The 70,679-nt window shown below is 47.4% G+C and overlaps 2 protein-coding genes across 4 annotated transcripts; both read right to left on the reverse strand.

The window, feature by feature from the left end:
• Window positions 1-1,058: 1,058 nt before the first annotated feature.
• LOC115499268 (F-box/WD repeat-containing protein 12-like) lies at window positions 1,059-49,234 on the reverse strand. 3 transcript variants are annotated; one of them, XR_004344332.1, is made up of 11 exons: window positions 48,973-49,234; window positions 46,271-46,308; window positions 38,355-38,518; window positions 37,801-37,919; window positions 33,885-34,094; window positions 9,976-10,134; window positions 9,309-9,519; window positions 7,810-7,988; window positions 7,605-7,732; window positions 3,057-3,337; window positions 1,059-1,894 (listed from the first exon to the last, which is right to left on the reverse strand). XR_004344332.1 is itself a non-coding variant. In XM_032595504.1 (11 exons), the coding sequence occupies exons 4-11, from the start codon at window positions 38,473-38,475 to the stop codon at window positions 3,211-3,213; spliced, it is 1,254 nt and encodes a 417-aa protein (XP_032451395.1). In that variant the 5' UTR covers window positions 38,476-38,518; window positions 42,856-42,996; window positions 46,271-46,308; window positions 48,973-48,988; the 3' UTR covers window positions 2,720-3,210. The 3 variants fall into 3 exon arrangements, 2 of the variants coding, with proteins under 2 accessions (XP_032451395.1, XP_032451394.1); XM_032595504.1 differs by lacking the exon at window positions 1,059-1,894 and adding an exon at window positions 42,856-42,996 and having other exon boundaries at window positions 2,720-3,337; window positions 48,973-48,988; XM_032595503.1 differs by lacking the exon at window positions 1,059-1,894 and having other exon boundaries at window positions 2,720-3,337.
• A 1,353-nt stretch (window positions 49,235-50,587) lies between these two features.
• On the reverse strand, window positions 50,588-57,670 carry CDK20 (cyclin dependent kinase 20). Its single transcript, XM_030293053.1, has 8 exons — window positions 57,354-57,670; window positions 56,812-56,925; window positions 54,500-54,688; window positions 54,167-54,288; window positions 53,920-53,982; window positions 53,130-53,253; window positions 52,651-52,806; window positions 50,588-51,590 (listed from the first exon to the last, which is right to left on the reverse strand). Exons 1-8 carry the CDS (start codon window positions 57,426-57,428, stop codon window positions 51,393-51,395), a joined length of 1,041 nt encoding a protein of 346 aa, XP_030148913.1. The 5' UTR covers window positions 57,429-57,670; the 3' UTR covers window positions 50,588-51,392.
• Window positions 57,671-70,679: the final 13,009 nt, after the last annotated feature.

The following is a 70,679-nucleotide window of genomic DNA, read 5'->3' on the forward strand; positions in this document are numbered from 1 at the left end:
ACACCTCCCAGGCACTCGGCTGGGATTCAAACCCTGATGTCTTAAGGGATCCCACTCCACAAGCCCCGGTTCTGGGGTCGTGCCACTCCACCCAGCCAGATGACAAAGGGCTTCTGGCTGGTGGGCACCTGCAGGGTCTTTTGTCCTTGGAGGCTATATACCTTCTTCCCACAGCACTCAAGGGACAGGACTCCTCTCTCTGACTGCACCTCTGAGCTGGCTACTGAGCCCAGGGCTGGGCTCTGCCTCCCCCTTCCCCCAGGGCACATGTGTAGGGCAGCAGACCCCAGTCCAGAGAAAGCCCTGCAACCCTGGATTGTGTTAGGAATTTGTTCCTTCTCTGTTTTTTTCTGTTCCCTAGTCTATGGTCTGGACGTTTTTCTTTTGTCCAAATACAATCCTACACAGTCTCTTCCTTTTGTCTCTCCACCGAAGGGGATTCCTCCCCTCCATGCCTACACTGTCCATTTTCTCTCTCCCAATTCACAGTCATGCACCTATGGCCTGCCAAGCTATCCTCATGGGCCCCTGGAGATGTTTTTGTCACTCTGTAGCCTGGAATTCCAAGTCTTCTGGCCTCAATACTGCTATGTTTGAGGGACAAGGGAACTTTGGGTCCCCCTACTTCTCCACCATGTTGACTCCTCCCCCTGTAGGGCAATACTTAATTATGGTGGTGACCAATGTCACGCTTACCTTGTTTCTAGCATCAGTGGAAACATTTCTGACTACTCATCATTAAGCATATTTGCTCTTTTGTATCCCCTTTATCCAGTTAAGAAAATTATCTTCCATTCTTATTTTGTTATTTTGTACTTTCTACTTAACCCATCAATTACTTAAAAGTGAATTTTAGGGGCGCCTGGGTGGCTCAATCAGTTAAGCACCTGACTCTTGGTTTCAGCTCAGGTCATGATCTCACGGTTTGTGTGTCCAAGCCTTGTGTCAGACTCTGCACTGACAGCATGGAGCCGGCTTGCGATTCTCTCTCTCTTCCTCTCTCAAAATAAATAAAAATAAACTTTAAAAAATAAAAGTGAATTTTAAGAGTGATTGTGTTTGTGGTAACTGTCTTTTTAAAAAGGCATTATTATAGTTAGTAATTAATATTTTAGAAATTGTTAAGACGTCACCTGTGGCCAAAAACTAGGGAAATTTTTTCAGTATTTTCTGTACTTATACAGAATATCTTGGGCGTTGCACCTGCAGTAACAGAGGCTCTGAGGAAGGCTGAGATTTACCTGCTGGCAGGAATCAGAGGTGCTGCTAAGGCCCTCATGCTCCCCAGCAGCATCAGCCCTCAAAGGGAAAGAAGCCTCAGAACTTGGATTTAGAGTACCTGGGAGCAGGAGACACTTCCTGTGTTTCCCCCAGGCTGTGGCATCACACCTCATAGATGTTGCTTTTCCCTGAGGAGCCCATCTGCCAGACTCAACACATGGTTTCTCCAAGAGCCTCCTGTGCTCAAGTTAGGGCAACTCTCTCCCTAAGCCTCCCGCACCACAGAGCTGTCCTTGGGCAGGGCCACCACACCCAGATGTGACACCATTTAATGCTGCTGCCAGCACACATGAGGCCCTGGTGGGCTGCCTTCCCTAAGAACTGACCACACTGCTTCCCCAGCTATCATATGTCCACGCCTCTCGGGTGGCTTGTACCCTCACCAGTCCCTTATCGGACCTCCCCTCTTTTGCCAACATTCCAACCCCTTTCCCGTGTCTTCAGCAAAAACTCCTCTATCTCAACTTACCTGAATCTTCCCTTTATCTTCTGAACAGCTATTTCCTTTCTTGCTGTGTCATGTGTGTGTGTTTTTCAGCGAATTTTTTGCCTCCTCTCCCTTCCCCCATGGCTGTAAGCAGGATGCACTAGGACCGCTGAACACCCGGTAGGACTGTGATGGGACAAACAGAGACTTCTGACTTCAAGCTGACAAAGACTTTGGGTTTCCAAATGCCCACCTTATGTAAGGTATTCACACGAGGGGAGGCTGAGCAAAAGATATATGGGGATCCACTGCCCTGTTTTTGCAACTTTTCTGTAAATGTAGAATTATCCCCCAAAAAACCTTAGATTTTAAAAGGGGGAGGACACAGATCTTCTCCTCTTGGGTAAATAACTGCATCTGGGCTTATATGGGACACAGGTGCTATGTTGGGTATAAAGTGCAAGTACTGGGCAAGGGGGTATCGGTACTGGACAGCTGAAGTGGCACGCTGCGGTAGCGAGCTCTTCATCCTCATTGTCTGTTTCTCAGGAACTTTTCCTAGTTTTGAAGAATTTCTCACAGTGTGAGTCTGGACTGGGAGCTGCTCTATTGAAGCTTAAAGGGTCAGACTCTCCCATCCTGGCCTGGATGGTGGGGGCTTGCGGCAAAGTCAGAAAATCACACTCACATCCTGGTGTTCCTAGCCTTGAAGTCACCCTTCCCCAGAAGCAGCTGGTAAGTTTTCAGATGGTGTCAGTGCCACAGATGCAGTGGCAGCAGCGTGCAAGTGTTGGGGAAAACAGGGACGGTAGGCCAGACACTGCTGGAACAGGCCCTGCTTCCTATGGTTCCAGATCTGTTTCTCCAGCCCCCCCCCCACTGACCCGGCACACTTCTCTATCTCCTTCCAGTAAATTGCTTTCTTGGTGTTAGTTAGCTAGCTTTCTGTCCCTGCTGCCTGTAGCTGAGAACCCCAGTGACCCACCCACCAAAGCAGCCAGGGCCTCCCTGTGGACCAACTCCAGGGATGCCATCTGTACAAGACACAGAATGGCATCCCTAGAGCTGGGCAGCGTGGTGCCACACAACCATTTATTAACGTGTGCCTGAAGCACGTAACAGGATGGGGGGGAAAACCATTTCCTTACTTCGTTACATATCTAACAACAAAATAATCATGGTACAAGCCCAGCCCCTTGTACTTGGGCCTTCTGGCATCCGCTCCTCTCTACCCCTTACTATCTGAACAAGCTTAGGCAGGTGGCGTGGCAGCTGGACAACAGGCCAATAATGGGTTACTCTCCCATTACTGGTCCTGTTCCTCATGTGAAAAACAGAGACATCATACCTCTTTAACTGGTTTGTGAGGATTAAAAAAAAGTCACATAGCACAGTGCCTGGTCCATAACAGGTATCTGAGAATTGCTCATTTCTGTCTCAATGGTGATAAGTCATCATTTAGTCTGTATGTAGACAAGCTCTTCACCAAAGTGAGATTATCTTCAATTGATGCAGTCATCTGAGCCACGCTGCACTTTGAAGCAATAGGACCTCAGAATACTCGTCCCAATGTTTCTGGCTTCCACACCTACAATGCTCATACTGTCGCCTTCCACATGGGTGAATCCACTGCGAAAGGAAGGGACAGGTTGCACGTTAACTTGAGGAAGAGACATGTGGTTAAGTAGCTAAGCCTTTACACAGAGAATGGAGTGCAACGTCCTGACCGTCTCCAGCCAGCGCACCCCATCTGTGTTGAGACCTGTGTTCACTCTAACAGATAGCAAGATGATCACATTCCGGAGTGGGGATAACAGCTTGGGGCCCTCCTGACAGTAGCTGCCTGAATCACAACGATTCCAGCTGGTCTAGAAACATCTCCTGATAGAGAAGAACTGGTATCTAATCCAATCTTGGCGGGGTAGAGTCATTTCCCTGGAAGTGAGAATCAGCCCATCAATTCCTGACCAGTCTCAGTGAAAGATAAATGCAGGAGCTAATGGGCCATCATTTTCTATAGTGTTCTCTTCACCTAGAAAGACCAGACAGTGCTGCTCTGAGCATGACAGAGAATGAGCCGGCGAGAGAACCAAACGAACCGAACCACAGAAGGGATTGGAGTTTCCTGCAGAAGCTGTTTCTGGCTATAGATTGCTTCTAAAAACACTGCCACTCTGACTTTTATGAAATGCCTTTTAGCTTGGAGTAAATTCCACACTCACTTACTGAGTTTAAGTAGCAACTGAAGTTCTACTTAACTTAGAAATTAGTATCAAGAATGCAAGGTGGCATCTCCAGGCTCAGAAAACTGCAGCATTGGACAGTCTACACTGGGGCTGGGCAGGAAGCAGGCAGCATAGTCAGTCAGCCAGTGGTCCTCACGGTTTGTTGGCAAGAAAAGTCGAACCAGCATCTGCTTCCTTTCTTATTCTCTTTAGAGAATTCCTTAGTCTTTTTTCGTCCATTGATTTTTAGTAAGTGTGCAGAGTTGTGCAACCATCACCACTATCCAGTTTGGATTTCCATCACTCCAGAGGATCCGTGGGGCGCGTTGGCAGTGAATCCCCTCCCACGCCCAGCCCCAGGCAGCCTTGTTTCTACAGACTCGTCTTTTCTAGAAGGGTCATGTAAATGGAATCACACAACGTGGTCTCACACATCTGGCTTCTTTCATGTAGCATGTTTTTGTGGTTCACCCACAGTGTCCGTGTCAAAAAGCTGTTCCCTGTCACTGTAGAGTCAGATTCCCGACTGAATCTATCCATCTACCAGCAGGTGGGCACTCACAGTATTTGCACTTTGGGGGTATGTTGAATAAAGCTAAGAACATTCATGTACAAATCTCTGTGTAGACATAAGTTTTATTTCTCTTGGGTAGATTCCTGGGAGTATGCAACTAGGTTGCTGGTAAATTTATATTTAACATACTTGTCTTCCCTGTTTTCTGTAGAGAATCAGTAGGTATTCACAGATGATAACATTTTGGGAAACTGAAAAGCTCTCAGGAAGTACTGGTTATGTCTTGCAGCATTCAAAAGATGCTGGAAAAAATTTATGGGGAACAGCATGAAACAAGATGGCAGGATTCTTGTTGTCAAATGAAGCTCCCCAAGAGAAATTACCAGTCGACTAAGGATTTCCTGAGGAATCTGTTTTCAATTAGGAATGGGGCATAATTCATTATCATGATTCATTCCAGGGTCCTGATTAAAGCACATTTTTTATTTTTATTTTTTAATTTATATTTATTTTCTAATTTGTTAAAGATTTACTTATTTTTAAATTTTTTTTTAATGTTTATTTGTTTTGAAGGGGAGAGAGGGAGATGGAGCATGAGTGGGGGAGGGGCAGAGAGAGAGGGAGATACAGAATCCAAAGCAGGCTCCAGGATCCGAGCCGTCAGCACAGAGCCCAACATGGGGCTCGAACCCACAAGCCGTGAGATCATGACCTGAGCCGAAATTGGACACTTACCACTAAGCCACCCAGGTGCCCCAACATTTATTTATTTTTGAGAGAGAGAGACAGAGCACAAGTGGGGAAGGGGCAGAGAGAGAGAGGGAGACACGGAATCTGAAGCAGCCTCGAGGCTCTGGGCTGTCAGCTGGTGCAGGGCTCAAACCCACCAACTGCGAGATCATGGCCTGAGCCAAAGTCGGATGCTCAACCAACTGAGCCACCCAGGTACCCCAAAGCACATTTTTAAAAAGATATTTCTTAGTGTCCTACTTATTTGTCACATTGAGAATGGTGTCATTTCAGTGAAGGATGTATTCACCATTCTACATCCATGTAATTCAGTGTGTAAAAACACATATGAAAAAGAAGATTCTTTTTTTTTTTTTTAAATTTTTTTTTTCGACGTTTTTATTTATTTTTGGAACAGAGAGAGACAGAGCATGAACGGGGGAGGGGCAGAGAGAGAGGGAGACACAGGATCGGAAACAGGATCCAGGCTCCGAGCCATCAGCCCAGAGCCTGACGCGGGGCTCGAACTCACGGACCGTGAGATCGTGACCTGGCTGAAGTCGGACGCTTAACCGACTGCGCCACCCAGGCGCCCCGAAAAAGAAGATTCTAAGAGTGCTACGTGCTCAGCTTGAAGGAACAGGGTCATGTCAGTGAATGGATGTGTTGTGTAATGCATGGGTATGTGTTTTAAAAGACGTGCAAAAAAGAAATTTCTAAAAGTGCCACTTGCCTGCTAAGTTGAGAACAGTGTTATTTCAGTGAGAGGCTGTTCTAACCACTCAGTAATGATGTAGAGAATTCTTTAAAGACGCGTACAGAAAAGAGAGGACAAAAAGTGTATTTTGCGGCTGACATGGGAGCACAATGCCTGGCAGGCAGCCTCCCCACCCAGCCTCTTTTCAGCGACCATGAGGACAAGTGCGTGTGCTGTGTGTCCCTCAGAAGACAGAGGCTTTCCTGCCGCTGCAGAAGGAAGCCATCACCGACAGTCCGAGTGTTTGCGGCCTATAAATCGGGACCTCCCCCACCTGAGAGGCTTGTCGCAAAGGCCTCTGGTCACTCGCAGACTCAGCACCACAAGGCCGCAAGACCCCCACGCTGAGGGCAGGGGCCTGAAGGGGTAACAGCACTGGGGCATTAACTAGCAAAAATACAGCACCTGCAGATGTGAACGTGGCCTCGAACTTCAAAGGAATTTGAGGAGGAATCCTGAGTGAAGAAGCAACTGTGAAGATGCCAAGTCCTTCTCAGAATGAGAGCGTCTGGTGGAGGGGGGGCGGGGGGCGCAGTGGGCCTGGGTGGCTCAGTCGGTTGAGTGTCCAACTCTTGCTTTCACCTCAGGCCATGATCTCACGATTTCATGGGATGGAGTCCTGCATCAGGCTCTGTGCTGACAGCACGGAGCCTGCTTGGGATTCTCTCTCTCTCTCACTGCCCCTCCTCCACTCATTCATACTCTCTTTCTCAAAATAGATAAATCAACTTTAAAAAACAATAAGAAAGAGAGCATCAGGCTGTCCAGTACAGTTTGTTTAGAAATTTAAGAGAGAGGGTTAAAACCGACTTACAGGCCAGCTGTCGTTAAGATTTAAGTTGACTCTCTAGTTAATTCTTTATCGTATCAGAAAGTTGAGTTGTTTACTAAAAATGAAGATTCTTCTGTGTTAATTAGGAGTTTGCTTTAATAATTATCTTCGAATGACAACTAACTGAAAACTCAGAAACAAAGTAGGTTATAGAAATCTAGTTTTTAAAATATTTGGTTTTGGGCTTAGTGTTTTTTCATTTACGAAGGTAAGATGTTTGCCCCAGGAGGTCGCATTTACCCCAGACCTCATACCAAGTAACTGATGGCTGTCTGCGCTCTTGTCATGAGCAGGCCGGGGGAGTAAGATCCACGGCCTGTCTACTTTGTAGAACTCACTGTGGCAAGAAGAAACATAGGTGATTCCAAACACTACTTTTAGAACCCAAAGCAAAACTGCCTTCTTCGGGACTTTCACCATCTCACCCCCACTGACTCCACCACCACCCGTACGTGGTATATGGTTTCAGAATCACGTGAGAGCTGGACTGCAGGGCGGTGCTGGGCCCCCCTGGGCCTCACTACGCGTCCCTGGGGGACTGTGAGCAAAGTATCCACATCCCAGAGCCTCTGTTTCATCTGGAAAAGTGGGTAACACCAACTTCAGGTGGTGGCTTTGTACATTAGAGGAGATAATGTACGTGATGCTTAGCATCTTTTTTTTTTTTTTAAGCAGAGTAGGAAACAGCATCTGAGCAGTGACTTGCCTCGGGTGCCCAGACAGTGAGGGAATGGCGGAGCTAAGACCCAAGCCGCAGTCTCACCCTTTCCAAGGGCCATCTTACAGATGCCGCTGGCAGGCTGGGTGAGGCCACTGTGAAGGAAAGTGGAAGCAGTTACCTGGCCCATCTGTGGGAGCCCCCAAGCAGGTGATAGCAGCTCTTGAGGACGGGAGGCTTCGTTTCTTTATTCCACACATAGACTCGCAGGGATAGGTCAAAGGAAGCGGTGATGACTCGGCTCTGGTCCTTGAAATGAAAAGCCAGGTGAGGTGGGGCCACGGGCTCTTCAGGTGGGGGTGCAACACAGGCAAGCCCACACTCACCACCCACATGGACGTGATGGGCCTCTGGTGGTCCTGGAAGGCTGCCAGCTGCACCCCGTGGATGGTGAAGAGCGCCAGCTCCGACCCGGACACCAGCAGGATCACCTGAGAGCCGTGGCCCTTCATGAGGTGAGGAGGTGTCATGGAGTTGGGCAGGAGGAAACTTGCCATCTGTTGTACTTTGTGAAAGAAAAACACACAGACTGTCATCTTGTGATAGCAGCTGGGGGTCCGGAGCACACGGGCCTCACCGAATGTGCCGTGCATGGCACTGAGAAGAGCAGCACTTTTGTGGTCACGCCCACGTTCAATCCCAACCCAAGCGTTCACCCCCTGGAGCCTCCCGTTCACCAGCTCTCCAACACCGATGCCAACACCCTAGTTACGGGCGCTACAAAGATTTGAGGCAATATGCATGTGGAAGTGACAATATCTGCACACATACCCTCCAGGGAATGGGGCCCCCCGCGCTTCCCCATCTACGGCAGGGTGAGGTAAGAAGTGGCTACATGAGAACTATGACATTCACAACATCTGCGAAAAACTGCTGTTGACAATACTATCTTTTATACTGGGTGGCATTCCTCATTTAAAAACAATTAATTGGATCATTTCCTTATGGTGTTTAGCACCAGGAAAAAAAATTACCTCTTTTTTTTTTTTTAACGTTTATGTATTTTTTGACAGAGAGAGAGAGAGAGAGAGAGAGAGAGAGAGAGCGCGCGCGCGCGCGCACAAGCATGAGCAGGGGAGGAGCAGAGAGAGAGGGAGACACAGAATCTGAAACAGGCTCCAGGCTCTGAGCTGTCAGCACAGAGCCCGATGCGGGGCTCAAACCCATGAACTGTGAGATCACGACCTGAGCCAAAGCTGGACGCTCAACCAACTGAGCCACCCAGGCACCCCAAAAATTACCTTTCTTGAAGAATTCATGCTTGTATCAGACAAGGGATTATATTACACATCCCATTTCCCTTTTTTCCTCGGGTGCTAGGAAGCTCAGAGTAAAGTTTATTGTCAAATGATGATATGAAAACAAATGAACATAATATAAAAGAAAAAATGCTAAGGGCCACAGGGCTGGCCAGGCACAGCGACGCGTGGTTTGGGAGACAGAGAAGGCAGAAAAGGAGATGACTGTGGGTCTTATTTGCCTGCTGGCCTAGGAGCTCCTTGGGGAAGAAATGGTTGTGGCTTTTAGTCACCTCTGTGCACACTGAGGACTGAGAAGAGTGCATTTGTCAGAGTTGTGACAAGACAGCGAGGAGGCGAGACTACGTGGCCAGCGGTTACTGTCTGGCTGCCAGGGCCACAGAGAGGGCCCTGCCCACAGCAAGTGCTCAGCCACTCGGCCAGTACATACGATCACAAACAACAAAACAATTGTTGGGCCACTGTATTCACTGAGAGGGAAGAAAAGTGGCCCGAAGGAAACCTGAGCAATCTGTGCTTGAAGCACCACAGCACAACGGTGACAGTCCTGGTACGGGGATCCTTACCCACGACGTCTACTCCTTCCCGTGACTGCTTGGTCCTGAGCTCGTAGGTGGTGATGACCAGCTGCGTGCCGTTGTCATTTCTGTGCGTCACCATCAGCCTGGCTGTCTCGTCAGGGGCCCAGCAGGCTCTGGAGGTCAGCCAGATGGGTAGAGTGGTGGAGACGGGAGGCTCATCCTCCACCAGACACAGCAGGGAGCGAGTGTGGAACACCTGGGGAAACACCATCACGTGGCCCATGCTGCTGACAACCACCCAGGAGCGCCGCAGACCCACACCCAGTGACCTCACTCTGTCTCACGGGGTTGCCGGAACCACCTGTGCACCCCCAGACTGCTGGGACCAGCCCGTCTGGTCTGGCGGGAAACGCCTTGCCCACCAGTCCCACGTTGGTCAGTGTACCAGGACAACCGAATGAACGACTCTGGTGGTTTGGGGCAGCGCCTGTCCCTGTCTTGCCTCTGCTTTCCTGTCCTATCTGCTTGCAGTCTGCTTCAGATGTCTCCTCTGTCCCTGGACCATCCCGTCAAGGTGCCGGTGCTGTTGGCGGGCTTGGTCCTGCACCGGAAGCCACCCTCCTAGACGCATCCACAAGCCTGGGCACAGGCCCCACCACCTCACGTGCACAAAGCCAGGCCCCCCGAGCAAGGGACACAGCCCACCACTGACCTTCGGGCCCAGGTCTGAGTTCTGGGTTGAAGCAAACACCCACTGGCAGTCAGGAGAGCAGAGGAGACTGGTGGGGCTGCTCGGGAACACGCGAGTCCTGGACCGCAGCTGCAGCTGGGGCACCGTGAGCGCATACAGGAAGCCCTCGGCACAGGCCACCTGCAAGGCAAGGGCCACGGTCGGCACGTGGCCTCACCCCAGGGCAGAGGTCAGCTGCCTGCCCGCCTCCCTGCTGAGGCAATGCCACCTCCTCGCACCAGAAACAGGAACGTCCGAACAGGAGGTAAGCCTCCAGAGGGAACCCTCCGCCCGCTCTTTGCAGCCTCCGGGCAGGACCTCCAGTGATTCTTCTCTGTGTGAGACTCAGGCGCTGTCTGCAGACGGCCTTTCTGCCTGTAATACTCCCCGGAACTATTTCTTGTCAGAGGAGACTTCCCACGACCTTCCACTTTCCCTCACTGCGGTGGAAATGTGAGCTGTTCACAATTCTGGCCACTGCAGCACCGAGCACTCCTGTACATAAGCTTTGTGCACCGACACGAGGATTTCCTCCTGCGAGATCCCGAGAGCGGCTTTATTAGGTCAAAGAGCATCAGACTGAAAGAAAACCAACAAGCTTTTCGAAAAAGATCAACCTGGGGTGCCTGGACGGTTCAGTCGGTTGAGCACGTGACTCTTGATTTCAGTTCAGGTCATGATGCCGGGGTGGTGGGATTGAGCCACACTCAGTGTGGAGCCTGATTAGGCTCTTTCTCTCTCTCCCTCTGCCCCTTCCCCACTCATGCTTTCTCTCTCTTTCAAAGTAAATAAACATTTGTTTTTTAAAGCTCAGTCTGGGGCACCTGGGTGGCTCAGGTGGTTAAACATCCGACTCTTGATTTCAGCTCAGGTCATGATCTCACGGTTTGTGGGTTCAAGCCCACATTGGGCCGACAGTGCACAAAGCCTGCTTGGAATTCTCTCTCTCCTCTCTCTCTGCCCCTCACCCTGCTCACATGTGTGCTCTCGCTCTCTCTCTCTTCACAAGATAAACTTAAAAATTTTTTTGAAAAGAGCTCAATCTATGTTCTTATGCATGTACAAAAAAATACCTTTTTCTCATCCAACTTATTACAATGCTAATCTTTGAAAATGTTTGCTCACCTAATAAGTGAAAATAAAAGCCTCAACCTTTTTTTTTCCATTTTTAACTTTTTTTCCTCAAATTTTTGAAAAGCCTCATCCTAATGTCACTTTCTTACCAGTTAGCAATTACATATTATTGACCATTTGTGCTGTTTTTTTCACCTACACTCTATGCTTCATATCATCTGCTATCGGTGCTTTGTTAAAGAAGATACAGTGTTTACTCACAACTTTTCATGGATCTTAATGTTATTCTCTGGTTCAGATGTTTTGGTAATCTGAACAGAATTTTAGGTAAATCAAACCTATGTAATTTTTCTTGACTCAAAACCATTTATGTATTTCCAGATACCTTTATACTCTTGCCTTCTATATTAGTTTTTAATTATCTTAAATATATTTCTACTGAACGGCATGGGAATAACTTGTTTTCTCTTCCTGACCAAGTCTTCAGTTTCTCAAATAGCTTCTCCTTCACCTATGGTTTATTTTTTTTAATTTATTTTTTTTAAATTAGCATCAGGTGCAACAATGGTTTCAGGAGTAGAATCCAGTGCTCATCCCTGCAAGTGTCCTCCTTATTGCCCCTTGCCCATTTAGCCCATCCTCCCACCCACAAACCCTCCAGCAGCCCTGTTTGTTCTCTGTATTTAAGAGTCTCTTATGGATTTCCCCCTCTGTTTTTATATTATTTTTGCTTCCCTTCCCTTATGTTCATTTGTGTTGTATCTTAAATTCTACATGAGTGAAGGCATATCTGTCTTTAATTGTGCTTAGCATAATACACTCTAGTCCCATTCACATTGTTGCAAATGGCAAGATCTCATTCTTTTTGATTGCCGAGTAATCCTCCATTGTCATACATATACCACATCTTTATCCATTCATCTGTCAATGGGCATTTGGGCTTTTTCCATACTTTGTTATTGTTGATAGCACTGCTATAAACTTTGGGGTGCATGTGCCCCTTCAAAACAGCACTCCTGTATCCTCTGGATAAATACCTAGCAGTGCAAATGCTGGGTCGTAGGGTAGTTCTATTTTTCATTTTTTGAGGAACCTCCATACTGTTTTCCAGAGTGGCTGTACCAGTTTGCAATCCCACCAGCAGTGCAAAAGGGTTTCTCTTTCTCCACATCCTTACCAACATCTGTTGTTGCCTGAGTTGTTAATTTTAACCATTCTGACAGGTGTGAGCTGGTATCTCATTGTGGTTTTGATTTGTATTTCCCTGATGATGAGTGATGTTGAGCATTTTGTCAGCTGGCCATCTGTATGTCTTCTCTGGAGAAGTGTCTATTCATGTCTTTTGCCCATTTCTTCACTGGAGTATTTGTTTTTTGGGTGTTGAGTTTGGTAAATTCTTTATAGATTTTGGATACTAACCCTTAATCTGATATGTCATTTGCAAATATCTTCTCGGTTTTTGCAAACCATTCCATTGGTTGCCTCTTAGTTTTGCTGACTGTTTCCTTTGCCGTACAGAAGCTTTTTATCTTGATGAGGTCCAAATAGTTCATTTTTGCTTTTGTTTCCCTTGCCTCCAAAGACATGTCAGGTAAGAAGCTGCTGCAGCCGAGGTCAAAGAGGTTGTTGCCTGCTTTCTCCTCGAGGATTTTGATGGCTTCCGGTCTTACATTGAGGTCTTTCATCCATTTTGAATTTATTTTCTGTATGGTGTAAAAAAGTGGTCCAGGTTCATTCTTCTGCATGTGGCTGTCGAGTTTTCCCAGCACCACTTGCTGAGGAGACTGTCTTTATTCCACTGGATATTCTTTCCTGCTTTGTCAAAGATTAGTTGGTCATATGTTTGTGGATCCAATTCTGGGTTCTCTATTCTGTTCCTTAGATCTATGTGTCTGTTTTTGTGCCAGTACCATATTGTCTTGATGACTACAGCTTTGTTAATACAGCTTCAAATCTGGAATTATGATGCCTCCAGCTTTGGTTTTCTTTTTCAGGATTGCTTTGGCTTATTCGGAGCCTTTTCTGGTTCCATACAAATTTTAGGATTGTTTGTTCTAGCTCTGTGATGAATGCTGGTGTTATTTTGGTAGGGATTGCATTGAATATGTAGATTGCTTTGGGTAGTTTTGACATTTTAACAATATTTGTTCTTCCAATCCATGAACATGGAATGTATTCCTTTTTTTTTTTTTTTTTTTTTTTTTGGTGCCTTCTTCAATATATTTCAGAAGCTTTCTATAGTTTTAAGTGTACAGATTTTTCACCTCTTTGGTTAGGTTCATTCCTAGGTATTTTATAGTTTTGGTGCAATTGCAAATGGAATCAGTTCCTTGATATCTCTTTCTGTTGCTTCATTATTGGTGTATAGAAATGCAACCAATTTCTGTACATTGATTTTATATCCTGCGACTTTGCTGAATTCATGGATCACTTCTAGCAGTTTTTTTGGTGGAATATTTTGGGTTTTCCACATACAGTATCATGTCTTCTGCAAAGAGTGTTAAGTTTTGACTCCCTCCTTGCCGATTTGCATGTCTTTTATTTTTTGTTGTTGTTGTCGTCTGATTGCTGAGGCTAGGATTTCCAACACTATGTTGAATAAGAATGGCGAGAGTGGACAGTGTTGTGACTTTATGCGGAAGCTCTCAGTTTCTCCCCATTGAGGATGACATTAGCGGCGAACCTTTCACATATGGCTTTTATAATCTTGAGGTATGATCCTTCTATCCCTACTGCCTTAAAGGTTTTAATCAAGAAAGGATGGGGTATTTTGTCAAATGCTTTCTCTTCATCTATTTAGAGGATCATGTGGTTCTTATTCTTTCCTTAATTAATGTGATGTATTTCATGGATTGATTTGCAGATATTGCCTTGCATCCCAGGAATAAATTCCACTTGATCATGGTGAATAACCCTTTAAATGTACTGATGGATCCAACTGGCTAGTATCTTGTTGAGATTTTTTGCATCCATGTTCATGAGGGAATTGGTCTGTAGTTCTCCTTTTTTTTTTTTTTCAAAAATTTTTTTTAACATTTATTTATTTTTGGGACAGAGAGAGGCAGAGCATGAACGGGGGAGGGGCAGAGAGAGAGGGAGACACAGAATCGGAAGCAAGCTCCAGGCTCTGAGCCATCAGCCCAGAGCCTGACACGGGGCTCGAACTCACGGACCGTGAGATCGTGACCTGAGCTGAAGTCGGACGCTTAACCGACTGAGCCACCCCGGCGCCCCTGTAGTTCTCCTTTTTAGTGGGGTCTTTGTCTGGTTTTGGAAATAAGGTAATGCTGGCCTTGTAGAATGAGTTTGGAAGTTTTCCTTCCATTACTGTTTTTTGGAACAGCTTCAAAAGAGTAGGTGTTAACTCTTCTTTAAGTGTTTGGGGGCACCTGGGTGGCTCAGTTGGTTAAGCATCCAACTCTTGATTTTGGCTCAGGTCATGATCTCAAGGTTTGTGAGTTCAAGCCCCACATCAGTGCAGAGCCTGTTTGGGATTCTTTCTCTCCTTCTCTCTGCCCCTACCTCACTCTTTCTCTCTCAACATAAATAAAATAAAACTTAAAAAAAAAAATAAATAAACGTTTGGTAGAATTCCCCTGGAAAGCCATGTGGCCCTGGACTCATTTTTTTGGGAGATTTTTGATTACTAATTTGATTTCTTACATTTTTTTTTAATGTTTATTTATTTTTGAGACAGAGACAGAGCATGAACAGGGGAGGGGCAGAGAGAGAGGGAGACACAGCACCCAAAACAGGCTCCAGGCTCTGAGCTGTCAGCACAGAGCCTGACATGGGGCTCGAACCCATGAACTGTGAGATCGTGACCTGAGCCGAAGTCGGACGCTTAACCAACTGAGCCACCCAGGCGCCCCACTAATTCAATTTCTTTGCTGGTTATGGGTCTGTTCAAATTTTCTATTCCTTCCTGTTTCAGTTTTGATAGTTTATATGTTTCTAGGAATTTTCCCATTTCTTCCAGATTGCCCATTTTATTGGCATATAACTGCTCATAATATTCTCTTATTACTGTTTGTATTTCTGCTGTGTTGGTTGTGATCTCTCCTCTTTCATTCTTGATTTTATTTATTTGGGTCTTTTCCTTTTTCTTTGTGATCAAACTGGATAGGGGTTTATCAATTTTGTTAATTCTTTCGAAGAACCAAAGAACCAGCTCCTGGTTTCATTCATCTGTTCTGTGTTTTTTTTTTTTTTTTTTCTGGTTTCAATACCATTGATTTCTACTCTAATCTTTATTATTTCCTGACTTCTGCTGCCTTTGGGCTTTATTTGCTATTCTTTTTCCAGTCCTTTAAGGTGTAAGGTTAGGCTGTGTGTCTGAGACCTTTCTTCCTTCTTTAGGAAGGCCTAGATTGCTCTATACTTCCCTCTTATGACTGCCTTTGCTACATCCCAGAGGTTTTTGATTTCCTCTTTAATTTCATGGTTAACTCATTCATTCTTTAGTAGGATGTTCTTGAATCTCCAGGTATTCGTGGTTTTCCAAACTTTTTCTTGTGGTTTATTTCGAGTTTCATAATATTGTGGTCTGAAAATATGGATGGTATGATCTCGATCTTTCTGTACTTGTTGAGGGCTGATTTGTGTCCCAGTATGTGATCTACTGTGAAGAATGTTCCATGTGTACTTGAGAAGAATGTGCTTTTAGGATGAAATGTTCTATTATCTATTAAGTACATCCGGTCCAGTGTGCCACTCAAAGCCATTGTTTCCTTATTGATTTTCTGCTTACATGATCTGTCCTTTGCTGTAAGTGGGGTGTTGAAGTCCCCTATTATTATGGTATTACTATCAATGAGTTTCTTTATGTTTGTGATTAATGGATTTATATATTTGGGTGCTTCCACTTGGGGGCATAAATGTTTACAATTATTAGATCTTCGTGGATAGACCCCTTAATTATGATATAATGCCCTTCTTCATCTCTTGTGACAGTCTTTATTTTAAAATCTAAATTGTCTGATAGAAGCATGGCTACTCCAGCTTTCTTTTGTCGACCATTAGAATGATAGATGCTTCTCCACCCCCCTACTTTCAACCTGAAGGTTATCTTCAGGTCTAAAATGGGTCTCTTGGAAACAGCATATAGATGGATCTTGTTTTGTTACCCATTCTGTTACCCTGTGTCTTTTGATTGGAGCGTTTAGTCCACTGACATTTAGAGTGAGAACTGAAAGATATGAATTTAATGCCATTATGTTGCCTGTAGAGTTAGAGTTTCTGGTGATGTTCTCTGGTCCTTTCTAGTCTTTGTTGCTTTTGGTCTTTTTAGTTTTGTTTCATCTTTCTCCACTCAGAGAGTCCCTTTTAAAATTTCTTGCAGGGCTGGTTTAGTGGTCATAAACTCCTTTAGTTTTTGTCTGGGAAACTCTTTATTTCTCCGTCTATTTTGAATGATTCCAGCCTTGCTGGATAAAGAATTCTTGACTGCATATTTCTCCGATTAAGCACACTGAATATATCCTGCCACTCCTTTTTGGCCTTCTAAGTTTCTGTGTGTAGGTCTGCTGTGAACCTGATCTGTCTTCCCTTATAGGTTAAGGATTTTTTCCCCTTGCTGCTTTCATAATTCTTTCCTTGTCTGTGTTTTTTGTGAATTTGACTATGATATGCCTTGTTGATGGTCAGTGTTTGCTGAATCTAGTGGAAGTTCTCTGTGCTTCTTGGATTTTGATGTCTGTGTCTTTCACCAGATTAGGAAAGTTTTCTGCTATAATTCTAACATAAACCTTCTATCCTTTTTCTCTCTCCATCTTCTGGGACTCCTATGATTCAGATGTTACTCCTTTTTAATGAGTCACTGAGTTCTCTAATTCTTATATTGTGCTCTTTTGCCTTAGTTTCCCTTTTTTTCTGCTTCATTATTCTCCAGAATTTTGTCTTCTATATTGCTGATTCTCTGCCCTGATTTGTCCATCCTTGCCACCATGGCATCTATTTGAGATTGTATCTCAGTTACAGCATTTTAAATTTTGTCCTGACTAGATTTTACTTCTTTTATCTCTGCAGTAAGGGATTCTATGCTTTTTTCAACCCCACCTAGTATTCTTTTATCGTGATTCTAAATTCTAGTTCAGACATCTTATATTTGTGTTGACTGTCATATCTTCCTGTTCTTTCTTTTTGGGTGAATTCCTTCATTTTGTCATTTTGGAGGAAGAAAAAAAGTTAATAAAATAAATAAAAATTAAAAACTAAAAATTAAAAACAACACAAAAAATCAAATAATGGAAACTAGATCCTAGGTGTGTTTTAGTCTGGTTGTTGAAAGAAGCTTGATGTAATAGAGAAAAAAAGGGAAAGAAAAAAAAGAAAATTAAAAGAAAGGTAAGAAAAAGTTTAAAAATTAAAAATATATATAATAAAATAGAATAAAATGAAGAAAGTGAAATAGAATTTTAAAATTTAGAAAAAATAAAAAACACAGTAAAAAGAACTTTAAAAGAGAAAAAAAGAAAAGAAAAATAGAATTTTCTCTTTCTGTATCCAAGAAAAAGGAGAAAAAAAATTTAAACAAAGGACAGGGGCAAAAAGAAACAAAGAAACAAAGATGAACCAGCAAACAGATTGAAACCCAAATGAAGTCCCATCCAGTTTCCCTAGAAATAAAACGATGACGCACTCTACAGTCTGTACACTAAGCAGGCAGAGTGACTTGTGCTGGTCTTCTAGGGGGATGTGCCTGGAGGGTACGGTTGGGCGGGGTTTGGTGTAATGGCTCCATTCTCCATTAGATGTCACTGCTTAGCTTACTGAGGTGGATCAGCGTGGTGTACATGTGTATGTGTGTGTGCGCGCGCGCGTGAGTGGGGTGGGGTGGAAATGGCTTCACCTAGCTTCCTAGCCTCTGGCACAAGAACTTTGTGCTCTCACCGACTGGTAATCAAGCCCCCTGCTTTGTCTCAGGCTTCTGTCCACTCCCCACTTCTATCCTGTCCGTGTTCAAGCTGTCAGCCTGCCGGGTGCCCCTCCCTTCCAAGTTTTAGCTCAGATGGGGCTGTATCTCCAAACCCCTCACTTCAGAGAACCCTAAGGCTTGGATGCCCCCTGCACTCTGGGGGAGGGTCTCGCTGAGCAATGGCCGGGTGCCAGCTTGCCCCAGAAAATGTTCAGCAATCACACTGCAGCAAGAGGTTGAGAGATTGTGACAGATCACGACACACAGCCAGCATCAGGTTTCACCACACTGTGGCACCTCTGTCCCAATACCAGCAAACATGGCTGCTCTCCAGGGTCGGCTGGGACTTTTGCCCGTGGGGAGGCTGTCTGGCCTCTACCAAATGCACGCCAAGCAGGGGAACCGCTTCTCATGTGGCCCACAGACCGCCTGGACCACACTGCCTGCTCCTGGAGATTCATTCCTCACCAGAGCACTGCCAGATATTGAGCCCCAGAATTTCCAACTCTATGCTCCACCGTTTATAGAATCCTAATGGTAGTGAAACCCTCTCCTTTCTTCAGCCATGAATGTCTCTGGGGAACAGATTTATTGTTCAATCCTTTGTAAGAGTTTCCACTCTTTCTCCTTCTCGCCAGCTGCTTTCAGGGAAGTGCTTTTCCTGCACGATCCTGGTGTGCCGCACTCTCCCCCTTCCCTTTCTCTGCCCTCTCTGCAAAAACAGCTCCTTACCCTCCACGGATTTTTCTCTCCCAGTTCACCTCTCCACCTCACATACCTGCCAAGTTCTGTGGCTCAAGTTATGCAGATGGTTGTGTTAATCCTCAGATAAAATTTCCTAGGTGTGCAAAATGGTTTGGTGTTGATCTGGCTGCATTTCAGGGATGAGACAAGCTGAGAACGTCTATGCTGCTCCGCCATCTTGGAAAAAAGCCTTCACCTACTGTTTTAAAAGGACATCTTTCCACAGGCATTTACACATGGAACCCTCTCAGGACTTTGTATTCTGTTCAACTTACTTAAAGATACCTATTCCTACTGGCCAAGAAAACACAAAAACTTCACAATGTGCAGAAAATGGCAGGCAACATTCAAAGTCATTAGAAGGAAGAGAAAGTAAGTGAGAAGCAAAACTTTTTAGCTGATTCCCCAAAGAACAACTAGGAACCAAGATACCGGTAGCCACACCCCAACATGAATCAAATTATCATAAAATAAGCATGTACAGACATGAAAGAACACCCTGAATCAGACATTTTACACTCAGACCGAAATGGACAAAAAGCCAAGATGTGAAATAAGAGTTAAATTAATTCAGGAAAGATTATGAAGAAAAAACTGTCTTAAGAACAGCGATATGCCTAAGGGAGAATACATTCTACTGGACCCATAAGGACACTAAAGGGAAGAAGGAAAATGGGCAAGAGAACAAAGACGGAATAAAGAGTTAAGATGCATCCAAGAGCAGGTGTCCAAGAAGACAGGCAAAGACGACCAAGTAAAAAGACAAGTGAAGCTCCTGCAGGAAAAGCAAACAATTAACAGACGAATACTTAAAACTCATGTACAATGAAATTTTCTGCAAATAAAACCTGAATCCATATACTGAAAGAGTACATATGTTCCTGGAAAATTCAACTCCAGACAGTCACCATAGACATCTCACAACAAAACTACTACCCTTTAAATATTTCAAAAATCATATGGGTCTTTGATTTAAAAGTCCCAAGTGTCTAACAAGGAAAAGTCAAGGTCGGAGTAGACTTTTCAACAGACACATACACAGTGAAATAATATTTTTACAAAATTCAAGACAAGTATGAGCCAGGGATTTAAGGCCCATCCAGGCCATCCTTCAAGCCTCCAGGCTACAGAAAAGCAGTGTCAGGCCCACTGGGATCTGCACAAGGATGCATCCACGAGACTTCCTTGGGGATCTACTAGAGAATGGGTCCCACCAGATCACAAGATACAGGGAAAATGTCACCAGAACTGGTGTGGCTACTACATACAGTACACTATGGGTCAAAGAATTAAAAAAAGGAAAAAAAAAAAAAAAAAAGGAGACAAGGAAAAGGTGTGTAAATGTTGCATGTTCTCAAAAAGGTGGGAATAATGGATCTTCAAAAGTGGGAAGACAAAGGCGAAGTATCAAAGTAGAATAAGTTCACCGATTGCCATGGGAGGTAAGTGGTATCATTTAAAGCCAACAAAATAGTACATAGGCTTGAATAGAGAAAATGGAGACAGAAAGTATTAAGACAAAGGTAACCACCCCCACAAAAATACAAACCTTTCTAAATAACATAAGATATCACCACTACCCAAAAACATGTAAAAATGGGAAAACATATTCAGAGAAAGGAGCTCAGTGATGGTCCACATCACACCCTAAATGTGACATAAAACAGAAGTTGAGATCAGGCACATAAGTTACACTGTTCAATATAAATGGCTTAACTCACTTTGTTAGAATAAAAAGATGATCAGATTGATGAACAAAAGAAAACATGGCTGAATATTCAAGAGGCTCAATCAAAACAGAAAGTTTAACCATGATGGAAGGGTAATGGTGTGCCAGAGGCACACACAAATCCTTGGAAAGCAGGTGAAGTGGTCCTGATACCAGAAAAGGAAGGACTCAGGCCCAAAGTAGGAAATGCAACAATAGACACTTCCCCACACTGTGAAAATAAACAAAAGGAAACCTCATTTAGAATGGAGTCCAGGGCACCTGGGTAGCTCAGTTGGTTGAGCGTCAACTCTTGGTTTCAGTTCGGGTCGTGATCTTACAGTTTGTGAGTTCGAGCCCTGCACTGGGCTCTGTGCTGACAACATGGGAGCCTGCTTGGGGTTCTCTCCCCTCCCTCTAGCTCTCTGCCCCTCCCCCACTCGTGCTCCCTCTCTCTCAAAAAAAAAAACTTAAAAAAAATAATAATAAAATAAGATGGGAGTCAGGAGGTGGGCACTGGGAGTGCCCATGCCAAACACTGGTTGTTACTTGTAGACCCAACAAGAAGAGAAGGAGCTCACAGGTGGATGCTACTGTACTACCCCAGCAGGAGGGAGGAAGGTTCCTTCCTCACCAGTACAGCCTAGCCAATGAGAGGCAGTCACAGCTCAGCCAATGAGAAGCCACTCAACTTCCGGCTCCCAGTTTACTCCAACAGACTTTTAGTTTACAACAGCTCCTCCCTATTCCCCCTTTCCTCTATAAAAGAGCCTCTCTCTCCTTTATTTTCTGGACTCAGCTATAGTTTTGCCATGACCACCTTGTCTTAAATTGCAATTCCCTGCTATTCCCAAATAAACCCATTTTTGCTAATAAAATAACTGGAACTTTTATTTTCAAAGTTAACAATATTAAAGGCTGTAATTCACAACAAAGAAATAAAACCTATTACACCTATTTAAGAAACACCCCCAATAACCTTTATGAAGCAGATACAAGGAGAAACAGAGTGAAACACAAGAATACTTAAATATTTATGGGGCGCCTGGGTGGCTCAGTCAGTTAAGCATCCGACTTCGGCTCAGGTCATGATCTCACGGTTCGTGAGTTCGAGCCCCGCATCGGGCTCTGTGCTTGACAGCTCGGAGCCTGGAGCCTGCTTCAGATTCTGTGTCTCCCTCTCTCTCTGGCCCTTCCCCTCTCAAGTTCTGTCTCTGTCTCTCTCTCTCTCAAAAATAAATAAACATTAAAAAATAATAAATATTTATGCATATATTGTGACTTTTTGAGAGGGGGGGAAGAAAAGAGAGAGAGAGAGAGAGAGAGGAAGGGACAGAGAAAGAAAACCCCAAGCAGGCTCCATGCCCAGCACAAAGCCCCACATGGGGCTTGATCCCACAACTGTGAGATAATGACCTGAACTGAAATCAAGAGTCAGTTGTTTAACTGACTGAGCCACCCAGGTACCCCAGAATTAAATATATTATTATATAAAAATAAATAGTAACAATGCTCGCAGTCTAAGGCAGGCCAAGTAGACAAGCAGTAAATAAATATAAGACCTAACAATATAATTAATGACAGAATTTGGATCTTTGCGTCATAATAATGGAGACTACCCCTTCCCTGCAAGCACACACAAACTTTCACAAAACTTGAATATATCGTCACAAAGAAATCTCAGTAAATTCTATATGGTAAAGTAATACAACAGTCCCTGATCACAATGAAATGAAATGAAACTAGAAATTAATGGAAATATTAAATAAAATAGACAAGGTGCCAGCTAAAATAAGCACAAAAAAATGAGAAAAATCACATACATACAGAAAGAAATGACAAGGGGAAACAAATGTTCAAACAGAGGAAATTTAAGGGAAGAATCTCTAAAGAGCATTCTAGACAACTGTATGCATAAAAAAGTTGAAAGCCTAGATACAGTGGGTAGTTTAATACAATATATTAAAATTTGATCTTACCAGAGAAAGAAAAGCTTGAACAGACCAATTTCCATAGAAGACACTGAGAAAACTGTTTTAAAACTTCCCCACAAAAAAAAGCACCCAGCACCAAATAATGTCAAAAATAAATTCTACCAAACTGAAAAACCATATAATCCCAATGTAACTTAAATTGTTCCAGGGCATTAAAAAAGAATAAAAACGTGCAGATTCCTCAAATGAAGTATAGCATTTATATGTAAACCTGATAAAGGAAGCTACAAAAAACTAAAGACCTACTTCACATAGATCCAAAATCCAACTAAAATACTAGCATTTAAAAAGCACTTTAAAAAGAAATATATGGGGTGCGTGGCTGGCTCAATCGGTTAAGTCTCCAACTTTGGTTTGGGTCATGATCTCGCAGTTAGTGAGCTTGAGCCCAGTGATGGGCTCTGTGCTGGCAGCTCAGAGCCTGGAGCCTGCTTTAGATTCTGTGTCTCCCTCTCTCTTTGTCCCTCTCCCACTCGTGCTCTCTCTCTCAAAAAAAAAAAAAAAAAAAAAAATATATATATATATATATATATATATATATATATATATATTAAAAAAAGGAAATATGTGATTTAATACTTTAAAATCTAAAAACATCACCATAATAAACCTAACAAGAAAAGTCCTGTAATTACATCTGCATGCTGAAAAAGCCTTTCACAAAATTCTACACCTTATCATGATTTTTAAAAACTAATAGTGAAGTTGGTGGGAATGCAAACTGGTGCAGCCGCTCTGGAAAACAGTATGGAGGTTCCTCAAAAAATTAAAAATAGAATTACCCCAGGGGCACCTGGGTGGCTTGGTCGGTTGGGCGGCCGACTTCGGCTCAGGTCATGATCTTGCGGTCCGTGAGTTCAAGCCCCGCGTCGGGCTCTGGGCTGACAGCTCGGAGCCTGGAGCCTGTTTCGGATTCTGTGTCTCCCTCTCTCTCTGACCCTCCCCTGTTCATGCTCTCTGTCTCAAAGATAAATAAACGTTAAAAAAAAAAAAAATAGAATTACCCCACAACCCAGCAATAGCACTACTAGGAACTTATCAAAGGATACAAGAGTGCTGCCTCATAGAGATACACGTACCCCAATGTTTATAGCAGCACTGTCAGCAATAGCTAACTCATGGCAAGAGGCCAAATTCATCAACTGATGAAAGGATAAAGAAGATGTGGTTTGTATATAATGGGATACTACTTGGCAATGAGAAAGAATGAAATCTTGCCATTAGCAACAACAGGGATGGAATTGGAGGGTATTATGCTAAGTGAAATTAGTCAGAAAAAGAGATATTATGTTTTCATTCATATGTGGAATTAGAGAAACTTAACAGAAGACCACAGGGGAAGGGAAGGAAAAATAACTTACAGAGAGGGAGGCAAACCATAAGAGACCTTTAAATACAGAGAACAAACTGAGGGTTGATGGGGGTGGGGGAAATGGGTGATGGGCATTGAGGAGGTCACTTGTTGGGAGGAGCACTGGGTGTTGAATGTAAGTGATGAATCATGGGAATCTATTCCCAAAGCCAAGACTACACTGTATATACCGTATGTTAGCTAACTTGACAATGAATTATTTTTAAAAATACGCTTTTATATAGTTTTTAAAAACCTTCAACTCTGAAAGACTGTTTTATTTGATACTTGGTGCCTGGTAATTAATTTGTAATGGTTATTTCTATTATCTAAAAGGTGTAAATATCTGGAGAGTTTTCTTTTTTTTTTTTAATTTTTTTTTCAACGTTTTTTATTTATTTTTGGGAGAGAGAGAGACAGAGCATGAACGGGGGAGGGGCAGAGAGAGAGGGAGACACAGAATCGGAAACAGGCTCCAGGCTCCGAGCCATCAGCCCAGAGCCCCGACGAGGGGCTCGAACTCACGGACCGCGAGATCGTGACCTGGCTGAAGTCGGACGCTTAACCGATTGCGCCACCCAGGCGCCCCGAGAGTTTTCAAACCAGAAACTGTCGCTTCTCTCTTCCACTCACATGCACATCTAATAAAACTCATGGACTCTTTTTGAGAAAAAACAAAACAAAACTAATAGTGAAATAGTCATTGATGGCTTTTTCATTAACATCATTCCTGAAGCCAGCATCCCCCTCCCCCAGAGCAAAGCTCTCCAGGTCGGCCCACTGTGCTCAGCTACATGGAGAAATGGCCACCAGTGCCAGCACTAATTAACATTTCCTGGAAGTATTAGCCAGAGCAGTCAGAGAAAAGAAAGCCAGATGCCGAAGGCTTGAAAAAAAGAAGTATCTCTACTTTTGGATGATAAAGTACCTAAAAAAATGAAGAGAATCCACTCATGCTCTGTCTCTCAAGAATGTTAAAAAAAATTGGAAAAAAAAGGGGGTGCCTGGGTGTCTCAGTCAGTTGAGTGTCCGACTTCAGATCAGGTCATGGTCTCGCAGCTCCTGAGTTCAAGCCCCGTGTCGGGCTCTGTGCTGATATCTTGGAGCCTGGAGCCTGCTTTGGATTCTGTGTCTCCCTCTCTCTCTGCCCCTTCCCCACTCATGCTCTGTCTCTCTCTGTCTCTCAAGAATGAATAAATGTTAAAAAAAAATTGGAAAAAAAAGGGGGTGCCTGGGTGTCTCAGTCAGTTGAGTGTCCGACTTCAGATCAGGTCATGGTCTCGCAGCTCCTGAGTTCAAGCCCCGTGTCGGGCTCTGTGCTGATATCTTGGAGCCTGGAGCCTGCTTTGGATTCTGTGTCTCCCTCTCTCTCTGCCCCTTCCCCACTCATGCTCTGTCTCTCTCTGTCTCTCAAGAATGAATAAACGTTATAAATTAAGAGAATCAATTATAAAATAAATGCAAGTAGGAGAATTCAATAAGATGACAGAATATAAAACGAACAACAACATGGGAATGCGAGCTGGTGCAGCCACTCTGGAAAACAGTATGGAGGTTCCTCAAAAAACTAAAAATAGAACTACCCTTATGACCCAGCAATTGCACTACTAGGCATTTATCCATGGGTTACAGGTGTGCTGTTTCGAAGGGACACTTGCACCCCTATGTTTATAGCAGCACTACCGACAATAGCCAAAGTATGGAAAGAGCCCAAATGTCCATCGATGGATGAATGGATAAAGAAGATGTGGTATATATATACAATGGAGTATTACTCGGCAACCAAAAAGGATGAAATCTTGCCATTTGCAACTACATGGATGGAACTAGAGGGTATTATGCTAAGTGAAATTAGTCAGAGAAAGACAAAAATCATATGACTTCACTCATATGAGGACTTTAAGGGACAAAAACATGAACATAAAGGAAGGGAAACAAAAATAATATGAAAACAGGGAGGGGGACAAAACAGAAGAGACTCATAAATATGGACAACAAACTGAGGGTTACTGGAGGGGTTGTGGGAGGGGGGATGGGCTAAATGGGTGAGGGACACTAAGGAATCTACTCCTGAAATCACTGTTGCACATATGCTAATTTGGATGTAAATTTTAAAAAATAAAAAAATAAAATTAAAAAAAAAAAAGAACAACAGCAGCCTTCATTTAAACAAACACCACCTGGTTAGAAAACAATAGGACAGAAAATACTCTCACATATCAGTGGAACAAAAACAATAAAATACTTTGGAATAAAGTTAACAACAAGAAATGTGCTAAACTAATCTGAGGAAAAATATAAATCACTTCTGAAGAACAAAAAAGCAAACCTGAATTAATGGAAATACATCGTTTATTCTTGGACAGACTTTGCATCATAAAGATGTCCATTTTCTCCATGTTGGTATTTAAACTGAACTTGGTATCAATGAAAACATCATTTTCTTTCTAGGAGATAGAAAGTTCATATGAAAAATAAACATGAAAGTAGCTAAGGAAACCTCGAAAAAATAAAAGGGGAAGCAGACTTACGAGATATCACAACCATAATCCAGTTCTGCAATATCTCCATCATCTAAAAAGTTGTGTCCTTTATCAGTCCCTTCCATACCTAAGGACCACCAGTCTGCTGACAGTACAGATTATTCTCTTGGGACTGGACTTTCCAGAAATAGAATCCTACAGTATATCCATACTCTGTTGTAGCTGGCTTCTTTCGCTTGGCACGTTTCTGAGTTTCATCCACGTTGCTGCACAGATCCACAACCTTGTTCTTTTTCCATGCTGAGTAATATTCCACTGTACACATATACCATTTTTATAAATCCATTCACCTGTTGATAAGCACCTGGGGTGCATCCAATTTGGCTATTATTACTAAAACTCCTACAAATACTTGTGTACAAGTCTTTTTGTGTAAAGATTTTTGTATCTCGTGGGTAAATACCTAAAAGAGAAAACTGCTGGAAAATATGGTAAGCATTTTTTAATACTAAAATAATTGTCAAACAATTCTCCAAAGTGTTGTGCCACATCTTTGTAAACACGTGTTTAATTTCAGCTCTTTAGGACAATATGGTGCTGGATCTCACCATGGTTCTAAGTTGCATCTCACTGATGACTGATGGAGCTTCTCTCTCCATGTGCTAATGGCTGTTTATATTCTTTTGTGAAGTGTTCAAATCTTCTGCCTAGTTTAAAAGTGGGGCTGTCTCCTACCTACTGAGTGATAACAGCTCTTTATATATTCTAGACAAAGTCCTGAGACAGTTTGCATTATTATAAATTTTTTCTCCTAAGTTTTGCCTTTTGCTGAACAATGCTTTCAAAGAGCAAAACTTCTCAACTCGATGAAGTGCAATTTATTTTTTTCTTATACAGTCAGTGCTTTTTGTGTCCTAAGAAATCTTTACCTAGGAAAATTTTCTAGTCCACCAAAAAAAAAAAAAAACCTATTAAAATTAAAAAACAAGCTTAGTAAGGCTGCTAGATATAAAATATACAAAATTCAAATGTATTCCCATGTATGTTAATATAGAAATAATTTTTATGTGTGCTATAGTATGTAAAGCAATTTATAAATGCAAAACTATGCATTTATAAATTATTTACACATTTCCATATATTTCTATATATGCTATATTCTAGCAAGGACAAATTGGAAAATTATTTTTTTAAACAATAACATTTAAAATAGTATAAAATACAAAAAAGTAATTTTAATAAAATATATGCAAGCCCTCTTCACTTAAAACTACAAAACTTTGTTAAGAGACATAAGTAAAGTCCCCTCTAAATGGATATGTTTTGGGGCGCCTGGGTGCCCCAGTCGGTTAAGTGTCTGACTTCAACTTGGGTCATGATCTCACAGCTCGTAGGTTCAAGCCCCGTGTCGGGCCTGTGCTGACAGCTCAGAGCCTGGAGCCTGCTTCGGATTCTGTGTCTCCCTCTCTCTCTGCCCCTCCCCCACTTGTGCTCTGTCTCTCTCTTGCTCTCTCTCTCTCAAAAATAAACATTAAAAAAAACCTTTATAAGTAAATAGAGACATATATGCCTTATTTATGACTTAGATTACATATTTAGATGTCAGCTGTCCCCAAATCAATCTATAGATTCAATGTCATCAAAATCTCAGTAAGCAGTTTAATAGAAATTGACAAGCTGTCTTGAAATTTTTTACAGAAATCTAATTTTGAAATAAGAAAATGCTAGAGGGGGCGCCTGGGTGGCTCAGTCAGTTGGGCACCAGACTTCAGCTCAGGCCATGATCTCGTGGCTCATGAGTTCAAGCCCCGTGTCAGGCTCTGTGGTAACAGTTCAGAACCTGGAGCCTGCTTCGGATACTGTGTCCCCGTCTCTCTCTGCCCCTCCCCTGCTCACGCTCTGTCCCTCTCATTCTCCGAAAAATAAACATTAAGAAAGAAAGAAAGAAAGAAAGAAAGAAAGAAAGAAAGAAAGAAAGAAAGAAAGAAAGAAAGAAGCTGCTAGAGATCATGACTTACTTTAACGAGAGCCTGTGTCTTTTTCAAAGACAGACACACAGAGCAGTGGAAATCGATTCACACATGATGTTGGTATACTGACAAACAAAAGTGCTGATGTAATTCAGTGAAGAAAGGATGGCCTTTCCTACATGTTCCGGATATCCACTTGTAAATAAAAATGAACCTCAATGCTGACCTTGCACACACATATAATTTAACTTTAAACGATCTACATGTTGCACTTCCAAGTAATCCTTGGGTAAGAGAAGTCACACAAAGCTGAGTCTAGGTGCCAGGGTTTCACCTGGGGGCCCACCAGGGTTGGTGGCAGCTCAGTCCCTTGTGGCTGCAGGCAGAACTGAAGTCTCCCTGGTGGTGAGGGGTGGGGCGTTCCCGGTTCCCAGGCCCCCCCCCCCACATGGCAGCCAATGACCGGTTCACGTTGAGTCGCCCCCCAGGGCTCCAGCCTCTGACTTCTTCTGTGTCCAGCCAGAGAAAACTCTCTGCCTTCAAAGCACTCGTGGGATTTCAGTGGGCCCACCCGGATCATTTTCCTTTAGCTGTGTAACAAACTTCTCATAATGCCTGTAGATTTGACCAGTCTCCTTGAAATCCCACAAATTTTGTTCTATATAGTTCAGGCCAATTTTGAGGTGCATCCAAAATTAGCTTTGCTGTATCTTCCTAGGAGGCTGATCTAATTATTATTGCAAAGCGTCCCTGAATATCTAGCAATGACTTTTATCTTGAAGTCTTCTGGCCTAACATTAATAGCTTATCAGCCTGCTTTTGGTTAGCATCTCCAGTGCGTGTCCTCTTCTCAGCCTTTTCATTCCAAACGTCCTTAAGTGCTTTTTTTTTGTTTTTTTGGGTTCTTTAAAAGATTTTATTTTTAATAAATCTCCACACCCAATATGGGGCTTGAACCTACAACCCTGATATCAAGAGTCGCACGCTCTACCAAATGAGCCAGGCAGGGGCCCCAAAGTGTTCCATTTTAGAGTCTTATATTAACTTCTTAGGGCTGCGATAACAAATCAGGTGGCTTAAAAAATATATATATATATATTTTTTTTAATTCTCTCATGGTTTTAGAGGCTAGAAGCCCAAAATCAAGGTGCTGGCAGGGCCCTTTCCTTCTAAAGACTCTAGGGCTTTCCTCGACTTGTCTGCCTCAGTGTGCGCAGGGCTTTCTCTGTGTGTCTGCGTCTTCTCCTCCCTTTATGACAGCCCAACCTAAATCCAGGATGATTTTACCTGAGATCCTTAACCAGACACCATTTCCAAATAAGGTCACATTCTAAGGCTCTGTGTAGACATGAATTTGGGGGGTGGTGAGTGGGGATACCCTTTACCATCCTCTCCCGGTGCATGTACAGAATTAGCAATCTCCAAATCTGAGCCAAATCTCAGTAGGGAATTGACCCTGCCCCATCCTCCTACAGGGCAACCCAAAAAACACGAGTGCTTGTGGCCAAAGCCTGCTGTCCACACAACAACCCATCCAGCGAATGCTGCCGGCCGCATCTGGGCCCTGTGGTGTGGCCGGTGCTCAGAGGGTCTGAGCCCCCGACTTCCCAGGGAGGCGTTATGTCTTGGGGATGTGGGGGCAGCACCCTGCAGGCTCAGCACAGCCACAGAAGCCTCCCTGTTGACCTAAAAATGGCATCCTCAGGACCCAGGCAGGCCTGGGTCATGTTGGGCTTTCCCTCTGCACAAGGAAGGAGCTTCCTGTTGTCCTCAGACCCGTGTCACATGCAAGGACCCTGGAGAAGGCCACCCTCTAGAGAAACAGGAAAGAGCGATCCCGCAGTGCACAGGCCGCCCTGCTGCCATCGCACGCGAAGGGCCCACCACCGCAGCCCACCTGCTAACGGGAACATCCCTGATAAATGTGGACCTAACTTGGGGCGGTCACCTTAGCCCGGGAAGCCCCAGGTAAGGACCAGCCACAGATGCACATTTACGCTCCCAGGCCGTTGCCAGCGCTGCAGCCATGTGGCCAGAAACAGAGCGCCTCGTCCAAAATCCTCCCCCTTGGTGAAGACCTCGGGAACCCTGGACTCCCCCCCCCCCCCCCCCCCCAAGACACAAACGGCCATCACACATGGCTCCGCACATAGCAGACACCGCCTCCCCTCTGGAGACCCAGACATACCAACAGCGACCAAGTACTCACTTCCCTTCTCAAATACACAACACTCGAGCTCCCGGACGAACCTTGGGAGCCTCATGGGGCACCGCACAAATGGCTGGCTCACACAAGCCCTGGTTCAAGGAGATAAGATCTGCACATTCCAGCCACCGGCCCGAAGACAGAATTACAGTAAAGCCATCAGAAGGGAAGCGTACTGGAGTCCGACTCCGCCCTTGACGTTTGGTTGCTGACAGCTTCCAGGCCTGCTGGTCCCCGGCTCTGTTCCCAATCAGGCCGAGCAGATAACGAGCACCTGCCGAGAACTCGACCCGCAGAAACCCGGCCCCTGCGCACTAGCCCTGCGCCTACCCCACCCACAGGAAGAGTAAGCCAGTCACTTGCTGGCCCGCAGCCATTCAGACCAGCCTCCTGGGAGCCACTGTCCCCAAAAGCAGATTGTTATATGGCAGACCACCTCTTCATAGCCTCTTGGGGATAAGCCGAATTTGGTGCCAGAGCTGATCCTACCCCTTTTCCTTTCACGATTTAAAGGTTACACGCTCCTCCATTTCTCTCTGCTACATGCGGCCTTGCCTAACAGGCGTCCCTGCCCATCAGCACATGACTCAGCCCGGCCAGTTCAAGGATCTTGGGCTGTCTAGTGCTTCCTAACCGTCTCCCAACGTAAACGCTGACATCACAAATTTCTTTTCTGCACCTAAGTTTAAAATCCACAAGACATGGGTACTGCTGCTCTACAGTCGGTACCCTCAGATCTCCTTGCCTCCACCAGTGCTGTGGTCTCCCGACCACATCAACGCCTCCCGACGCCCTGGGATACCAGCTTTGCTCATCTTCCTTCTACTTCTGGTCCCACGCGTGTCCTTCTCACTGGTGGTGCGGCTGGTGCTAATTCTCCGTTTTACCTGACATGCCTTCATTCCCCTTCATTCCTAAAGGACGCTTTCTCTTCTAGAATTCCTGGCTGGCAATTATTTCTTCCAAGATACCATTCTACTGTCTCTGAGGTCCCACAGTTGCTGTTAACAAGTCAGAGGCCGAAGGCAGTCTACGTCCCCAGGCTGCTTTCCTGGTCCTTGGATAATCTCAGTTCACTCTGACGGGCCCGTGTGCAGCTCTATTTTGGTTTATCCCCCTTGGGGTTCACAGGCCTTCTTGATTCCAGAGATCAACGTCCTTAGGCTGCTTTAGGAAAACGTCTGCCGTCACCTCTTCAAATGTTGCCTTTGACCCATGTACTCCCTCACCTGCTCCTGCTACCAAATACCAGAATTTGTCATGGGTCTTCCTCTATGGCCTTGCTACTCAAAGTGTCGTCTGCGGACAGGCACTACCAATACTACCAAGAAGCTTGTTAAAAAGTCAGAATTGGGGCGCCTGGGTGGCGCAGTCGGTTAAGCGTCCGACTTCAGCCAGGTCACGATCTCGCGGTCCGTGAGTCCGAGCCCCGCGTCGGGCTCTGGGCTGACGGCTCGGAGCCTGGAGCCTGCTTCCGGTTCCGTGTCTCCCTCTCTCTCTGCCCCTCCCCCGTTCATGCGCTGTCTCTCTCTGTCCCCAAAAAAATAAAAAAATAAATGTTGAAAAAAAAAAAAAGTCAGAATTTAGTCACCCCCAGGGACTCACCGAATCGGAATCTGCATTTAAACAACATCTCGGTGGTTCACAACCCACCAAAGCCTGAGGAGCACTATCTACGTCTCCTCCCCTCTCTTCCCATTCACCTCACTCGACATCCCCATGTCACTCCAGGTAACCTCTCTTATGAACTTTTCACTGCTGCAGAAAACACATAGACAGAAAAGTGCACAAAACACAAATATAGCACTCCATACATTGTTACAAAGCAAATATTCACATTGTTACAAAGCAAACATTCACCACGCCATGCAAGTAAGAAACAGGATGTTGCCAGAGGCCCACAAGCTCCCCTATGCCCCCCATCTTAGAGTGATTCCACTGTCCACCCCGCTATGACCCCCAACCTCCGAGCTAACCTTTGTGCCCCATTTCTCTGTTCTGGAATTGCTACTTGGCTCTTTTCTAAATCTGTTGCATCATTTTTTCATAGTTCTGAGCTCTCTGTTCAAAGTCACCTCCCTGGACACAGAGGCCACAGCTGTCTCAGTGTGCAGCAACTGCAGCGTCTGAAACCCTGTGGCTCTCCCGACGTCACCCGCGGTTCACCCAGCCACCGTGGCTGGTACTAGTTCCTCTCTCGTGGTCCCCTTAGCTCTAAGTGTGTGCTGAATGCTACATTTGCAAACGGAAATAACATGAGGTCTCAGTGGTGTTATCCTGGCCCAGAAAGGATTTTTGCAAACTCCTCCCAGGTGGCCGGGGTGCCAAGGCTGCAGCCAGGGTGGGCAACTGCCAACCTTCACACCCTCTTCTTGGGCCGTACCACTTGACAACCCCCAAGTAAAAGGGGAGGCACGGGGCCTGACCCTCAGTGGCCCCGCACCCCAACTCGTCCCCTCAGCTCTCAAAGGTCTGTGGCCTCTCGGCTGCCTGGGGAAAGCGTCTCCAGGGCAAAGCAGCCACAGCGTTGGGCTCAGCACTTGGTCTCCGCCGCATCTCCCGAACCTCGGTCCAGACCCTTTTGTTGCACCTAGCTCTCTGCTCTCCACTACTGTGTGCGCTCTAACTTCTCCAACTGCCCTTCGCAGACAAGTAACTGGGCATCACACCGTCTACCACTCCCAGGGACAGCCCATGGCCTCCTCATTTGCGTGACAGATTCTCAAACGCATCTGGGGATACCAATCACATTTACTCTAAAGTCTTCAACAACTGCAGAGTGGTTTATGAGAAATCTGTTTCACTAGACATTACTTGTTTTGTTTGCTGAGCTACGTCCCTTTCCATTTGATTCCGTGCGCACGTAAAGCTGCTCCAGGATACCCGCTCCTCCTGATATTTGGGACACCAGCCTGCCCGTCCTTTCCAGGGCCTCCTCCCCACAGGTGGGGACACTGCCTCCAGCCAAGAGCCACTTCGTCCACCTGCCACCGTAAACCCACTTTCCTGGCTTCTTCTCACCAAACCCTCCCGATGCCTGAGTCACTTCTAAATGGACATCCTGGTAACAGGAGCCTTTGGTGTCCTGGGCAAACGCTCATGTTTTGTCAAACGTGCCTCAGCTTCTCCTGAGTTGGACCATAGCTGGGACTTGAAACAAGGGAAGGAAGGGTAAGAATGCAGAAGAGAGAAGGAACTGCAGGGAGAAGAAAGAATACAAGCAAGGTCAGGAGGCAGAAAGCAAGGGCACAGGCAGCCCACGACCCGGTCTCGCTGACGCCTGGGGACCGGCAGAGGGGGGCCAGGGAGACCGGCTGTGCGGACAGCAGAATCACTGCCTGGTCTGCCACAGCGAGCGCCCAGCTCCAGGCGCCCCCCATCACAGTGTCCACGACCCTGGGGGACGGCTAGGGCACGCAGAGGCTCCTGAGAGCCAGTCACTCACCAGCAGGAAAGGGCCCTCTGAGTGCTCGCAGGCCTGCAATGCAGACGAGAATGTAGGCAGGCGGAAGGAGGCCTGCTCCCATCCGTTCTCCGCTCCCCAAACCTTGATGAGGCCCCGCTCATCCACGGTGATGGCCAGCTGGAGCCGAGGGAAGGTCACCACGTTCACCAGAGCAGCGGGCTGCAGAGGGCTTGACCAGATCTCTGTGCCCTGGGCAACAACAAAAGGAACATAACAGCTTACTTGAGGGCTGTTCGTTTCACAGATGTACTGTTTTTGTTCATTCAACAATCATTCCCTAGTGCGCACAGGGGGCGCACAGGGGGGAAGAGCAGGGTCCCCACCCTCACGGGATCCACGCAGCAAAGAGCACAACACAGACGTTGGAGAGCAGTGGCTAAACTGAGGTGTGTGGAAATTCCCCAGGGCTGAGAGGCACCACCGGCACCGGGGGGCGGGGAGCCAGGCGTGCACACGGTGGTTACCCAGCTCCACCGAGGAAGGCCGGCCAGGGAGCGCAGCCTGGGCCACTATGGCTGCATAGAGAGAACTTCTCGCCTGTCCTCAGGCAGCCCCATTTAGATCGGCTAACTCAGGCTCGCAGGTATGAATATTCACAGGGCATGTCTGTGCTGCCCCGCGCAGAACACCCCCTTTCCTATGGCGTGCCCTGGCCGAGGCCCGAGCTGGGTGATTCCACAGCCTCTCCCAGGACTGTACAACTGGAATCGGTGGTAAAGAGTCAGTGCCAATAGGCCCAGGGTACTTGAAGGGGGGCAGAGAACCATCCACTAACCACTGTCCCAGTGTCCCAGGGCTGCCCCCTGGGCTTCCTTTCCAGTGCCGGGTCATTACGACCTTGTTCTAGCACATGTTCATTGCACCACGATCTGTATCTCTTTCCAACCAGATGTCTGACTCCTCTATGGGTTGCTTTCTCAGCTGATTTCTGTTGTTCAAGCAGCAAGGTGATGACCACCATCAACCAGCAAGAGCTCGGCGAGCAGGAGCTGGGCACCAGTGATGGGGGAAGGGCAGGGAGTGTTGAGGAACACAGCGTCAGTGAAGAAGGCACGAGACTCCTGGTTGCAGGAGGTCAGGGGGACGGATTGCAGGAACGCGCCAGGGACCGCAGGCCACACGCCTGCCACAGGAAGGAAGGGGGCTCTGCTGGTGGCACCAAGACTGATGCCAGAAAAGGACAAGCTCAAACCCTAGAATTCTCCGGGGGCAGTGGATACAACCGGATGGACAGCCAGATCAGACACCAGTATCACCCGTCAAAAATGTGGTCCCAACAGATCAGGAGTATTTATTCGCTTCCGGAAAAGCAAAATGTTAGTTCGCCTCTTGGCTTGGTGTGAACAGCTTTTACACAATGGTTGTAATACTAAGAATACACATTATTATGTGGGGACGGGAAGGTTATCCTGTGTGGATGTAGGAGGAGGAAAGAGGGGTCGTCTTCTACAAGAGATTTGCTCGTGCACAGTACTGAGGTTGTGCAACCAGGCAGAATGTGCACAGACCGCTCTGGAACAGGCCCATGATGGAGACACAGACCACACGCAAGTACAACTTGGCCCACTGCCCGTGTTTGTATTTTGGTGGAAAAAAAAAAAATCAAAGGAATACTTCATGACACATGGAAACACGTGCACCTGTCCATCAGCCGCATCACGAGCTCAGCCAGAACACAGCGTAGCTCTCTTTGCTCTCCACTCCTGCAGGACAGAGCTGAGTGGTTGCAACGGGACCACAGGGCTCTTTCCAGAAAATTTCGGCTGAGCCTGCACCAAGCACTCTCCTCCCTTTTTTTTTTTTTTTTAATGTTTTTATTCCTTTTTGAGACAGAGAGAGACAGAACATGAGCAGGGGAAGGGCAGACACAGAATCCAAAGCAGGCTCCAGGCTCTGAGCTGTCAGCACAGAGCCCGACACGGGGCTCGAACTCACAGACTGTGAGATCATGACCTGAGCCGAAGTCGGACGCTTAACCGACTGAGCCACCCAGGTGCCCCTAAAAAAATTTTTTTTAACGTTTATTTATTTTTGAGAGAGAAAGAGAGACAGAAAATGAGCAGGGGAGGGGCAGAGAGAGAGGGAGACACAGAAACCGAAGCAGGCTCCAGGCTCTGAGCCGTCAGCACAGAGCCCGACGCGGGGCTCAAACTCACAAACCACGAGATCATGACCTGAGCCGGAGTCGGACGCTTAACTGACTGAGCCACCCGGCGCCCGCCCCTTTCAAGTTGAGAACCATGTATCTGGGCAGTGCTGGGCCCTCCCAGCTGCCGGGTCTCCTGCCGGGTCCTGGCCTGGATCCACACACCTTGGCTAGGGGTCTGCAGCTGAGGCGGGTCCTCAGAGAAGGCACAAGGAGGCAGGGAGCCCCCCGCACCGGCACACGCAGGGCCCTCCCACGAAATGACCCTAGAAACCAAGCACGAGAAACAGGAACCCACCACCAACAACCGAAAACCTGACCATAGAGCAGAGAGAAAGGACACAAATGACTCTGGACCCTTTAAACAAAACAGAACAATAGGGGATAAGAATGGGGACCTGGAAACTAGAGAAGTTTCTGTAAAGTAGGCAGACAACATGTCCTCCGAAGCATGCAGATCGAGAAACTGAGTCTACTAACATAAACACTGGTGAATTGAACTGGGAACCGGTTCAGACAGCACTTGAACAGTGGTCACCTCTGGGAAGAGCTGCTGAGAAGAGGCAGGGAGAACTATTTCACTCATGAAATATCTCCTAGTCCTAACCTTCCCAAACCCTCAACTGTTTCACTTTCATGATTCAAAAGCAAAATAAATTGTAACTAACCACAGCCCATCCCCAAAGTCCCCCCACCCAGCACCACCCGCCTCTGTCCCCAGACCCTGCCCCAGCCCCCTGGCCCTCATGATCTGGCGAGAGCCCAGCTAAGGCTTTTGAGGCTCACTCACCACCAGGAGCCTTGGGTGGCCTCTCAAGTGTCCCCATGTGGCCAAACGTGGTGCACACCCACACTTACCAGACTCTAACGTGACGTGTGGGCAGAGCAGTGACCCCACGGCTAGCATGGGGGTGCAAAGACGCAGCTCCCAGTGGTCTGCGTCCCTCGCACACTGACAAGGAAGTTTGCTGAGCGTCAGGATGCCCTGTTCACAGGGGCCAGGGGGGTCGGGGGAGCCCCTCTGCTCTCGGTGCACGAGGCTCCCATGAGCAGGACCGGGCACTTCCAGCAGACCTGACCAACGGGGACATGAGCAGGCTCCCTACCTGATGTAGCAAGGACCTGGAAAATCGTGAGCTGATCTGTAGTTATCCCGGAAAAAGTCCTTTATAGGAGGTTGGGTTCTGTCTACATGCACAGAACCCATGAATTTACAGGGAACCACATGATTCAAGACTCCGAGACACCTTCCCTCCTGGTCTCGGACTGACGGTCTATAAAATCATGATGATAACAATGCACATATTGCTTGGCTGCTGTGAGAACCACGTGAGAAAATAAGACCAGGAAGCTTTTTAACTGTGACAACCAACCGTGAAAACACCGATCGTGTTATCAAGGTCTCAACACTTAATTGGTATACGAGGGTAACTAAAAGTGGCAATTGTCTGGGAAAAACCACCCAGATTGGGCACTGGCTCCAAAGTAGACGCCGCAGGTCCGGGACTGGCACTGAGGCAGGTGGCCACCTCTCCGAGGCAGACAGCACAGAGTCAAAGGCAGATCAGGCCCCATCTGCGATCAGACCTGAGTTCCGAGTGTGACCAGGTCTCCTGCAGCTCAGAGTTCTCGTCCGTACCACGGGGATCCCACCACCTCCAAGCTGGCCAGGAGGGTTAAATGGCTGGCAAAAGGGAAAGACCTCACTAAGACCCAGCGGGTCACACCCTGGCCCCTCCGCAGGCTCACCTCCTGCACATCCCAGGCACGGACGGTGCTGTCCGAGGACACGGTGCACACCATGGACTTCTCTTGCCCATCAAACCGGCACTCCTTGGTTGAGATGTAAGCCAGCTCGTCTATCTCTCCTGGAAGAGAACACAGACTGGCCTTGAATGCATACACAGATGCCTGGGATATGGACACTCAGACTGGGGAAAGACAGGCAGGACACTCCTTCCTCTTGCATTCTCAGAAGCACACAGGTGCTCGTTAGGGGTGAGCAGTGGACAGAAAGAACTAGGGCTTCACACCCTGGACTGCCCCTGTCCACCACCCACAAAGCCACAAACAAGTGCCTAATATCTCACTTTCTTTCTTTCTACTCTGAAATAAATGTAACAATTCCTTCTTCACAGGATTACCGCAGGCACCAAGTGACATGGAGCAAATACAGAACGCAGCAGGGCACGTACTCATCAAGTGTCGCCTTCCTGCTCAATGGCTGAACACCAAGTCCCACGACACTCGACCAGGAGGAGTGAGCAGTGGGAAAGCACACAGGACTACATTCCCCACCATACCTGTGTGCCCGGCAATGGCTTTGCAGATGAAGTCCTTCTCTGGCCGCCCACATTCCATTCGGAACTCCAGCTCGGATCGGCAGAGATAGTACTCTTTCCATGTTTGTGTGCCCAAGGTCATCTGGGAGGTTTTACATGATGACCAGCGTCTCAGACACAGCTGCCTGGAAAACAGACCCATGATCCCAGGCAGGACACGACACACGTTAGAAGAAGGTACTGTGGTGTCGACAGGTCTAGCTTTGATTCCTGGCTATACCATCCAGTAGCTTAGACAACTCACTCTGCCTACCTATGCCTTAACTGTCCCCACCGTAAAATGGGGAAAGCAAGGAAGTGACAATGAGCAAGCGCTCACCACCATCAGGTGTCAGTGTTTCTTGTGTATTAGCCAGTTTTCCTGACACCCCCATGAAGTCTACCTGATCCCTTTGTACACGACAGGGAACTTTAACAATTGACCCAAGGCCAAGGGCATGCAGCTTTGGTCATGCAACTGCCATTCAAGAGTATTTCTTGAAGTCTCCAACTCTTACTGCTGAATTGCCTATTTCTCCTCTCAGTTCTGTCAGCCCTTCGTGTATTTTGTTGCTGTTATTAGGTGCGTATATGTTTATAATTTTTTGATCTTTGTGGATAGACTTATCATGAAATGGCATTCTTTCTCTAGTAATGCTTTTTTGTCTTAAAGTCTATTTTGTCTGATATTAGCATGGCCATTCCAGCTTTCCCTTGGTTACTGTTGCATGGTATATCTGTTTCCATTCTTTTAATTTCAATTTATCTATGTCCTTGAATCTGAAGTATGTCTCTTGTAGACAGCATAAAGTTGAATATTGTTTATCCTTTCTAACAACCTCTTTCTATTGGAGTGTACATTAAATACACTTAATGTAATCAATGATAAGACACAATTTATGTGTTATTTGGCTACTTATTTCTGTAAGTTTGATGCATTTTCTCTATTATTGCCTTATTCTTTTGTGTTAAATATTTTCTTTTTTAATTATTTTTATTTTTGTGAAAGAGTGAGAGAACAGGTGCAAGTGAGAGAGGTGGGGAAAGGGAGGGACAGAATCCCAAGCAGGCTCCACACTTAGCCCAGAGCCTGATGCAGGGCTCAATCTCAGGACTGTGAGATCATGACCTGAGCTGACATCGAGAGTCAGATGCTTAACCAACTGAGCCACCCAGGCACCCCTTAAATATTTTGATATACTATTTTAATTCCCTTGTCATTTCTTCTATCATGTTTTTTGAGTTCTTAGTGGTTGCCTTGAGGATTAATCTAGTTTTAATTAATATCAATTTAATTTTTCTTTTTTTTTTTTTTTTCCCGAGCAGGGGAGGGGCAGAGAGGAATCCCAAGCAGGCAGGCTCCATGATGTCAGTGCAGAGCCCAACACTGGGCTTGAAGCCACAAGCCATGAGATCATGACCTGAGCTGAAATCAGGAGTCAGATGCTTAACCTACTGAACCACCCAGGTGCCCCAACAGCAACTTAATTTCAACATTATTCAAAAACTTTGCTCTTTTGTAGTGTCATTTCCTACTCCTCTCAACTGTGCCGCTACATCTACAAATTACATTTTACATGTTAAATATACACGAATAGAGACTTACAGTTGTTTTATGCAGTTGTCTTTTAATACAGGAAAAAAAAAGACTTACAAATAAGAAATATATTTATACTGCCTTTTCTATATGCCTATAGAGTTACTTCACTAGTGTTTTCTTTATTTTTTTTAATGTGGATTCAACTTCCTGCCTAATGTTCTTTCATTTCAATATGAAAGATTCCCTTTAGGATTTCTTGTAGGACAAGCATATAGCAACAAACCCTCTGAGCTTTTTGCTAATCTGAAAAGGTCCTCATTTTCTTCTTCATTTTTCTAGACATACAATTCTTAGTAACAAGCTTTTCTTCCTATACCTTCAATATGTCATCCCATTACCTTCTGGGCTTCATGGTTTTTAATGAGAAATCAACTGGTCATCTCATGGGGGTTCCCTTCTACATGATGAGTTGCCTCTCTCTTGCTGCTTTCAAGATTCTAGGTCTTCAGCTCTCCTTTGATTACAATGGGTCCTTTTAAATATTTTATTTTTAAAAGCAATCTGTACACCAAATGTGGGGCTTGAACTCATCACTCCAAGATCAAGAGTTGCATGCTCTACTGATTGAGCCATCTAGGTGTCCCTCAAATGTGTCTTGATGTGGCACTCTTTGAGTTTATCCTACTTGCAGCTAATTGAGCTTTTGCATGTATAAATTAACATTTTTCATCAAATTTGGGAAGTTTCCACACCTTATTTCTTTAAATATTTTATTCCTTCTCCCTTTCTCCTCTCATTCTGGGACTCTTGTTATACAATGTTGGCATGCTTGATGGTGGCCCACAGGTTTCTTAGGCACTGGTGACTTTTCTTCCTTCTTCATATTCATTCTATTCTTCAGATAATCTCCACCAACCTATCTTCAAATTCACTGATTCTATCTTCTATCTGCTCAAATCCTGAGTTTTTAAAATTAAAAAGGTCGGGGTGTCTGGGTGGCTCAGTTGGTTAGGAGTCCAACTTCAGCTCAGGTCATGATCTCGTGGTTCACAAGTTCAGGCCTTGCATCGGGCTCTGTGCTGACAGCTCAAAGCCTGGAGCCTGCTTTGGATTCTGTGTCTCCCTCTCTCTGTCCCTCCCCTGCTCACACTCTGTCTCTATCTCAAAAATAAATACAACACTTAAAAAACTTAAAAAGGTCAATAGTATACTTTTCTACTCTATAATTTCTATTTAGTTATTTTTATAATGATTCTTCACTGATATGCTCTATTGGATGAGACGTTGTCCTACTCTAGTTCTTTGTACATTGTTTCTTCTAGTTCTTTGAACATAATAAAAATAGCTGATTTAAAGTCTTCATCTAGTAGGTCCAAGGCCTGGTCTTTCTCAAAGACAGTTTCTGTTGTTTGCTTTGTTTCCTGTGTAGAAGCTATACCTTATTACTCTGCATGACTCGTAACTTTTGTTGAAAACTGAACATTTTAAATAATGTGGAACTCTGGAAATCTGACCCCACCCCTAGATTTGTTGTTCTACCTCCTTACTGTTATTATTGTTTGTTTAGTGATGTTTCTGAATAAATTCTGAAAAGCCTGCATTCTTTGTTACCTGTGGCCACTGAACTCTCGCCCAGTTAAATTAGTGCTCACTAATGATTGGACAGGGATTTCCCAAACAACTAGAACCACCAATTCTCCCAGTCATCACCAAAGGGCTTCTGTGCACGTTGGGGCATGCACTCAACACCCAGTAAGGTAGTTGACCACTCTGCCCTAGACTTAACTTCCTACTTGCACAGAACCTCAGGGTTAGCCAAACATGTGAGTGTAGAGCCTTCTTAGGTCTTCCCTGAGTTTGTGCACAGCCCTGTTACACGTGCCTGGGCTTTTTAGGAATGTGACAGCTTTTCAAAGTCCAAGTCCCTAAAGATGTCACGTCCTCAGCTTTTCCTTTTAAACTTTTTGGTTAGCCTACTTGTTTGCCCAACTGCTGTCCATCAGCTCTGACAATCACAAATTTCATCAATTGTCTGTTATTATTTGGACAAAGGACCCAAAGAAAAGTCTTTTCATACTGGGTGAACTCGAAGTCAGACCAAATAAAAACAGTCTGCCCATGGGGTCTTCCAAGAAATACCAGATAGGTCAAATAATGACAATTTTCCAGGAACAAAAATCCAATCCGATCCTTCTCCCTCCAGTGACTGCCAGGCTCCTGGTCTGTGATTGTGCGCTGATGACATTCAAGGCTAACACAGAACTGGAGGGCTTTATGGGAACAGGGCAAGAAAACCTGGTGTTCTAAGATTCAAAGATTTTTTCTTGAACAAACACTTCCTAAGCTACTACAAGTCTCTTGTTAATTTCCAGAGTCCTGAAAAAGTTGATTTTGACAATTTGTGTCAGTTTCCTCGTTGCTTTTAGGGAGGAGAAAAACTTCAAATCCACCATTTCCCAAGAGCCTGCATTCTGCGCTTCCGTGTGACTACTGTCAATTCTCTGACAGCACCTCTCTCATGAGACTTTTCAGGAGAGAAATGTTAGCTCAGCCACACTGTAGAGAACTACAGAATCCCCACCCGGTCTGTGGGCACCAGAGCAAGTGAGACATGGCTTCTGCCGAGGGCACTCTCAGCCAGTGGTTGGGAGGAGGATGAGCAGAACAAAAGTGCGGGGGAGAAACATGGCGTTTCAGGAGGGGCAACATGTGGAGCTATGGGAACTGAGCACCAAGAGCGGATGTCCAGCCAGGAGGGGACTGGGGAGGCTTCACGGGCAGAGGCTTCCAGCATTTACAGTCCCCACAGCTGAGGTGGCATCCTGTAGCTCCAGCCCAGCACTCCTACCTCACGGAGAACACAAGGTCAGGTGGGAAATGCGGGGCTCACGGTCCGTGGCCTCAACAAGTACCACACCCAGTCCTCATGGCCTCTCCACTCACCGAGTACCTCCACGCCAGGCCTGTACCAGGCACTAGGGACCTTCTAACACACAGAGAAGGATCCACCGCCTGCGCTCCGAACGGGTTTTACTGTGTTTGCTGGAACTCTAGTCCTTCTATCAGAAGCACCATATTGGCAGCCTGTGGGCAGAATGGACCCCCAGATTATTCTGTTTGGCTTGCACAGGATTAGCCCAGTGAACTAGCTGCCGACACTTAAAACTCTTGAGTTTTCACATAAAAATCAGGAAAAGGCAGGTGGTCTGGTTATGCTGAACCTAAATTCCCATCGTACAAAATGGGTCTGGAGCCACATGAAGCTGAGCCCTTCACACAAGAACAAGCCCTTGGCTTCACCGTCTCTTTTCTCTTCTGGGTGGTGAGACCGAGACACCTCAAACCACCACTCCTGTTGTTGGCTTTGAGTTGAAATAAGAAGACAGGGAAATTTCTTGGACCCGCACCTCAATGTGAAGAGTGTGAAAACAAAAGCTAGACCAAGAAAATAATGTGGCTTAAGAAAAAGAGGAGAAGGCACATTTCTTTGTGGAAGTTAAGTCTATTTCTACATATTACACACTCAAAACTTAAGCAGGACCTATGAGCAATATTGAGAAATGAAAAAGTGATTTGACAAAAATGAAGGCAGACCATCAAAAAGGTTGAAGTATGAAGATGAATAAATTATGTGATATGCCTCTGAATTGCAATATATCAAGTGAAAAAAATACTGATACCAAGACTTTTCAGATAGCAACTAATAACAAAATAATCTATTGTACACAACAGAAACTATGTACCTTAAACAAAAGCAAATATTTGCAATTTTATTTCTAACCAGAACCTAACGCTTACTGTATTGAAGAAACAGAATTTAAAAGGTCCTGAGGCATTAAAAAAAGGACCTTGCAGCATTTCCAACTAAAATTACACAATACAGGGGCATCTGGGTGGCTCAGTTGGTTAAGGGGCCAACTCTTTTTTAAAAAAAATTTTTTTTTTTCAACGTTTATTTATTTTTGGGACAGAGAGAGACAGAGCATGAACGGGGGAGGGGCAGAGAGAGAGGGAGACACAGAATCGGAAACAGGCTCCAGGCTCTGAGCCATCAGCCCAGAGCCCGACGCGGGGCTCGAACTCACGGACAGCGAGATCGTGACCTGGCTGAAGTCGGACGCTTAACCGACTGCGCCACCCAGGCGCCCCAAGGGGCCAACTCTTAATTTCAGTTCGGGTCATGCTCTCATGGTTCATGAGATCGAGCCCCACTTGGACCCTGTGCTGACAGCACGGACCCTGCTTGGGATTCTCTCCCTCCCTCTCTCTGCCGCTCCCTAGCTCGCAGTCTTGTTCTCTCACTCTCAAAATAAATAAACTTTAAAAAATTAAAAAATAAAAGAAACAAAATAAAATTATACAATACATATTAAAAATACATGACCAGTTAACTACATTAATTTACTGTGTCCATGAGAATTTCTAACGGGCCTGGAGAACTTTGGGGCCCGGTACTCATAAGACACAGCATCGGAAATGACATGCATGTGACCACAGATGACAATGCTCCTGAAATGCTGTTGTCCCAGCTCCAGAAACATAAACTCAGTGTTTTTTGTTTTGTGTGTGTGTGTGTGTGTTTTAAGTTTGAGACAGAGAGAAAGAGAGAGAGAGAGAGAGAGAGAGCGCGCGCACATGAGCAGGGGAGGTGCAGAGAGAGAGAATCCGAAGCCTGATGTGGAGCTTGAATTCAAGAACTGTGAGATCATGACCTCAGCCAAAACCAAGAGTCAGACGCTTAATGGACTGAGCCACCCAGACGCCCCTAAACCCAGGGTTTTTATAAGAACGCAGTCCAAGGATACAATCTTGAGGAATGACTTTATGCTAAAAGTTCAGCACCAATTATGAAACAGTGATGAACTGAAACCACTCTGTGACTTGGTTTGCAAATGCCAAACCATCTACCCAAGGCACCTGGAGGCACAACGTGGTAACACACACGTACGCGCAGAGGTCAGGTGACAAGCCGCAGAAGACAGTTTCTGAGCTGTGGGAAGGAACTCACTCCCGTCACTCAAATTCCTTCCTGGCTTCTCAGCAGAGACAAGAACAAAGAGCAGGGTTAGGGCTGGCTTCCTACCTATTCCAAGGTGGGAATACGGCTCTGCGAGCACTTCCACAAATACACCAACCCAGGAGTCAATCCATTTATTTCCCAGGACACAATGTCATTGAGAATCACATTTGGGAAGACAAAAAATCTTGTCCACTCCCCTACAGAGAAATCAACGTCCAGAACTGAATGTTCTCTCCAGAGACATTCCCCAAAGTGCAGAGATGAAGACTGGAATCCGATAAAAGCTCTCTTCAAGACTAACTGAAGAGATCAGCATCATTTTTCTAACAAACATTAGCAATAAGAAGTGGATGAGAAGCAACAGATGCCACAGAACACCGAACACGGCAGCGGCAGGCCTGACATCCAGAATCCTCAAGGACCACAACTGCAACATTACCCTGAAAGCAAAACCCATCAAGCAGAGATTCCCTCCAAGTGTGGAAGATTCTTTGTGTGTGAACAGCTGTTTTCCATCATAAGTGGCTAAAACTAAACACAGCTCCTAGTGGACGGCCAAGGCCACAGCCTGTCTTATGTTCAGCAAGAGAGAGAAGATGTGAGACTCCTCTCTTGGGTCAAAAGGAGTCAGGTTCCAAAGGAAAAAAGAATAAGAAAAAAACTTAATAAATTAACGATTAAGATATTTTTTATTTTCAACTCTAATTTTTTAAATCTTGAAAAATCCTAATACCATATGCGTTCATACACAGCTATGTTGTTACACCAAAGATGAGTTAAAATAAAAGTGATTTGGAGGCGCCTGGGTGGCTCAGTCGGTTGAGCGTCTGACTTCGGCTCAGGTCATGATCTCACAGTTCCTGAGTTCGAGCCCCGCGTCGGGCTCTGTGCTGACAGCTCGGAGCCTGGAGCGTGCTTCATATTCTGTGTCTCCCTCTCTCTCCGCCCCTCCCCTGCTCGCACTCTGTGTGTCTCTCTCTCAAAAATAAACAAACATTTAAGAAAATTTAAAAATAAAAAAATAAAAGTGGTTTGTTGATTTGTCTTCTATCAGCTGGCCACATGCATCTGCTGTACACATCTGCCCAAGTTTGGTACTCCTGATGCATGTCAATCTCCCATCCAATTGATAAAATCTCTTATATTTCGATATACTATAAAAAAAAAAGTATTCACTACATGCATGACAGGAGTAGTTCCCCACTGACAGGTGCTACGGATCGTCCTTTCTGATGTACTCGGTAGAGCCAGACACACGGTGCTCAAAACACTTACACGCTACACCCCTCACCTTCGCAGGACCCTCTCCTGCCCACGTTTGGCTCTTCCTTCACTTACCTCCACAGTTCCTTGGTCCCTGAAACCTCATTCCAGACCTAGAACAAGAGGACAGAGAAGTCTGGTCAGTCTGTATGCAGTTGGCACCTAGCCTGCCAGGCACCGTAGACGGGACAGAGAGCTAGATCAGACTCAGTGCCTGTGGGCAACAAAACTCACCCTGGGGAATCAGACATATGTGGACGGCCCAATTAAAAACAATCAAGAGTGAGAAAGGAGAGTATAACAATGTCGGTGGAGCTGAGGGGCTCAGAAGAGATTACTGACAAAATCCCCAACAGCTGAAGCATTCCAGGGAGAGAGAAAACTACTGGAGCAAAGACTGTGAAGTGAGAAAAAACCAGTGAGCATTCTGCCTCAAGTGGAGTAAAGCGTTCTGGGGAAAGGAGCTGGAAATCTGCTTAGAGCCAACTCGCAAAGTCGTAACGGCAAAACCAGTGAGAAGCCACTTGGCAATTGTGAATGGAGGAGTGGCGGGGTAGCCTGTTTAGTTAGATCACTGGCTCCTTCGAGAAGGAAGAATTGGAAATGAGGGCAGGGCAACAGGCTGCCGCAGCAGAGTAACTACAGGCACTGGCCTGGAGGGTGTCCCAGAGACGCCAAGATGGTAGAACAGCCGTCTTGGGAGACGGTCAGCCCTGCTCCCATAAACCGCCCCCTGCAGAAGTATTTGAGAGAGGCTCGGGATCAGTCAGTCCTGGGAGGGAACCAGAGTGTCATGCCTGCCCTCACCCAGACCCACAGCTGCGTCCTGGGACGCCCTGGCCTCTCCAGCCAGGCCAGCGTGGATCCCGGAGCCCACACAGCTTCCGAGGGAACCACTCTGGAGAGCTGTCTGTGGTCCAGTCGCACTGAAGGCCCCCATCCCAGAACCTGGCTGGCCCGTCCCTGGCAGAAGCAAACAGCCCTTGCTCACCTGCCGGATCAAAGTGCCTCGGTCTTCTTGGCAGGAATGTAAAGTTTATAATTTGCAGAAATCAAGCCAAGACAGTCAAGAGGATTTACGCATTTTCCTTTTATGGAGTTCCCAGTTCAAAACCTACCTGAGACCTTATTTCCCAAACACAGAGTATGATGTGCAATATAGTCTGAAAAATCTGAAAAATAAATACTACCCACCCAGGGGACCCCTCTGTTAGATGCTGGCCTTCACGACAACACAGTGAGGCAAGGATAACTGACTTCATCTTGGCCAGCAGGGAAACCGTGCCCCAGAGAAGCCTGTGCTGCCCAAGGGTACAAGTCGCCCTCCTTCCTCACTCTGCCCCTGCGCCATCGCTCGCCTGCTGCAGGGATCCAGTCCCAGCCCTGCATGGGACTAGCTGGGTGGGACTGTCTCTTCATTGGTAAAAAGGGGATGAAAACCCGGTATTTTACCTGACACATTTTAAATATAGTTATGGAATTCAAACACGAATCTGTTTATTGATCTTTGTGTAAAACGATATGATAACGTGTGACAATTAATAAGGAAAATCTTCAGGAGGGCCGCCTCGGTGGCTCAGGCAGTTAAATGTCTGCCTTGGGCTCAGGTCATGATCTCATGGTCTGGGAGCTCAACCCCACACCGGGCCCTCTACTGTCAGCACAGAGCCCGCTTCAGATCCTTTCTCTCCGTCTCTGTCTGCCCCTTCCCCCTCCCGCTCTCTCTCAAAAATATACATAAACCTTAAAAACGAAAAAAGAAAAAGAAAATCCTCCGGAGGCCAGCAGGGGGGCTCTCAGGCCACAGCCCTGGTCAGTTGCAGACCCGGCACCTTGCAAACCAATGCTAGTTTAGCTACTCCTTCACTGCCTCAGAGGGAGTAAGATTTCTCCCCACCCCACCTCCCAACAGCCCAGCAAAGGAGACTGTCACAGCCCAGCCAGGGAGAAGCCACCGCACTTCCAGTCCCCAGTTGACTGCAACGGACTTTTAGTTCTCAACAGCCCTTCCAGCCTCGCCTTCCTCTGTAAAAGAGCCTCTCCAGCTTTCTTCTCTGGACTCGCCCATTGTTTTGCCAGGCCCCGCTGGGCTTGGGTTGCAATTCTCCGTTATTCCCAAACAAACCCATTTTTGCCGGTAAGATAACTGGCAGTTTTCTATCTAAGGTTAACAAATGTATTTTAGGTTCCTTTATGAAATTCCCTGACTCGACAAGTATTTACAAAGGGCACGCTGGGTGCCAGAGACAGGATGCTGGCTGTCAGGCACGAATCCAGCGGGGGGAAAGCGGACATGAACTGCGTACACTACACCAGCAGTTAAGCTGTGCGGAGCCCTAGGAGGAGCCGGCGCAGGTGCACACGGGGCGGATGACAGCCAGGACCCAGGCGTGCGGGCGCCCTGACCCCAGGGGACTCACCACTCACAGGAAACTCTTGGCTTCCCAGACAAGACCCAGAGGGAAATTATAGAATGTTCCAGAAGAGGTGGGAGGGGCAAGGAAACAGGCCCCCCAAGGCCATCCAGGCAGTGAAAGCTGATGGCAGGGGGGCCGCAGCAGACCAGCGAACAGGGCTCTGGGAGTCCCCGGGGCGGCGGCTCGCAACACCCACACAAGCCTCCAGGTCACCACCCCGGCCTCAGCGCGCTAGGCCCACCACGGAATTGGCCGCCGGACGCCGCCCCCCAAACGGGGAAACTGAGGCCCAGAAAAGGGCCAGCCTTGGACACGCAGGAACCATAAAGCCAGTCCTGCCTCCCGGACAGGGCGCGCTACCTTGTCCACCTGGGCGGCGCAGAGCAGGTCTCGGGCCTCCAGGAAGGAGAAAACGTGCAGGAGCTCATGGAACCCAAGTTTCGGCTCCATCTCGCCCGCACCGCCCAGCCTCCGCCCCCCGGCCACGCCTTCCACGCGCTTCTGGCCTTCCGGCCAAACCCCGCCCATCTCGCCACGCTTCCGCCCCGAGGGCCAAACCCCGCCCATCACGCCGTGCTTCTGGCCCGCAGGCCGAGGAGCACGCCAAGATGCTTCCTTCCGCTCCGGACGGCCAAACCCCGCCCATCCCACCCTACTTCCGCCCCGCGGACTACACCCACCCAGTGCTCAATGCTTCCGTTCTGTTGGGTCAATCCTCTGCCAGCCTGCCAGCCCTCCGCTTTAAGCTGGAGCCAGTCGGCCCCGCTCCTCCCTGACCTTCCACTTGCCTCTGACCACCCCTTGGCTCTCGCTCTGACCTTCACCCCTGCACTGACCCTCACGTTGGACATTGCGGTGGTCTTGAACCCAGCCCCTCCCAAGCCCTTGCTCTGGCCTTTGACTTCACCTTTGACCTGTCCCCATTTCGGACCCTTGCCGCTCTCAACCTGGCCTTTGACATGGGCCTCTCATTTACCAGATTCGGGCCTGCCCCTGGTCCTGACACTCACCCTTGACCCTGACCCTCCTCCAACCTCGCCCAGCTCACAACCCTCAACCTTGCCATCCACGCTATCCTGAATCCCTACCCTCACCTGACCCTGACACTCACTGTGACCATCACTGGGATCTTCACCCTGGCCTCACCTTTGCTTTCACAGTGACCCTCAGCCTCACTCTGAACTTGACATTCAAGGTGAGGTCAGGTTCAAGGGCAAGTTTAGAGTGTCCTGTGAATGGAGTTGGTGGAGGGCCAGTGATCCAGACGTGGGTACAGGCTCAAATTTATACGGAGCTGAGAGCTCCCAGAAATTAGCTGGACTGGAGCTGGGCATCGACAGATGTGGCTGGACAAACAGGCAGAGGACAGATCCCTAAAACATCAGACCTCTCCCTGAAAGCAACGCTGTGTCTATTGTTTTGTATTTCCCCAGAAGCTTGGAGGCAATGCCTGGCAGCGTCACCTGTGCTCAGGGCTGACACGGGTTTAGCCACATGAAGAACAAAATGCACATTTTAAGAGTAAGAGATTGTTGGGGCGCCTGGGTGGCGCAGTCGGTTAAGCGTCCGACTTCAGCCAGGTCACGATCTCGCGGTCCGTGAGTTCGAGCCCCGCGTCGGGCTCTGGGCTGATGGCTCAGAGCCTGGAGCCTGTTTCCGATTCTGTGTCTCCCTCTCTCTCTGCCCCTCCCCCGTTCATGCTCTGTCTCTCTCTGTCCCAAAAATAAATAAACGTTGAAAAAAAAAAAAAAAAAAAGAGTAAGAGATTCCTAAGGATATGTTTGTTTCTCTGGTCCGTTTTTAACTCTTCCTGAACCAGGACTGCACTGTCTCAACAGGCCCTATGAAAAGTCTTAGGTCTAACAGTGAGTCCTTCCCTGGTTTTTCTCTTCTGCCTTCTCTTAACCCTTTCATTTCTGTGTAGATTATAGAATCAGCTGATCAAAATTTATTAAGCAAGCAAACAAGAGCCAACTGGGCTTAAGTATTCGGATTTACTGAATTAACAAATGACTTCCAAGAATGCCTATCTCCTCGCTTGCTCTGTACCTGAGTAAGGAGGTGGCACGTCTGGTCCTGGCTCACCCTTGTCCTCAGGGTAGAGATGCTGGTAAGCGGCTTGACCCCGATCGGTCCCCAACCTGAGCCATCCTGGGGCTTGAATTCTGCCACTGCACCTCCAAATGGGAGCCCCACTGCATGAAGCCCCCAGGACCGGAGGAGCCGTGAGTGGAGCCGCATTCCTGGTGACCACAGAGAAACAAGGGCCAGGAAACGATGCCCGCCACCTTGGCCACTTCCCTCGGTAGGAATGGAGGGGGGCTGACACCAGGCAGAACTACCTGGGCTTTTTACAATAAATCTCCAAAGTGAACTAGCTTTCAATGCCTCTGAAAACAAAATCAAACAAAGCTGCCCTCCCACTCGTGTTCCCGCGTGAGGACACCTCACACTCTCCGCTCCCCTAGGTGGCTCTACCGAGGCCATCCCTGACCGGGAAGGCAGGGCCTGGACAACCAGCACCACGGCAGCCACAGCCACGGAGCTCACGGTCTCCCTCTGATGGGTCAGTTGGCAGCACGCACACGGGAGGCCAATGGCACCGGCTGTAGGTCCCCTCTGCTGGAGCCGGATGTCCTCGTCCCCAGCCTGGGAGCAGACCAGGTGAGGGGTGGACCTAGTGAGGCTGTGTGGGGGCCACAGGAGGTCGGGTCAGGCTCAGCAGAGAAACAAGAAGCCCAGGGGGCTCTGGGGGACAGGACGGCAGGGCGGGCCCAGCGTCAGCCCTCCGGGATGAAGGGCCGAATCAGCTCCGGGTTCAACAGTGACTCTTCGAGAGGCCGGTCCACGTGGAAGTCATGGACGTGGGGGGGGCCCGGGTGGGCCTTGGGGGTGGGTCCCCCCGGGCGCTGGGGAATCGGCAGCTCCGAGGGGTGGGCAGGCAGGGGAGCCGTGAAGAAGTACTGATGCAGGAGGGCCTGCGGGCGGCAAGCGAGGGACAGAAGGCAATGAGTCACCTCCCCGTCCCAACCTCAGCTCACCTGCCTCTGAGGGAGGATGGAGCACTGCCCTGCAAGGCTCGTTCCCACACCTGCTCCGCAGCATCTCCACGTGCTCAGCACCTGAACACCCTTACAGGTTCTCGGGAGCCAGCAGGGGGCAGAACACAGAGCCTCCCCGTGAGTCTTCCCCAAGTCAGGGGTATGGGTGACAGACAAGACAGAGGAGAAAGGGACAGGGAGCGTCAGATGACTAGTGCTGTGTCAGAGCGACAGCGGAGGTTGAGGGGACCAGAGAGGCTGCGGGCCTGCAGAGCAGTGCGGGCGAGCTCCAGGGAGGGGTGCTGGAGCAGAGATCCCAGAGGCGCACAGTTAGGGCCTGAGGACACACAGCAGGCCCGGGGGGAGAGTGGCCAGGAGGGTCACAGAGGTGATGTCCCCCAGCATGTGACTGCTCAAAGAGGGAGCCACAGGAGAGCCCTGCTGGGGTCTGAGCTGGCCTGCCAGGGGTGGGTGCCCTGAAGAGACACAGCAGGATCTGGGAGGCAGTGGCGTAGACAGGGAGGCAGGCAGGTGGCCTTGGTCCAGCAGCCTTGGTCCGCTGAGATGGCTCACCAGGGGCCTGCTAGTACTGGGGCGGGCAGGGCACGGGGACGCCCGAGAGAGGCTCCCACGTCAGCCCATGGTCCTGCCTCTCCTTCCCAGCCACACGACCCCCTTCCAGGTCCCCCTCGCCAGACCTCTGCTCATCATTTCTCCCTGAAAAACGCCTCCCCAAGCTTAAACTGGCACCCCCCCCCCAGAGTCAGTCCCACCTGCCCACCCCCAGGGCCCAGGAAGATGCCAGGCGTGTGCAGATGCAGAGTAAATATCCACTGGAGGGATGAGGCAGCCGGTCACCCACAACCCAGGCGCGCTCTCCGGCAAGGTGGCCATGTCTTTTACTGGGGTCCCCACCTGCCCGTGGCCCCCCGGGTTCTGGTGCCAGCCTGTCACAGGGCCCCGAGTGAGGAGGGTCAGGGAAACGGGGTCACCCTACCTGGGAGGCTGAGATGCGCTGGCGCGGAGGGTAGAGGAGGAACAGCCCCAGCAGGTCCAGGGCCTGGGGAGACGCGTCGGGCAGCACCTCCTCCAGGGGCACAGGCGCCTGCTCCTTGAAGGAGATCTTGTTGTAGTCGGGCAGCTCCGTGATCTCCTAGGACCATGGTCATCAGTCCGTGCGGCCGTGGCCCACCTGCTCACCGGTCATCCCACCCCCACCCCCCCACGTCTCAGGCATGTGCACAAAGTGCCAGTGTGCCGGCAGGAGGGGAGGGACAGGACCCGGCTTCCTGCATCCAGCAGGGCAGGATGGGAGGAGCCGCCAAGAGAGGCCAGAACAGTGGTCTGGGGGGAGGGGGGGAGGGGGCCAGGGAGGTGTGGAGCCACAAGAGAAAAGGCACAGAGGGTGGTCCTTGCTGTTGGGGGGAAGGGAAGACACCTGCCCCCACCCGTTCCCCGCTGGGAACCCCTGCAAACCGGCCAGACTTGAGGACTGGGGGTGCCCAGGATTCGAAGCACACAGCAAAGCTGCTCGATGTCATTCTCCCCAGGGAAGAGAGGGGATCCGTTCAGCAATTCCCCCAGGATGCAGCCCACAGCCCTGCAGACACAGACCCAGACAGCTGAGAGATCTCCCCTCACCGGTTCGGTCGCCTCGCACTATGACACAGATCTCCCCACACTGCACGCACACCCCATACTAGGGCCAAGGAACCACAGAATAGCACAGCGGCTTCGTACCTGAGGCTACAGACTCGTACACAAAACCCACAAGCCTAGAACACAGACCAGGTCCCCCTCGCCAACAGCTCACTGGCCTCAACCCTAGAAAACATAGCAACCCCCTCAGTGGTTCTGAGACTTCTCAGAGCCTCAGTTTCTGGGACACGCAGCCACCGTCTCTCACTCCTCACTTTCTGGGACAGACCTCCAAAATAGCCCCTAAATCTCAAGTGCCTAGGCATGGACAAACCATCCTACCCAAATAAAGCTCAGAGCCTTCACACCCAGGCATATAACCACCCCCTGCCTACCAGATTAGAGGATCCATGCCTTGAGCCTCAACTACCTCCCTGACTCCAGCCCAGATGCTTCCCGCTCCCATCACACCTGACCCCCACCCAAGTGAAAACTGACCCCAAACTCCTCAGAGACTCCCCAACGAGGGAAAACACCCCCAAGGCAACCTAGAGCTCACAGCACGAAGACGCCCCCAAATGGCTTAGCAACCCCACATTCCCCCGTGCCCAGCCCACAGAAGTCTCACCACAGGTCGACGCCCTGGTCATACTGGCGGGCACCATACAGGAGCTCCGGGGCTCGATACCACCTGGGAGGAGGGGGTGGGCACAGCCAGCTCGCTCGTCTGACGGAGGCTGCCCAGAAAGGTCACCCCCGCCCCACATCAGCCCCACAAGCAATGTCTGAACAGAAGGTCCAGAAGCATCTCAGCCCGGTGAGAAGGTTGGGGCCTGTCCTCTGCCAACTCCTGCCTGGGAACTGGCCCTCCCTACCTGGTGGCCACCTGGTGTGTGTAGAGGCGGCTGCCATCTGGGGAGAAGACCCGGGCCAGGCCAAAGTCTGCTATCTTGAGCTGGCCTGAGGCACTGATGAGCAGGTTGGCCGGTTTCAGGTCCTGAAGACACCAAAGGGGGCATCAGTTCCTCCACACCCCTGGAGGACCTTGGGGCAGGAGGGTGTGGCAGGCTAAGCACCCGGGTCAGCCCAGGCCCCACTCTCTCCAGGGCCACTGAGTCTGTGGCTTGGCCACACCACGGGTCTTGCCCCTCTGACCCCTCTTCAAGGGCTGGCCCGCAGGTCCCGCCGCAGCCCGTGCTGACACTGACCCGATGCACGATGTTGTTGGCGTGGCAGAATGCCACACCCTTGAGCAGCATCTGCAGGTAGCTCTTGACCTGTGCCTGGCCCAGGGGCCTCTGGGCGTGGCGCACCACCTCGGCCAGATCCGACAGCATGAACTCGAAGGCCAGCACAAAGCCTGCGCCGTGCGGGAACACGGCCTTCAGCTGCACCACCTGCAGGCAGGCATCCGGTCAGCCCTGGGACCCACATCACTCAGACCCGCTGGGGGACCCCAGCCCCGCCCCAGACAGAGGACCAGGCGGGTGGGTGATGTGAGACCTGAGCTCAGAACCAGGGATGCGGAACCCCCAGTTGTTCCCCTCTCCAGAGAGAAGATGGTCCCCATCTAACACTCCACTCACTCACTCAGGGAAGAGGAGGTGGGAAGGTCACCCAGGGCAGTGACTGGGCTTCCCCCCAGCCCAGGAACTGGAAAACCACCTGCAGTGTCCCCCCCTACCCCCTGCCCCTCACTCACACACACACAAACACACACAGGGCACAGGTCTCCTGTGGGCTCCTCTAGGGCCATGAAACCCCAGCACCAGGAGAGCTGGACACATGTCACATACACTTCCCAAGGGACCACGGGTCAGCGGGGCCAGGCTGCACAACACGGAGCAGGAGCAAGGCCTGGCAGGGCCTGTGCTGTGCTCACAGCACAGGGAGACAGACAACCGAGCGAGCCAACGGCTGGGGTGTCCCGGTTCTGACGAGGACAGACAGAGTAAATAGGGCGAGGGGAGTCGGTAAGGCAGGGATGCGGGAAGGAGCACAGACAGAGGAGCACGAAGCACAAAGCCCTGGGGGCAGAGGGGACAGTGAGGCGGCAGGAGGGACACGGGCACGTAGGGTCCTTTACGGGAAGGACGTTTGCCCTGTGCTGAGGCCCGGACGGTACCCGTCACAGGGGACGCTTCAGAGGTCATGTAGGATGAAGAGGGGCTGCAGCTCTCGGTGTGAAGAAAAGCCAGTGGGCTTTTCCAGCAGGGAAGTGAAGGGTTTCATCCACACTTTTGGACGGTGGGGAGGGGAGCACCAGCAAGGACACGGCGTGGTCATTCGGGTCGGAGATGAGGACAGCCTGGGCTCCACGCTGGGGCATCTGAAGGTGGGACCTCCAGGGCTGCTGACTCACAGGTGGAGGGCCCGTGTCACCCTCCCATGTATGGGCTGTGTGTGCAAGCCCGTGGACCTTTTTTTTGTTTAATTTTCTTAATGTTTGTTTATTTTTGAGGGGAGGGGGAGGAGCAGAGAGATGGAGACAGAGGGTCTGAAGTAGGCTCTAAGCCGAGAGCAGCAAGCCCGTACGTGGGGCTTGAACTCACAAACCGTTAGATCACAACCTGAGCGAAGTCAGACACTCAACCGACTGAGCCACCCAGGTGCCCTGAGCCCGTGGACTTTTATTGCTGGTTTTCAGAATTTGAAGATAGCACCCAATCATTCCCCAGGTCACACACATATACTCAAACACACAGAATTATAAAGAAAAAACAACAGAAGAAAAACCCTATCACCTACAATCAAACTTACAGCACATTCTAACCGACTTTACAACAGATAGGGTACGTACAATCCCACACTCACATACAGGCACACATGTTTGTACAAAACTAGGACACAGAGTTTATGTGTTTTACAAGCAGTTTACAGAGTGCTTCTGTTACATAGCCAACATGTCATGGACATCTCCAGAGGATAACAAGCAAGTCAGAGCACGACAGGATACACCAGTCACCTCCCAGGGATGAGAGAGAGCACCGTGAGGAGCAACGGGGCTGGGGGGAAGTGCCCCTCCTCGCGTGCCCACAGCGCCTCCCAGCCCCATGGACCAAGCCACGTGGGCCCTGCAGCCTCTGTCCATCTCCCCTGCAGCACTTAAATCATCAGAAGTCCGCTCGGGGCCAACGCCCAGCACAGGGTAGGGCCCATGAGAGGACCCAAGGTTAGAACGTCCTCGATCAGACCCTGACCAAAGCCTCCCGGGACCCGCCGAGCACCCACAAGCTGGCAGAGGGGAGATCCTGAAATGGGCCTGGCTGAGCAGCGGAGAACTCAGAATGACAAATACCTGAAACAGTTAACCCAGCCTGTGACCAGAACAGAAGCTCAATGGGTGGCAGTGATCGTTATCATTAAAAATCACTAAATGCTTTATGGAAAGAAGTCAGTGAAGAAGAGAATGAGTAAGGGAAGAAAATCAGTGGGTGAGAGGGATGAGTGAGGAGTGAAGTCGGTGGGTGGATGAGGTGGACAAGGGAAGGAGAGGCCCTCCAACCCCAGCCCCACTCACGTGCTGATTGTCCTCGATCTCCTGCAGGGCTTTGATCTCCCGCAAGGCCTGGTTGGGGATGCCATCCTCCAGCCGCCGCAGGGCCACTTTCTTGAGGGCCACGATCTCCCCAGTCTGTGCAGGACAGAACGCAGACACTGCCACCCATCCCATCCCAGGTGGGAAAGGGGCCGCGGGGACGGGAAAGGCGTCACCTGGGTGGGACGCAGAGGCCCAGGGGCCTCGTGGGGTGGGAAGGGAGGGAAATCAGGTACAGCCCGGGACCAGCTGTCCCAGCGCCGCGCAAACAGCTAAGAGGCTTTCAGGCCACGCTCCTCGGGCACTCGCGGCATAGCTGCTGTGGCCTCGCGGGTGGGTGGGAAGCTTGCAACCCGGACAGCCCCCACTGATGGGGGCCAGACTGGTGGGCGCACACCACGAAGCGGGGCGAGGAGGCAGGCGCAGCGGTGCACACGCGGGCAGGGGAAACGGGGGCGGGAGGTGGGGGGGAGCGTCCCTCGGCCAGGAACGGCTGCAGGCGGAGATCCCACGGCCCCGCTCACCTCCACGTGCTTGGCCTTGAAGACGATGCCGTGCGCGCCCTCCCCGATGCGGCCCAGGATGCAGTACTGGTCCATGCAGACCCTCCGCACGCCCCGCCCCTCCCCGCTGGAGCGACGCGGTTGCCTAGCAACGGGCTGCTTCCGGGAGCCGGACCGGGCGGCCGACCGGAGCTGGGGACGGTGTCCGGGCGTCGTCTGCGCCTTCGCCGGTTCCCCGCGGTCCGGCCGCAGCGCGCTTCATTCGGGGGAAGCCATCGTGCGCGGAGGGCGCCAGCGCCGGGGCGGGGAAACGATGGCGGGCGGCTTCCCCTGCCCGCAGCTTCTGGACGTCACGTGACGTGCGACGCCAGGGCACGCATAGGGGGCGGGGCCGCGTGGTCGTGATAGGCGGGGACAGGGGCGGGGCTACGCGTCTGGGGCGGGGATTCCAGGTGACTGGGCGGGGCCAACTCCTCCCCAGCCGGCCAGGGTTCCCCAACCCTAGCTGGAGATGCCAGCTTCAAGCTTACTCAGGAGTCAGTGAGGAAGGGAGCCCGGTTCAGGACCAAGTTGTGGAAGGAGCATCAACGGGGCCTCCCTTCTGGACGGTCGGCTGGGACCTTTTAAAAAGTTCGAACTCTGACCAGGAAGCCCAAGTCTGAGGCTTCTCATGAGGAAGCATCAGGAGGAAATGGCAGTGAGCGATTTTAAAGAAGTGTATACAAAGGATTTTGACAAAAAACACAAGTTGCGAAGTTAAACTTCGGAAAAGATGCGCGATCTCACCACGATAAAATAAATGCGAAATAATCTACAATTTTCCACCTATCAAATGGCTAAAGATCCCAGGTGTCTGACTTCGGCTCAGGCCATGATCTCGCGGTTCGTGGGTTCGGCCCCCGGTTGGGCTCTGTGCTGACAGCTCAGAACCTGGAGCCTGCTTGGGATTCTGTGTCTCCGTCTTTCTGCCCCTACCCCACTCGTGCTCTGTCTCTTTGTCTCTGTCTCTCTCTCTCTCAAAAGTAAGTAAACATTTAAAAAATTAAATAATAGGGGCGCCTGGGTGGCGCAGTCGGTTAAGCGTCCGACTTCAGCCAGGTCACGATCTCGCGGTCCGTGAGTTCGAGCCCCGCATCAGGCTCTGGGCTGATGGCTCAGAGCCTGGAGCCTGTTTCCGATTCTGTGTCTCCCTCTCTCTGCCCCTCCCCCATTCATGCTCTGTCTCTCTCTGTCCCAAAAATAAATAAACGTTGAAAAAAAATTTTTTTAATTAAATAATAATAATAAATAAATAAATAAAAGGCCAGGGCTATGGGAAAACAGGAACTCTTACCCCTTTGCTTGTGGGAGTGTAATTTGGTGATGCTGATCAAATGACAGATGCATACCAGATGCATATCCCCTTGCACCCAGCAAGTCCACTTCTAGAAATTCCCCCAACAGATGTACCGCACACATGTAAAACGGCATGTGCAAAGTTACTCATTGTAGCATTGTTGGAACAGCAAAAACTGGAAACGTTCCAGAGGTCCATCAGTAGGAGACTAAGTGGCGGTATACCCTTCCAGTGGAATATGTGGCCTCAAAAATGAATGCCGATGCTTGTTTATGTGCAGTAATAGAAAGACTTCTAACATACATTGCTTAGCTAAAAAGGCAAGATGCAGAACAGAACATACAGTGTGCCACTAGCTATGTAAAGAAAAACATGTAACTAATGCTTGTTCGTCAATTATAAGGTTTCTGCAAAGATACTCAAGATTTCATGACTGCAGTTACCTGGTGGAGGGACTGGAAGGATTGGTAGGAGGTGAACTTTTCACTGGGCCTTTTTGTATTCTTTCAGTTTTGAACCATATCATTTATTAATTTTCAAAAAAATGTTTTCTGGCTCAGAAGTTCAGTTCTACTTTTCTTTTAACAATTGCAGAAGAATGCCTTGATCTCCAAAGATGTTCATGCTGCTTGATGATAGCAGAGGCCGTGGCAGATGGTAAATAAGTAATGGGAGTGACTTAGAACGGAATACTTTATAGCTATCACAAAGGGTGAGGATAAATACAGTGTGGCATGGGAAAAGGATGGTTTTCAAAAAATAGGACAGAGTCATTTGAAAAGTCATATGAAGAAAAAAATGTACACACCATACACAAAAATTCATTCCAGGTGTACTGCAAAACTAAATATGAAATGTAAGCAATGAAGCTTGTAGATGAAAACAAAATATCTTAATGACTTTGGGTTAGGTAGAAATTTTATTTGTTTACTTATTAGCAGTTTTTCACTTCATTATTGCTCAAAGTCCATGGTCTACATCATTCTTGGTGTACATTCTATGAATTTTGACAAATGCATAATGACACGTACCCACCATTATGGTATTATATTATAGCATATAGTTTCACTGCCCTAGAAATCCCCTGAGTTCATCCTACTCATATCCTTTCCCCTCACCCCTGGCAAGCACCAAACTTTTTACTGTCTCTACAGTTTAGGCTTTTCCAGAATGTCACGGAGTTGGAATCACACAGTATGTAGCCTTTTCAGAGTGGCTTCTTTCACTCAGTAATATGCATTTAATTTTCCTTTACGTCTTTATGTCTTTTCATGGTTTGACAGCTCAATTTTTATTTTGTTATTTCAAAATTATTTTAATTTAGAAATACAAAACATCTGGAGGAAAAAAATGATAGAAAAACCCAAAACATACAGGCAAATTTTTACTCCATGAGCTTCTTCAATTCTCACTTGTTTACCAATCCCCAAGATGAAAAACTCTTCTTCAAAGATATTCAGCCACCAACAATGATGTTATTGATAGGAATATGCGTCGATTTCACAAAAAAAAGCCAATGAATCCTATTATAGCATATCTTATTGCTGTTGCCATGACAATCTTCTGGAATTCTTTCCTGTCGGGTGTAGTGCATCTTTTAACCAGTCAAACTGAGCCCTTCACAAACTGCCGGCTTGGCTTTATGCACTCCATTACCTGATGCACGGTGCCTGCCTGCCAACACCTCAGTTGCCAAGGACGTGTACACAAAAGTGGGCGAGCTCATCTCTTTTTAGCACGTCAGTAATATCCCATCGTCGGGGTAGACCAAGGTTTGCTTATCCAATCACCTACTGAAGGAAACCTATGTTGCTTTCAGGTTCTGGCAATTATGGAGTAAAGTTGCTATAAACATCCATCTGCCGGTGTGGTATAGACATGAGATTCCCAGTCCTTTGGGTAGACGCCAAAACAGGAGAACAGTTGCTGAATTGAACGGTAACAGTATGTTTTTTTGTTTTGTTTTTTGTTTTTAAATTTTTTTTAACGTTTGTTTATTTTTGAGACAGAGAGAGACAGAGCATGAACGGGGGAGGGGCAGAGAGAGAGGGAAGACACAGAACCGGAAGCAGGCTCCAGGCTCCGAGCCATCAGCCCAGAGCCCGACGCGGGGCTCGAACCCACGGACCGCGAGATCGTGACCCCAGCCGAAGTCGGCCGCTTAACCGACTGAGCCACCCAGGCGCCCCTGATTTCTAGAGTTTCAAAAATGTTGTTTCTGACCATTTTTTCCAGGTTTCCTGTTGCTCTTGTGTTGGAGAGAAGTTTTGGAGGGCCTGATGAGTAAGCACACTGGCAGCAGGAAGGCAAGTCTTTCCTCCTCCGTGCTCCAGCGTGGTCCACTGGCAGAGATTCATACCTATCATGACAGGAGGGAAAGGAAAGGGCCAGATCAGCTGTCCACTGTCCGGAACAGGCAAGAAGGGTGAATTTGAGGCTGAGAAGCAACAAACTGACAAATCGGCAGAAGCTGTGTGGCTACAGAAGGGGACAAAGTAGCTTGATTTCAAAACAGTGAAGATGTGGTGAAAATCCCACAATCTTATCACTCAGAAAACAGTGCTATCGTTCTTTTACATTTATGGAATTTTGTACTAACTAGGAGTATGTATTTCGTGCGTATGTATAACACATTATAGGAGATACAACAGTTAAACGGACATTTTAAGCAATTAGGATACTATTTATATGTGGATACAGTACACCATTTACATAATATTATTCATATACTGCAACATGGTTTTCTTTTCTGGATGACAGAAATTTCACAGCTATTAATTGATTTGCCTAGAGCACCATAGCTGGGTTTACAGGGTTTTTTTTCTTGTAATTTTACCATTCACTCACCTGCTACTATCTAAGGGGGATGGACAACCAAAGGGAGGAACTTGTTATTTCCAGCTGAGGAACTGGAGATAGTTCTATGAGGAAGGTGATAGAATTGACTTGCATTTGAAGGGGGGCTTTACATGCCGTGGGATAATTTGAATAAAGATTAAAGAGCCCAGGTGTGGGGGTACAGGGTCTCAAGGTGGGCTGGGAGGTGAGGGGGTAATCAAGTGTGTGGGTAAGGAATGGAAGGAAACTGAGAAACTGGTGATAGAACCAGGTGTCTAAGACTGTGACCTCTTTGGAAGGAATGTAGACTTCTTCACCTTGTAGGGGAGGCAACATGGCCCCCACCTATCTGACGTTTTCAGCTGGGGCTCTTTAACATAAAGACAGGTTAGCAAGAGAAAAACATTATATAGTGCAAGCAGCGAACATCGCATAGAGAAACCTCAAAAAGTAACTCAGAAGCAGTCTGGCTTAGCACTCCAGCTTCTGTACCATCTTCAATGAACAACAATAAATTTGCAGAGAAATGATAAGACAAGGGAGGATTTTAGGCTCCAAAGGCAGCAAACTGTGGGAAGGTAGAAACACGGAAGGAAACTACTGACATAAGGTTTTCTGCAGATTCCTCTGGTGCCATCACTGGCCTGATAAGTCTGTCTCCAGTAAAGGAGAATTTATTTCCTGCTTTTAGGCAGTAAAGAGAGAGCTTTTTCTGGGTTCGCTGCTTCTCAATATGCTTCAGCTCAAAATAATTTTTATGTTAAGGCATCAACCTTAAATATAAAAGAGCCAGTTATTTCACTAACAAAATGAGCTTATTTGGGGATAACAGAGGACTTGTAATTTGAAACATGCATGCTATGGTGAACCACAGGCAAATCAGAAGAGACAAAGGGAAGGTAAGCTTTTATTAGGTTTTAGAAAGAAATTGGGAAAGGTTGTTTTCAACAAAAGTTTACTGGGAAAGAATAGGAGTTCAAGGTTGTGGCAGTATCTCATTGACTGCAAACATTGTTTGCATTGTTGTTGGGGCAGGGAGAAATCTATCTTTCTTTCTTTCTCTTCCTTCTTTCCTTCCTCTTTCTTTCTTTCCTCTTTCTTTCTTTCTTTCTTTCCTCTCTTTCTTTCTTTCTTTGAGAAGATGAGACACATTGGACCAGATGGATCTAATGGATATATTAAGAACATTCCATCCTAAAACAGTGGAACACACTTTCATTTCAAGTGCACATGGAACATTCTTCAGAATAGATCCCATGTTAGGTCACAAATCAAGTCTCAACAAATTCAGAAAGACTGAAGCCATACCATGCATCTTTTCTGACCACAATGCTATGAAACTAGAAATCTACCACAAGAAAACAGGAAAGAGGACAAATATGTGGAGGTTAAATAACATGTAATTAAACAATGAATGGGTCAACAGAGAAATCAAGAGGGAATAAAAAAATACATGAAGACAAATGAAATTGAGAACATAATGGTCCAAAATCTTTGGGATGCAGCAAAACCTGTTCTAAGAAGGAAGTATACTGCAATCCAGGCCTACCTCAAAAAGCAAGAAAAATCTCAAATAAGCAACCTACCTTACACCTAAAGGAGCTAGAAAAATAACAACAAACAAAACTCAAAGCCAGCAGAAGGAAGGAAATAATAAAGGTTAGAGTAGAAATAAATGATATAGAAACTAAGAACACAGTAGATTAGATCAATAAAACCAGAAGCTGGTTCTTGAAAAGATCAACAAAATTGATAAACCTTTAGCCAGACTCATAAAAAAGGGGCAGGGCAGGGGGAGTGAGAGAGGACTCAAATAAACAAAATAAAAAATGAAAGAGGAGAAATAACAACCAACACCACAGAAATACAATTATAAGAGAATGTTAGGAGAAACTACATGCCAACAAATTGGGTAACCTAGAAGAAATGGATAAATTCCTACAAACATCACCTACCAAAATGGGAGCAGGAAGAAATAGAAAATTTGAGCAGACTGATTACCACCAATGAAATTGAATCAGTAATCAAAAAATTCCAGGGGCGCCTGGGTGGCGCAGTCGGTTGGGCGTCCGACTTCAGCCAGGTCACGATCTCGCGGTCCGTGAGTTCGAGCCCCGCGTCGGGCTCTGGGCTGATGGCTCAGAGCCTGGAGCCTGTTTCCGATTCTGTGTCTCCCTCTCTCTCTGCCCCTCCCCCATTCATGCTCTGTCTCTCTCTGTCCCAAAAATAAATAAACGTTGAAAAAAAAAAATTAAAAAATAAAAAATAAAAAATAAAAAAAAAAAAATTCCCAACAAACAAATTTCAGGACCAGATGGCTTCACAGGTATATTCTACCAAACATTTAAAGAAGAGTTAATTCTCATCCTTCTCAAACTATTCCAAAAATAGAACAGGAAGGAAAGCTTCCAAATTCATTCTTAGAGGTCAGCATTACCCTGATACCAAAACCAGATAAAGACACCACTAAACAAACAAAGAACAACAACAACAACAAAAAACCCCAGAACTACAGGCCAATATTTCTGATGAACATAGATGCAAAAATCCTCAACAAAATATGAGCAAACTGAACCCAACAGTACATCAAAAACATCATTCACTAGGTGGCTTAGTTGGTTAAGTATCTGACTCTTGATTTCAGCTCAGGTCTTGATCTCAGGGCCAAGCCTCATGTTGGGCTTCATGCTGGGAATGGAGCCTACTTTAAAAAAGAAAAAAAAAAAAAAAACTTTGGGGATGCCTGGCTGGCTCAGTGGATGAAGCATGTGACTCTTGGTCTCAGTGTTGTAAGTTAGAGCCCCATATTGGGTGTAGAGATTACTTAAAATCAATCAATCATTCACTACAATGAAGTGGAATTTATTCCTGGGTTGCAAGCGTAGTTCAATATTCACAAATCAATGTGATACATTGCATCAATAAGAGAAGGATAAAAATCATATAATCATTTCAATAGATGCATAAAAAAATCTGGCAAAGTACAACATCCATTCATGATAAAAACCCTCAATAAAGTAGGCTTAGAGAGAACATACTTCAACATAATAAATGCCCTATATAAAAAACCCAGAGCTAACATCATCCTCAATGGAGAAAAACTGAAAACTTTCCCTCTATGTCAGGAACAAGACAAAGATGTCCACTCTTGCCACTTTTATTCAACGTAGTACTGGAAGCCCTAGCCACAGCAATCAGACAAGAAAAAGAAATAAAAGGAATCCAAACTGGTAAGGAAGAAGTAAAACTTTCACTGTTGGCAGATAACACACACACACACACACACACACACATATGTATGTATACAGAGAGAGAGAGAGAAAAGAGTCCATGAAAAAACTGTTAGAACTGATAAATGAATTCAACAAAGTCACAGGATACAAAATCAATATACAGAATTCTGTTACATTTCTGTACACTAATGATGAAGTAGCAGAAAGAGAAATTCCAATTACAATTACACCAAAAATAATAAAATACCTGGGAATAAACTTAACCAGAGAGGTGAAAGACCTGTACTCATAATAGGTGTGGGGATTAAGAAGTGCACTTGTGATGACCACTGGCTGACATATGGAAGTGTTGAATCACTATATTTTACACCTGAAGCTAACATAACACTGTATGTTAACTATACTGGAATAAAATAAAACTTAATAATAAGAAAAAGATTAAATGAGACAGTGCATGCGTAACTTTTAGCACAGTATCTGGCACTTAGTAAGAAAGCCACAGTAAAAACAAAACCTATAACATCCTGTAGAGAAAATTAACAATATATAATAAAAAAAAAGAAGTGATAGACCCGTTGACCACACCAATCTGATGGAGAGTGAGTCAGGGTTCATCCAGTGACTACTGTTGGCTTTGAGCCTCTGCTGTAATAACAATGACACAGGGGTGGGCTTGGCACCAGGGCATAATTTGGCTCTCCCTTGTCACCAGTAGCCTCAGTTATGGCATTGGGATCATCTGTGGTGGGAGCCTTTAATTCTGGTGGACTTAGTGGTATGGCCTCTGGGGCAGTCCCTCGTGGGTAGGGGTCAGGGTCACTGGCATCTTTCAGGAACTTGGTCCTCAGGCTCTGGGGGTCTTTTAATAAAAGATTATGAATTTGGGGGTCCTTGGAAATACTGGCTGACATAGCACAGAACCAGAACGAGGTACTCTCAACAACCAGTTGGCCCTTTTGTCTCCCTCCTGCTGTACAAAATCTTTTAAAATATTTTGAGTTTCAAGACACATGAAGTTTCAAGTTTGAGTTTCTAATTCTCTATTATCCCTCATTGATTTGACCTTAGGCGTTGTCACTGGAAAGATCTGCAGAGGACCTCTCCAGTGCCCGGTCTTGTATGTGGCTGCTCCCTTCCCCAGGGTGTCCCAGTAGATGTCGCTGGAATCCGAGTCAGCCCCCGCTAGTGCAGTGCGGGTGTGGCCTCTAGACTTGCAAGAGCGAGAACAAGTGCATGAGGGGTCAGCACACACTGAGCAGCGCCTGGGCTGTTTCCTTGGGTGGTTTGCATTTGGTGAGGAGGTTGCTAAGCTCCTTGGGCATTTTAGCACCAGGTGCTATTTACGGCCATTAGCTCTTATGCCACCTTGCCCCAGGAGTGGGACTCACCATATCTCACAGGATCAGGGGACAAGGCAGGACAGCAGGAAGGTGTGTAGCGACTGAGGGACCACAGACTATGGCCACACTTGCCTTTGCAGGAGCTATGACTTCCAAAGTGAGGATGGGCTTGGAGTCCTGGTACTGCTCATCAGCACAGCCGTCACAGAAGGGGAGCCTCCCTGTCCTAAGGGCATGGTTGCCACCCTTGTCTGGTAGCCCACACTCGGGGAGGGTTGAGACTCAGTCCATTAACTAACGCAATGGACCTTGCAAAAATCTTGGCCAATTCACCTCACAGCCGTCAGCCAGGTCCCATCTTAGAATATAACACCTCGGGAGGACTTAACTCCCACGGGTGTTCATAGGTGAAGACATGTCCATGACACCTCAACCAGCTCCAACAAGCAGTGTTCCAAAATTTGGGGGGAACTCTGCCTGCCTTCCTCTGAGCTTGCAATTTGGGATGAGAAGGGTGGGGGCACACTGCACAGTCAGCACTCTGCAAAGGCAGCACGCTGCATAGATAGTAAATACTCTGCACAGGCAGCACTCTGCACAGACAGTAAGTACTCTGCACAGCCAGCACACTGCACAGTGAGTACTCTGCACAAGTAGCACTCTGCACAGGCAGCAAGTACTCTGCACAGCCAGCACTGTGCAAAGGCAGCACACTGCATAGGAAGTAAGTACTCTGCACAGCCAGCACTCAGCACAGGCAGCAAGTACTCTGCACAGCCAGCACTATGCAAAGGCAGCACACTGCGCAGATAGTAAGTACTCTGCACAGGTATCACTCTGCATAGGAAGTAAGTACTCTGCACAGGTAGTACTCTGCACAGGCAATAAGTACTCTGCATAGGCAATACTGTACAGCCCACAGTAGCATCTGAAAGCCAGAGGGTGGCGGACCCCTCTCAGATTATCTCCTGGGAGAGGCTGTTGGTAAGCATTTGCAGCTAAAAGGCATTCCCCACCCCCCAGGTCACTTGCCAGCAGATGAATCCATCCCATTCAGGAAGACAATTGCCGTGACTTAGTTAAATTAGCATTTGTAAAGAGGAGCCCCAGGTGCCACGTGGTGAGTTCTGGTTTAACAAGAACAATAAAAAGCAGCACCGAGGAAATTGAAATAGAGAAGTTTATTATTCACAAGTCCTGGAGGAAGTACACGTCTCTTGGGGTCACACTGGGAGGTCAAGGTACCATCTCCAGGGGTCACACGGGGAGGTCAACGCAAAGTGCAGGCAGAGAGGCAGGACCTGGGGCTCAGGCCTTTATTAGGGTCTATGGGTGCAGTGCTTTGGGTCCCCCTCTTCTAAGGGCAGATCAGTCACCTCAAAAACAATGGGGTTTTGGTAACCTTTTGGGGTCTTATCTAAGGGACACACACGAAGAGGACCCTGAGAGGTAACAGTTTGGGGGGGTGGGGGACACTTGTTCTAAAGGGCTATTGAGGAGTCATATCCGAAGCTTACGTTTGCTTGTGACTCTGAGGGCTACCTAGGGCACGTGTTCCAGGGAGGGGTGTCAGTTCAAGGCCCCCCCGGCCACCTGGCCACACAGAATGGGTGCCGAGGCAGCAACACCGTAGAGCGCCTGACCTGAACTCTTGACATTCATAGTTCGCGGTGAGCATGATGTCATCAAGGCCCATCCCTGTTGCAGCATACGGTCAAAATTTCCTCACTTTGCAGGCTGAATAATATTGCATTGGATTCCTGTACCGCCACAGATACCAACATATATTTTGTTTATCCGTTCGCCGTCTGGACTTTTGGCTGCTTCCATCTCCCAGCTCTCGTGAACATGGGTGTGCACACATCTCGTCGAGTTCCTACTTTTAATTCTTTTGAGTATATACCAAGAAATGGAATTATCGCTGGATCACATGGCAATCCTACATTTAGTTTTTTGAGAAACTACCACCCCGTGTTTTCCTGGCCCTGTGGGGTTTTGTCCAGGTTCTAAGGGGTTCCTAGCCCTGTAGTAGGGGGTTCCCAGACCCTGCCGGGTAACTTGGGTGGCATTGGTCCAGCGTCTCGCAGACTGTCTGGGCCAGGCCTCTCTAGGAATACCACCGCCTCCCACCAGCATGACCCCGCTGCTCTCTTTGGTGGGAGTCTGGGAACCAGGTCTCGAGGGTTTGTTCCCTAATCTCCAGTTCCCAACCCTACATTTTGTAAAGTAAGGAGGCTGCTTTAAGACCCACTTCTAGGGTTATTACTGATTTGCCAAGCAACTTTGGGAAGGAAAATGACTGAAAGAAACTAGAGTATGTCACCCCACCACATGCCTTTGTGAAAATAAAGGACACCTCATTTAGAATGGAGCCAGGAGGCCCTGAAGGGGGCGCTCTCACACAGGAACCTCTCCCTGCATTTGCACAATCGCCAGGTGGAAGAGAATTATCTTCAGGAGGGAGGACATCTTTCACACAGGAATTTCATTTACTGCTTTATTTTTAAAATTTATTTTGTAAATTCTGGTATAATTAACGTACAGTGTTACATTAGTTTCAGGTGTACAATATAGCGAGTCAACAATTTTATACATTTCTCCGTGATTATCACGATAAGTGTGCTCTGAATCCGCCCACCTACTTCACCCACCCACCCCTCTGGTAACCGTCAGTTTGTTCTCTATAGTTAAGAGTCTGGTTTTTTGGTTTGTCCCTTTTTTCCTTAGTTCATTTGTTTTGTTTCTTAAATTCCACACGTGAATAAAATCATAAGGTATTTGTCTTTCTCTGACATATTTCACTTAGCATAATCTCTAGCTCCACCCAGATTGTTGCAAATGGCAAGATTTCATTCTTTATTGTGGATGAGTAATGTTCCATTATACACGTACCACTTCTCTTTTTTATTTTTAAAAACTTATGTATCTAAATTCAAGTTAGTTAGCATACAGTTAGGTCTGAAAGGAGTCTCCTGGAGGCAGCATATAGATGGGTCCTGTTTTTTCATCCTCTCCATCATCCTATGTCTTTTCACTGGAGTGTTTGGTCTACGTACATTCAAAGTAGTTGAACTATTGATAGTTATGTATTTATTGCCATGTTGTCGTTTGTTTTGTGGTTGTTTCTGAATTTTCCCTCTGCTCTTGTCTTCTCTTTCTCAAATAGTTTGCTGGTTTTCTTTAGTGGTATACTTGGATTCCTTTCTCTTTATTCTTTGCACATCTGGTAGTTGTTTCTGATTTTTGGTTACCATTTGATTTGTATATGACATCTGCATATAGCAGTCTATATTAAGTTGATGATCATTTAAATGTGAACCCATTATTTACTCCTCCCCTCCCTGTTTTTGGTATATGGTGTCATATTTTACATCCTTTTATTTTGTGAATCCCCTGACTGATTTTTACAGATATAGTGAGGTCCAGCAAAATGTATAGGTCAGGTCTTGGTGGGGTCTGCTCTGGTCTTCTGGGGAGGGTCCCACAATGCTGGGACTCAGGCAAGTGTGACTGGGAAGGGCAGATCACCCAAGAGCAGGTGGGGGTGGCTGGGGGACAGGGCTTAGTGTAAGCAAGTTATGTAGTGAGTGTTGGCACCAGCTCCTGAAGGTAGCCCCGTGTTTATGCCAGGGAGCAGGGGAGGGAAATGATGCCTGCCAGCTCCCTTCTCCCTGGGGGGCGGGTCGCCCTGTGATCCCGGCCTCTCTGGGCTACACTCTAGGATGAGCAAGTCACTCTCCCTCCCAGCTGCTCCCAGCATTTTTTTCAAACTGTTAGTTCTATGCTGTATCTTTATGGGCCATTTGTCATACTGTCTCTTTAAGGGCGGGGACTCCACTTCCTAATGCCCTCCAGGCTTTCCCAGAGCCGAGCCCACTGATTTTTAAAACTCCAGGATTTAAGTCCTGCTGTTTGTAAGAACCCATGCGATTCCGGCCCCTGTTGCTTTCAAAGCCAAATATTATGGGGATTTTTCCTCCTGGGTCACGGGCTTTTGTGTGAAAGTCTGTTCTTTGCCCTTCTCCACACCACCAGCTCTCTCCTCACCGAGGACGGCCATAGTCCATTTTGTTCCCAAACTGTGTCTCTGCCCTTCCTACCTTCTTTGATGTGATCTCTTCACAGCCTTTCCGTGTGGGGTTCATTATGCTGGGCTTCAGGTCGATTTCTGGGTTATTACGCTGGCATGAGTTGTCTAGTTGTACCCATGGAAGGAAGCAAGGTTGTCTAGTTGTACCTATGGAAGGAAGCAAGGTTAAGGTCCTCCTGCATCTTCCCAGCCCTCCATCACCCCTCTGAAGGTAGCCTTCTGGATGACCCAGATTTCGTCTCCAATCCCGAAGACGTAGCAGTCAACCCCACCTCCAGAGAATTCTTCTTACAGGGAGCATCCCCCCGCCTAAATTTTTACAGGGCAGCACTCCTGCACTTCTGGGGTAACTCCCATAATGTTGGGGAGCCCTAGAGAAATAGACACAGAGGCCTGCCATGAGGGAGACACTCAGTCTCGGCTTCTGCAGTATTCTAATGGCCCACAACCTGAAGGCCAGCCCCTGGACGCCAGGTCCCCCATCCCACCTCCCAGAGCGTCCTTTCCACC

The sequence above is a fragment of the Lynx canadensis genome, chromosome D4 (genome assembly GCF_007474595.2).
Source record: "Lynx canadensis isolate LIC74 chromosome D4, mLynCan4.pri.v2, whole genome shotgun sequence".
Classification (NCBI taxonomy): Eukaryota; Metazoa; Chordata; class Mammalia; order Carnivora; family Felidae; genus Lynx; species Lynx canadensis.

Bases quoted from the DNA above. Each gene is read 5' to 3' on its own strand.
- CDK20 (XM_030293053.1), bottom strand. From the start codon at position 57,428: ATGGACCAGTACTGCATCCTGGGCCGCATCGGGGAGGGCGCGCACGGC. The intron at 54,689-56,811 runs GTGAGTGGGGCT...GCCTGCCTGCAG, and splicing joins AGATCGAGGACAATCAGCAC to GTGGTGCAGCTGAAGGCCGT. The intron at 54,289-54,499 runs GTCAGTGTCAGC...TGGTGTCTTCAG, and splicing joins CCAACAACATCGTGCATCGG to GACCTGAAACCGGCCAACCT.
- LOC115499268 (XM_032595503.1), bottom strand. From the start codon at position 49,179: ATGGGCGGGGTTTGGCCCTCGGGGCGGAAGCGTGGCGAGATGGGCGGG. The intron at 38,519-46,270 runs GTAAGTGAAGGA...TCTGTTTTCCAG, and splicing joins GGGACCAAGGAACTGTGGAG to GCAGCTGTGTCTGAGACGCT. The intron at 7,733-7,809 runs GTGAGTGTGGGC...TTTCATTTCAAG, and splicing joins CCATCACGTCCATGTGGGTG to GACCAGAGCCGAGTCATCAC.